At 44.7% G+C, this 71,817-nt stretch overlaps 2 protein-coding genes, 1 long non-coding RNA gene and 4 other non-coding genes across 7 annotated transcripts; 6 read left to right on the plus strand and 1 right to left on the minus strand.

Annotated features, from left to right (window-relative positions):
- Positions 1 to 3,081: 3,081 nt before the first annotated feature.
- LOC541668 (60S ribosomal protein L30) lies at positions 3,082 to 6,125 on the plus strand. The gene is made up of 5 exons (NM_001111421.1): positions 3,082 to 3,183; positions 3,367 to 3,472; positions 5,184 to 5,285; positions 5,669 to 5,737; positions 5,830 to 6,125. The coding sequence occupies exons 1-5, from the start codon at positions 3,163 to 3,165 to the stop codon at positions 5,868 to 5,870; spliced, it is 339 nt and encodes a 112-aa protein (NP_001104891.1). The 5' UTR covers positions 3,082 to 3,162; the 3' UTR covers positions 5,871 to 6,125.
- On the plus strand, positions 3,889 to 3,981 carry LOC111590098 (small nucleolar RNA Z103). The gene has a single exon (XR_004852370.1). It is a non-coding gene; the product is annotated as a small nucleolar RNA Z103 (small nucleolar RNA).
- LOC111590097 (small nucleolar RNA Z103) lies at positions 4,469 to 4,564 on the plus strand. Its single transcript, XR_004852369.1, has one exon. It is a non-coding gene; the product is annotated as a small nucleolar RNA Z103 (small nucleolar RNA).
- A 1,277-nt stretch (positions 6,126 to 7,402) lies between the features above and the next one.
- On the minus strand, positions 7,403 to 29,956 carry LOC103634658 (glutathione S-transferase T2-like). Its single transcript, XM_023300830.1, has 5 exons — positions 29,882 to 29,956; positions 23,053 to 23,067; positions 16,007 to 16,010; positions 8,103 to 8,398; positions 7,403 to 8,008 (listed from the first exon to the last, which is right to left on the minus strand). The coding sequence occupies exons 1-5, from the start codon at positions 29,954 to 29,956 to the stop codon at positions 7,454 to 7,456; spliced, it is 945 nt and encodes a 314-aa protein (XP_023156598.1). The 3' UTR covers positions 7,403 to 7,453.
- A 37,132-nt stretch (positions 29,957 to 67,088) lies between these two features.
- LOC109941969 (uncharacterized) lies at positions 67,089 to 69,413 on the plus strand. The gene is made up of 2 exons (XR_002264431.2): positions 67,089 to 67,274; positions 67,389 to 69,413. It is a non-coding gene; the product is annotated as an uncharacterized lncRNA (long non-coding RNA).
- On the plus strand, positions 67,380 to 67,478 carry LOC111590033 (small nucleolar RNA Z101). Its single transcript, XR_004852325.1, has one exon. It is a non-coding gene; the product is annotated as a small nucleolar RNA Z101 (small nucleolar RNA).
- Positions 67,608 to 67,693, plus strand: LOC111590034 (small nucleolar RNA Z102/R77). The gene has a single exon (XR_004852326.1). It is a non-coding gene; the product is annotated as a small nucleolar RNA Z102/R77 (small nucleolar RNA).
- Positions 69,414 to 71,817: the final 2,404 nt, after the last annotated feature.

Consider the following 71,817-nt stretch of genomic DNA (forward strand, 5'->3'; position numbering starts at 1 on the left):
TTGTGTCTTGTATTCAATGCACTAGCTCTTGTATTGAATGTGTTGGCTGAAAACTTGGATGCCTTGAAGTGTTAGTGGTTGGGGGTATTTATAGCCCTAACCACCAAAGTGGCTGTTGGGGAAGGCTGCTGTCGTATGGCGCACCGGACACTGTCCGGTGCGCCAGTCACGTCACCCAACCGCTAGGGTTCGATCGTTGGAGTTCTGACAAGTGGGGCCACCGGGCAGTCACTGTTCATTGTCCGGTGCGCCATCTGCGTCTGCTATGACTCCTGTGCGCGCAGTCCGCGCACTGTAGCTCACTGTTCACCTTTCGCAGACGACCGTTGGCGCTGTAGCCGTTACTCCGCATGGCACACCGGACAGTCCGGTGCTACACCGGATAGTCCGGTGAATTATAGCGGAGTGGCTTCCCAAATTCCCGAAGGTGGCAAGTTCGGAGTGATTCTCCCTGGTGCACCGGACACTGTCCGGTGTCACACCGGACTGTCCGGTATGCCAGACCAGGGCTGCCATCGGTTTTCTTTGCTCTTTTTTATTTGAACCCTTTCTTGGACTTTTTATTGGTTTGTGTTGAACCTTTGGCACCTGTAGAACTTATAATCTAGAGCAAACTAGTTAGTCCAATTATTTGTGTTGAGCAATTCAACCACCAAAATTATTTAGGAAAAGGTTTGACCCTATTTCCTTTTCAGCGACAACGGGCAGAGGCACCGACAGACGGGGCCCAAATGGCAGAGGGTTGAGGATAGAGCGCGCGAGCACGAGAACTGCCGATGATAGGTGGAGCCCACCTGTTAGGTGGCGCGGGTGCGCGCGCGGCTCCGCTGGGCTGAACTAGGCCGAATTTGGTTCTCTTTTCTCTGAATTTGTAATTGTTTTTCTTTTTATTTTCTCTAGTGAACTCAATTCAATTTCAAACCCAAACCCAAATTCAAATAATTCAAACATGTTCATCAAATCAAAGAATAATTTAGGCTCAACATGGTGCAACAAGTCATGACTCACTTAGTTTTGGCAAAATAACTAATAAATCCTTCACCTAATTAACTTAACTCTAATTAAAAGAAAGAGGGAGAGAGAGACTAGGGAGAGAGATAAAGGGTAACACCTGAATTTGGTAGGCATTTAGAGAAGAAATTTTATACCCCAAATTCAGGGTGTTACAGGGCTGATCTCTGGTTTTCTTTTATTCTAAATTTTCTATTCCTTTTCTTTTTATTTACTCTATTGAAATCAAATCAAATCAAACCACAAATTCAAATTCAAATATTTCAAACATGTGCATCAACCAAAAACAAAGTTTAAGCTCAACATGATGCAACATTTCATGTCTCCCCTAGGTTTTGATATTCTAAAGAAAATAATACAACTCTCAAATAAATACCCAAAACTCTATTAAAAGAAGAGATATGAAATCTATAGAGGTGAGAAAGGAGTAACACATGAATTTGGTAGATATTAGAGAAGAAATTTTATACCCCAAATTCAGGGTGTTACACCGCCCCTGGTCGAACCTCGCGACACCGAGCCCGGGGTCGGGTGTGGCAGGCCTGACAAGGGAGGTCGGGCGTGTCGAAAGGGAACCACGTACTCAAGTGGATCCCGCGCCAGGCCCCAACCAACCCGCCATAAATTACTAGCTGCATTAACCATGTCTGGCATCGAACCACAACGTGGGCGCTAGTCTGCTTCCCATCTCATGACCTATGGATCCCTCGGGCCGCATTGCACTCATGACCTACGAGCCTCCAGACTGTGGCACATTAATGACCCACGCGCCCATCGGCATGCGATGCACTTATGACCTATCGAACTAGGCCTGAGTGCGCAGACCTCTCACAAGGCACTACACGACGGGTTTGCGCCGAGCCTCGGGCTACAGAAGCTAGGGGTCGGCGTAGCCAGAATGATGGCGCTTGGGACCATCGCCGCCCCATGTCATCAACCGGGATAAATACATGACAACCAGGTAGCCTCAGGCCCCGCGAGTACACGCGGCCTCTCCTGGGGGTAAAACGTTGGTTTTGCCTCTGCCTTACGACTCCTTCCAAGAGAAGCCACCATTGGACGATCCCTCTCCCAACCTATAAAAGGGACAGGGTCGCCTCAGCGCAAGGGGATCGAGGAAGAGAACGACGGATCGAGGGACTTGGAGACGACCGGATGCCAACCCACAAGGACAAAAAGGAGGAGGTCGAAGCCCCGCCAAGTTTAGACTTAGCTAGGACTCCACCTTGTAGCTTCTAAGGTCTACTTACACCCCGATAAGAGATCTGAGAGTCTCTCCTCCCTCTTCCGACTGCTTGTAACCCCTACTACGAGTTTGATTATCAATGATGTTAGTAGCACAAGCCACCAACAATTGAAAGTATAGGCGTTCTGCTCGAACTAATATAAATGTTACGCCCTCTGTGTATACTCTCGAGAGCCCGGAACGCGCATAATAAATTTACTTGTCGGATATCCCGGCGATGTTGTATGTTATCGTTGAGAACTCTCTTCCGGTCTATGAGTGATATATTTTGTGTGATCTGATTGCATGATAGTGCCATTTAATGTTGAATGTTGTTGAACTTTGATAAAATTATGTTGAGCTCGATGATTTTGTCAATGTTGGACACAAAGATGATATGCTATTTTAATATTTTTCATTATTGATGACATATGTGCTTTATTATTTTGTATTTGATACCTACTTTTATGATTAAAATGATTATATCTATTAGAATTTTGGTGGGTATAAATATCTGCTACCCATGGTGAGCATGAGTATGAAGACATGGTGAACATGAATATGGAGTAATTTTATACTGGACAATAGATATAGCCGAGGTATATTTTTTCTCGCGGGCTATCCCCCGACACGTGATGTGAATCCACGCCGGCTGTCCATTATCCCTACTGACTTTTTTCATCCAAGAGCCCTATGAGGCCATATTCTGCAGCCCGATAAAAAAATTCCAGTAATATAAGCCCGTTTTATAAAGCCCACAGTAGCCCATTTTGTAAAGCCCATAGCGGCTCCCAAATCTCTATATAACCGGCAAATCCTAACGCTCCCAACCCTTCCACCACGCAGTCACTCCCGGGCCGCCGCCGCCGCCGCCTCCGCGAAAAACCCTAGCAGGCTTCGCCGCTATCACTCCAAGGGGCGCGACCATGGTGGCCACAAAGAAGACGGTAACGACCCCTAACTCCACGCTCTCTCCCTGTGGAGTTTACGTTTTCCCACACTTTCGTCTATCTGTCTCCTTTTTTTCTCACGGAAAATGAGATTCTGCTGCATTGCGCTGGGCCACGTATCTGGGCTTCGGTTCTAGGCTCTAACACTGCGTTGTTGGTGTGGTGGTTGTGTTTGTGCAGAAGAAATCCACGGACAACATCAATAACAAGCTGCAGCTTGTTATGAAGAGTGGCAAGTACACTCTCGGCTACAAGACCGTCCTCAGGACTCTCAGGAACTCTAAGTGTAAGTCATTTCTTTCAAGCAATAATGTTTGCGGTAGGGCCTTTCGAAGCATGTGAATTCATGCACATTTGGTAAGTCGCAGTTTAATTCTTTGGCAAGACGCATTTTGCATATCATGGTCATTGACCACCTTGTATTGATGTTCTGTCAATTAGCTTCCATGTTGTTGATTTTGACTTGCCATTGCCCATTACACAAACACTCGTATGTTCCCATTTCAACTTAAGTGAACCTTTTTACATGTCAATATGGGAATACGTTTTTGAGAGAAGGAGAATAGGGTATTAAATTCATGGTCTCAGCCATGACAACCTCATGGTTACATGGATGCCCACCAAATTATTCTCTGGACAACGTATTTTCGGACACTTCCTCTGAAAGTTGTATTTTCTCTATATAATTAAATATTATGTATGTGGGGTATGATGATTCTTTCCCCAGTTGATCGCAAGTGAACATTCTGTTCTCTATAATTCTCTTTGGAGAATCAAGCCAGAACTCTGATTCTCCACAGTTCATCCATTTTTCAACTTTGTTATTTTACCCCTCCATTTTTTGAAAATGAAGCTACCATTTGCCCCTATCAACGACGTTAGTGAAAAATCAAAATTAGTGATTAAACAATAAAAAAATGTGCAAAGAAAAGGTTGAAAGGTCTGAACCTCCCTCCTTTCTATTCTGTATGGGCTCAACCCCAACAGGGGTAAAATCCCAATTATATAATATAACAAGGGGTAAATTCACAATAAATTGCATGACTATTTTTTACTTTTTGTATCAGATTTAACACTGTTAACTACATGTAACGGTGCATGGGTATGACAACCCTTTGTTTTCGAAAGGAAGGGGTAAAATCACAATTGCAAGAGCAGTCACAAATGCCCCTATATTTTTTCTGTCTGACTGACAGTGAACCAAAAATAGTCTGTTTTATTTTGTCCTCAAGATTGGTTATTTGTTTGGTTGTCTTAATTTCATAATTGTATTGCATGTTTAGAGGATATGATGACCCTTTCCCCAGATGATCGACAATGAACATACTGAGCGCTATAATTTCTCATTTGAGAAAGTCAAGCCAAAACTCTGATCCTCCGAGTATTTTGTTTAGATTCGTTTTCTATTATTTGGAATTCTGCAGTAATACTGTGATGTAATCTCTTAGCTTGTAGCTAATGTTGGATGTTCACTGCTCATTTCCTTTGAAATAATGATGCATTCTTAGTAGTTTTTTCAAAGGTGTGATTGCTCTTCAAGTCTAGCGTTGAAAACTGATTACCAATGGATTGACTGAGATAGCCATTGTGTATGAGTCAACGCCATAACTATTCTTTCCATGCCATGCTTACATACATTACCTGTGCATGACATCACAGGTGATTAGCATAAAATGGGGACACCTCTTCTAACTTATATAATTCTTGCAGTTTAGCTTTAATTTTCTTCAATATAGAATAAATGTCTTTAATGTACTATTTTCTATTATTTTTCCTAACTGATCTTCTAGGTGGTGTCACTTTACCCAGCTCTTCTGTGTTGTATAATTCCTTTGGCATTCCTGCTTCTTTCTGAAATTTTGAAGTGTGAGGAGATTACTTTCTTTTTTCGACAGAAATCATCACAATGCAGTTTGCCTATTTCCTGTTTTTCTACTTATTAATTGTCAATCTGTTGCAACATGCCTGTAATATATCGTATTTCTATTGATTTACAGCGAAGCTAGTGATCATCGCTAACAACTGCCCGCCCCTTCGTAAGTCTGAAATTGAGTACTATGCTATGCTGGCCAAGGTCACTGTCCACCACTTCCATGGAAGTAAGTTTGCATCACTGATTCGTTTTGCTGCATGATAGTTCATTTATTATTATTGCTATGATCTAGTCCTCTGTTGATTGTGATCTGCATGATATTGTATCGGTTAGATCCTGGGTAACGTTTAATGTAATTGTCTAGCGTTGATATTGTATCGGTTAGATCCTGGGTAACGTTTAATGTAATTGTCTAGCGTCTAGTGAATTGCCGAGAAGCGAACTCAATTCACATTTCCTGTTATTGTTACCAGTCTTTGCTTAAGGAATCAGAGTAACCAAAGATGTGCATGTCACTTCCTATATAGTGATTTGATATAGGATTGTGGATTTCACTTTGTCTATGACACTGTTCTGAATGTAGTCATGATTTGTTGTTTGGTTTTCTAGACAATGTCGACCTTGGAACTGCCTGTGGTAAATACTTTCGGGTCTGCTGCCTCAGCATTATTGATCCTGGTAACTTGAACACTGTCATTTTTCAGAGCATACACCTAGTCTGTTGCATGCATTCCGCAAGGTTTATAATTCTTGTTATGGTGTGGTTGCAGGTGATTCTGATATCATCAAGACTACACCGGGTGAGCAGTAAAGAAGCCCCTGCAGTAGGGGGATCTTACTGCATTTGTTCTTCTGTCTTGTTAAACAGCATTTACCTGCTAGTAAACTGAGTTATTCGGAACATTGTCTTGAATTGAATTTTTGCTCCGGTGTTTTGACACTTAAATAGAGCTTTAGCTTATACCGTTGTTCAGGTCGCAGCTGTATGTTGTCACTATCAAACCGTCAAACGAATGCTCCACCAGTGGAGGTATCTCCTATAATAAGGATTCATTGTTTGTAGTAATTGTATGATATCTCGGGTACGATCCTCTTGCACGCATGAATCAATCCACAGATCATGGTATTATTTATTCAATTCAAAGATGCTGCAAATTGAAAGATATAGGAGATCGTGGCTAAATAGGGAACAGATTGCTTTCTCGCCGGCATCTGCTAGAGCTGGGAGCAAAGCTCGGCGCAGGACCTATGCACATCGGTAGGAAAGATAGGGTCTGGTCGATTTAATTTTTAATTTTAACGACATAGAACAATAGGCATGCTCCCTCTTTGTGTCATCTTCCTCTTCTCCAAGAGTATCTTCGGTAGCTCTCAAACTCTTCCAATCTTATTTTAGGAAAACTAGGGAAAAAACATGTCCAATAGCGACCTATTTAGAGCAACTCCAACAGCGTAGCTATAATTCCTAGCTAATTTTAGAGTTTTGGAGATGACTTTATAAAATATAGAACTTCCTGAAGTGTGGGTAACCAACAGACTCTCTAAATTTAGGCTCAGTGGTAGGCTGCTAATTGATCCTGCAACCAACCCAACCCCCGCTGATCCCTACAACGAACCCAACTTTCTAAACACGATCCACTGCTAATTCAATGTTTCGATATAACATCCTATTCCGGCTGAAGTTTTTTTTTTAAAAAAACTGCAACTCCTACAGAAAAGCATCGGCATAACATCCTTTTCCCAGAAATTGCAGACATCTGCATTCACTGATACAAGGTTCTCATTTTGGTCTAGTTGTTCAGTAACAGCTTTGGCAGCATATGCATGAATTGGATCGACTACATTTTGAAATCCAAAGGATTGCCTCCCTGCAACAATAAGAAAACAAAGAAGGAAAAAAGTTCAGAGCAAGGTACAGTTCAATCTTTCCAACTTTAGAAATGAGATGGCAATGAGGAATAAGAGCATATAAGTGTATTGGGCCACATATGCACTTCAATCATGCAAGCAGAGAGATTTGTCTGGCAAAAATCCACTTCAATCTGCACATAAGTGTTCTGGTCCACATATGCCTTCCAGTTCCAAAATCCGCTTTGGTTCAAAAAACTGTCTAGTCTTGAAAAATTACCAACAAATAATATGAGCAATTTCCACCAGCATCTCACCAATGTAGGATTCATCCCTGTTGATTCGATTGGCATGGGACAGATTAGGTATAATACTAGTTAAATATGAAGTATTGAGAGCTATAAAAAAGATAGATAAGTCTCTAAATATATTATTGATTCAGCACCATATTCTCCCAGGCGACACAAATAATATAACGATGGGAAGGAAACAATGACAAGAATCTAGAAAAATTATCAGGGACACTATAACTATAACTAGACAACTCTAGACATTCAGACGTCTTGCAAGAATCTCGTTCTGACGATCTTCATAATATTGTTGTTGCTTGTAGTTCATGTTGCTCAGGTCCAAATCAATAATTCTATCCTCTTCTAACTGTCTTTGGAACGCAAATTTTTCTTTCTCCAATTTGAGCCTTTCTTCCTGTAGAGCAAAGGCTTTGTTGCACCTCTCCTCTTTCTTCAATTCTTTCTGAATGTCAGATTCTTTCTTCTTTGCAATTAGATAGTCTACTGCTTCCATGGTCGAACATTGCCGGAGTTTCTGTTTCTCCTTCTTCTTACCGTCGGGTCTTCCTGACGGTTCTTCATGATCAACACCTCCCAAAGGGGCATCTATGGCAATAGCAGCAGCAACTGATGCTGGAGAAGAATTTGTCGTTGTCTTCTGTTTCTTATTGCTTGATTTTTTTGCACTTCCAATTTCCTTCCGTCTATCCATCCACTTTGGCTTGTCCTTCAAGATTTTCCAGCAATGCAGGAATGAAAATTTCCTTTCCTTCGGATCTTCGGCCTTGAACATTGCACATGCATTTGCGATCTACAAATATCAAACCAAAATAAACATGAATATAAAGTTATCTCAGCTTTTCATACAGAACAAATACTTATAATGTTCAAAGTTAAATAAAAACCTTGTCATCAATTGACCACCCACTGTGGTTCCTAGCCTCAATCCTAGACAGACATCCACAAAACAGATTAACATCATGTTGTATACTAGACCAACGATTCATTAAAGATCCTTCAGAACGATTTGAGTCGAACATCTTGTTTGCATTGAAATAATCATGTATCCTTGTCCACAGTGTGCCATGTCTTTGATCAACTCCTTGAATAGGATCCATGCCCACATTTAGCCAAGCTGACACAAGAAGAATGTCTTCATCATCTCTAAAATTTTTGCTTCTACCCTGACAACTCTTGGCTGCTTGAGAGCACCTAGAGGGGGGGGGGGTGAATAGGTGATCCTGTAAAACTTAAACTTATAGCCACAAAAATCTTGGTTAATCGTTAGCACAATAACTGCCAAGTGGCTAGAGAGGAGTCAAAACACAATAACCACAAGAAATCAATCACAGAGATGACACGGTGGTTATCCCGTGGTTCGGCCAAGTACAAAACTTGCCTACTCCACGTTGTGGCGTCCCAACGGACGAGAGTTGCACTCAACTCCTCTCAAGTGATCCAATGATCAACTTGAATACCACTGTGTTCTTCTTTACTTTGATCTTTTCCCGTTTGCGAGGAATCTCCACAACTTGGAGTCTCTCGCCCTTACAATTGAATTTCACAAAGAAACACGGAGTAAGGGAGGGAAGCAACCCACACAAAACCACAGCGAAATGCGCACACACACGGCCAAGAAACGAGCTCAAAAGACTATCTCAAAGTTCACACTAGAACGAGCTCGAATCACTGAGAATGACAAACGAATGCGCAAAGATTGAGTGTGGATGATCAAGAATGCTCTAAGGTTGCTTGGTGTACTCCTCCATGCGCCTAGGGGTCCCTTTTATAGCCCCAAGGCAGCTAGGAGCCGTTGAGAGCAAATCTGGAAGGCCATCCTTGCCTTCTGTCGTCGGGCGCACCGGACAGTCCGGTGCACACCGGACACTGTCCGGTGCCCGATTTCTTTCCTTAACAGGCGCAGCCGACCGTTGCCGACCGTTGCAGATCTGGCGCACCGGACAGTCCGGTGCCTCCTTCCGACCGTTGGCCAGACCACGTGTTGCGCGCAGATTCCGCGGCCGACCGTTGGCTCTACCGACCGTTGGCTCACCGGACAGTCCGGTGCACACCGGACAGTCCGGTGAATTTTAGCCGTACGCCGTCGGCAAATTCCCGAGAGCGGCGTCTTCCGGTCGAGACAGCCTGGCGCACCGGACACTGTCCGGTGCACCACCGGACAGTCCGGTGCCCCAGACCGAAACAGCCTGTTGGCTGTACACAGCCAACATTCTCCTTTTCTTCTTCTCTCTGTTTCTAACACTTAGACAAATATATTAGTACTCAAAACCAATGTACTAAGGCTTAGAAACATACCTTTACTTGTGATTTGCACTTTGTTCATCTGTGGGCATAGATTCACATTTAAGCACTTGTGTTGGCACTCAATCACCAAAATATTTAGAAATGGCCCAAAGGCACATTTCCCTTTCAATCTCCCCCTTTTTGGTGATTTATGCCAACACAACATAAAGCAACTAGAACAAGTGCAAAATCACTTCAAATAGAACTCAAATCTATTTTGATTCATTTTTGGCATATATGGATCATCCTTTGCCACCACTTGGTTTGTTTTTGCAAATCAAACTCAAATCTCTATCTCTAAGTCAAACACACATGTTGAAGCATAAAGAGTCATTTCAAAAGAGATTGATCAAAGATTTCAAAAACTCCCCCTTTTTCCCATAATTACTACTTTTCCCCACAAGTAGCCAACTTTTGACGAAAGAGACAATGCAAGAGTTTTGAATAAACCAAAAGCTCTATTCTACTATTTTCAAAATCTCTCAAGTGGTAGCTGATCCATTTTTCACTTTTCACTTTGGCCTTTATTTTCTCCCCCTTTGGCATCAAGCACCAAAACGGGATCAATCTTGGCCCTTTAACCCCATTGCTTTACCAAAATCTTCAATAAGAGCAACTGGCAATAAGAGTTCATGAGATGAACTTGGAATAAGTTACCCTCTCATCGGAGTGCAGTGGAAGTCTTTCATGGTCCAAGTCCACCTTTTCCCTTTCAATTTTCCTTCGAGACTAAATCAAGCAACTCAAGCATATGGTTAGTCTCAAAGGGTCAAGTTGTAACATAACTCCCCCTAAATATGTGCATCACTTACACAAGGACTTGTGAGGTCCAGGGAATGTTTGTACAACTTGAGCACCACAATAAGCAACAAAATGCAGAATGAACATGATCATAGGCATAAACACATGTATGCTACAATTCAATCCAAGTTCCGCGAATCTAAGACATTTAGCTCACTACGCAGCCTGCAAAAGGTCTTCTCATCTAGAGGCTTGGTAAAGATATCGGCTAGCTGGTTCTCGGTGCTAACATGAAACACTTCGATATCCCCCTTTTGCTGGTGGTCTCTCAAAAAGTGATGCCGGATGTCAATGTGCTTTGTGCGGCTGTGCTCAACAGGATTTTCCGCCATACGGATAGCACTCTCATTATCACATAGGAGTGGGACTTTGCTCAGATTGTAGCCAAAGTCCCTTAGGGTTTGCCTCATCCAAAGTAGTTGCGCGCAACACTGTCCTGCGGCAACATACTCGGCCTCAGCGGTGGATAGGGCAACGGAAGTTTGTTTCTTAGAGTTCCATGACACCAGGGACCTTCCTAAGAATTGGCACGTCCCCGATGTACTCTTCCTATCGACCTTACATCCAGCATAGTCGGAATCTGAGTATCCAACTAAGTCAAAGGTAGACCCCTTTGGATACCAGAGCCCGAAGCAAGGCGTAGCAACCAAATATCTAAGAATTCGCTTCACAGCCACTAAGTGACACTCCTTAGGATCGGATTGAAATCTAGCACACATGCATACGCTAAGCATAATATCCGGTCTACTAGCACATAAGTAAAGTAAAGACCCTATCATTGACCTGTATGCTTTTTGATCAACAGACTTACCTCCTTTGTTGAGGTCGGTGTGTCCGTCGGTTCCCATCGGAGTCTTTGCAGGCTTGGCGTCCTTCATCCCAAACCGCTTTAGCAAGTCTTGCGTGTACTTCGTTTGGGAGATGAAGGTGCCGTCCTTGAGTTGCTTCACTTGGAACCCAAGGAAGTAGTTCAACTCGCCCATCATTGACATCTCGAATTTCTGCGTCATTACCCTGCTAAACTCTTCACAAGACTTTTGATTAGTAGAACCAAATATTATGTCATCGACATAAATTTGGCACACAAATAAATCACCATCATATGTCTTTGTAAAAAGAGTTGGATCGGCTTTCCCAACCTTGAAAGCATTAACAATTAGAAAGTCTCTAAGGCATTCATACCATGCTCTTGGGGCTTGCTTAAGTCCATAGAGCGCCTTAGAGAGCTTACACACGTGGTCGGGGTACCGTTCATCCTCGAAGCCAGGGGGTTGCTCTACGTACACCTCCTCCTTGATTGGCCCGTTGAGGAAGGCGCTCTTCACATCCATTTGGTACAACCTGAAAGAATGGTGAGCGGCATATGCTAGCAAGATACGAATTGATTCTAGCCTAGCCACAGGAGCAAATGTCTCCTCAAAGTCCAAACCTGCGACTTGGGCATAACCTTTTGCCACAAGTCGAGCCTTGTTCCTCGTCACCACCCCGTGCTCGTCCTGTTTGTTGCGAAACACCCACTTGGTTCCCACAACATTTTGCTTGGGACGAGGCACCAGCGTCCAAACTTCATTGCGCTTGAAGTTGTTAAGTTCCTCCTGCATGGCCAACACCCAATCCGGATCTAGCAAGGCCTCCTCTACCCTGAAAGGCTCAATAGAAGAGACAAAGGAGTAATGTTCACAAAAATTAACTAATCGAGACCGAGTAGTTACTCCCTTGCTAATGACACCCAGAATTTGGTCGACGGGATGATCCCTTTGTATCATCGCTCGAACTTGGGTTGGAGGTGCCGGTTCCGCTTCTTCCTCCATCACATGATCATCTTGTGCTCCCCCTTGATCACACGCCTCCTGTTGATGAACTTGTTCATCGTCTTGAGTTGGGGGATGCACCATAGTTGAGGAAGAAGGTTGATCTCGTTTATCTTGTTCCTGTGGCCGAACTTCTCCAATCGCCATGGTTCGTATAGCGGCCGTCGGAACATCTTCTTCATCGGTTAGTAGCTCATACGACGTCTTCTTTAGGAGGCGATGAAGGTAGACCCTGTTGATGGCGTGGCAAGCCGTGTTCACGGCTTCCGTCCAAAAGCACTCGGGGGTCTTGAACTCTCCTAGCATCGTCCTCACCATATCGATGAGCGTCCTGTTCTTCCTCTCTACCACGCCATTTTGCTGTGGTGTGTAGGGAGCGGAGAACTCGTGCTTGATCCCTTCCTCCTCAAGGAACTCCTCCACTTGAAGGTTCTTGAACTCGGACCCGTTGTCGCTCCTTATCTTCTTCACCTTGAGCTCAAACTCATTTTGAGCTCTCCTGAGGAAGCGCTTGAGGGTCCCTTGGGTTTCAGACTTATCCTGCAAAAAGAACACCCAAGTGAAGCGGGAAAAGTCATCAACAATAACTAGACCATACTTACTCCCTCCTATGCTCAGATAGGCGACGGGTCCGAAGAGGTCCATATGCAGCAGCTCCAGCGGTCTTGAAGTGGTCATCACATTCTTGCTGTGATGCGCTCCTCCCACTTGTTTACCTGCTTGACAAGCTGCACAAGGTCTATCTTTTTCGAATTGAACGTTAGTCAAACCTATCACGTGTTCTCCCTTTAGAAGCTTGTGAAGGTTCTTCATCCCCACATGTGCTAAGCGGCGATGCCACAGCCAACCCATGCTAGTCTTAGCTATTAAGCATGCATCTAGACCAGCCTCTTCTTTTGCAAAATCAACTAAATAAACTTTGCCGTCTAATACACCCTTAAAATCTAGTGAACCATCGCTTCTTCTAAAGACAGACACATCTACATTTGTAAATAGACAGTTATACCCCATGTTGCATAATTGACTAACAGATAGCAAATTATAACCAAGAGACTCTACTAAAAACACATTAGAGATAGAGTGCTCATTAGAAATTGCAATTTTACCTAACCCTTTTACCTTGCCTTGATTCCCATCACCGAATATGATTGAATCTTGGGAATCCTTATTCTTGACGTAGGAGGTGAACATTTTCTTCTCCCCCGTCATATGGTTTGTGCATCCGCTGTCGATAATCCAGCTTGAACCCCCGGATGCATAAACCTGCAAGGCAAATTTAGGCTTGGGACTTAGGTACCCAACTCTTGTTGGGTCCTATAAGGTTAGTCACAATTTCCTTAGGGACCCAAATGCAAGTTTTATCATCCTTGCATTTTGCCCCTAACTTCCTAGCAATTACCTTTCTATTCTTTCTACAAATTGCAAAGGAAGCATTCAAAGCATGATATATTGTAGAAGGCTCATTAACTTTCCTAGGAATATTAACAACATTTCTCCTAGGCATATTATGAACAACATCCCTTCTACCAACATTTCTATCATGCACATATGAAGAACTAGAAGCAAACATAGCGTGAGAAAAATCATCGTACGTATTAAAACTCCTATAAGCATTTCTAGTTTGTCTCCTATCATGATACAAAAAGGCATGGTTCTTTTTAGCACTAGTTGCCATAGGGGCCTTCCCTTTCTCCTTAGCGGAAATGGGAGCCTTATGGCTTGTTAAGTTCTTGGCTTCCCTCTTGAAGCCAAGTCCATCCTTAATTGAGGGGTGTCTACCGATCGTGTAGGCATCCCTTGCAAATTTTAGTTTATCAAATTCATTCTTGCTAGTCTTAAGTTGGGCATTAAGACTAGCCAATTCCTCAGTTAATTTAGAAATTGAAACTAAATGATCACTACAAGCATCAACATCGAAATCTTTACACCTAGTGCAAATCTTAACATGTTCTACACAAGAATTAGATTTACTAGCTACTTCTAGTTTAGCATTTAAGTCATCATTAACACTCTTTAAAGTAGCAATGGTTTCATGACAAGAAGATAGTTCACTAGAAAGCACTTCATTTCTTTTAACTTCTAAAGCATGAGATCTTTGAGCTTCTACAAATTTATCATGCTCTTCATACAATAAATCCTCTTGTTTCTCTAAGAGTTTATCCTTCTCATTCAAGGCATCAATCAATTCATTGATTTTATCAGTCTTATTTCTATCCAATCCCTTGAACAAGCTAGAGTAATCTATTTCCTCATCGCTAGACTCATCATCACTAGAAGAAGCATAAGTGGAATCTCGAGTACTTACCTTCTTCTCTCTTGCCATGAGACAAGTGTGATGCTCGTTGGGGAAGAGAGATGACTTGTTGAAGGCGGTGGCGGCGAGTCCTTCATTGTCGGAGTCGGAGGAGGAGCAATCCGAATCCCACTCCTTTCCGATATGTGCCTCGCCCTTGGCCTTCTTGTAATGCTTCTTCTTTTCCCTCTTGTCCCCTTTTTCCTGGTCACTTTCATTATCGGGACAGTTAGCAATGAAATGACCGATCTTACCACATTTGAAGCATGAGCGCTTCTCCTTTGTCTTGGTCTTGCTTGGCTGTCCCTTGCGACCTTTAAGCGCCGTCTTGAAGCGCTTAATGATGAGGGCCATCTCCTCATTATTTAGCCCGGCCGCCTCAACTTGCGCCACCTTGCTTGGTAGCGCCTCCTTGCTCCTTGTTGCCTTGAGAGCAATGGGTTGAGGCTCATGAATAGGACCGTTCAACGCGTCGTCCACGTATCTTGCCTCCTTGATCATCATTCGCCCGCTTACGAACTTCCCAAGAACTTCTTCGGGCGACATTTTGGTGTACCTGGGATTCTCACGAACATTATTCACCAAATGAGGATCAAGAACGGTAAAGGACCTTAACATTAGGCGGACGACGTCGTGGTCCGTCCATCGCGTGCTTCCATAGCTCCTTATCTTGTTGACAAGGGTTTTGAGCCGGTTGTATGTTTGGGTTGGCTCCTCCCCCCTTATCATAGCAAATCTTCCAAGTTCGCCCTCCACCAACTCCATCTTGGTGAGCATGGTGACGTCGTTGCCCTCGTGAGAGATCTTGAGGGTGTCCCATATCTGCTTGGCATTGTCCAAGCCGCTCACCTTATTGTATTCTTCCCTGCACAAAGATGCTAAAAGAACAGTAGTAGCTTGTGCATTTCTATGGATTTGTTCATTTATAAGCATAGGACTATCCGAGCTATCAAATTTCATTCCATTCTCTACAATCTCCCATATGCTTGGATGAAGAGAGAATAAGTGACTACGCATTTTGTGACTCCAAAATCCGTAGTCCTCCCCATCGAAGTGTGGAGGTTTGCCAAGAGGAATGGAAAGCAAATGCGAATTCGAATTATGTGGAATACGAGAATAGTCAAATGAAAAGTTCGAATTGACCGTCTTCCTGTAGTCGTTGTCGTCGTCCTTTTGGGAAGAGTAAGATTCATCGCTGTCGTAGTAAACAATCTCCTTGATGCGCCTTGTCTTCTTCTTCTTCCCATCTTTTCGTCTATGACCCGAGCCCGAGTCGTTGGACTTGTCATCCTTTGGCTCGTTGACGAAGGACTCCTTCTCCTTATCGTTGATCACGATTCCCTTCCCCTTAGGATCCATCTCTTCGGGCGGTTAGTCCCTTTCTTGAAGAGAACGGCTCTGATACCAATTGAGAGCACCTAGAGGGGGGGGGGTGAATAGGTGATCCTGTAAAACTTAAACTTATAGCCACAAAAATCTTGGTTAATCGTTAGCACAATAACTGCCAAGTGGCTAGAGAGGAGTCAAAACACAATAACCACAAGAAATCAATCACAGAGATGACACGGTGGTTATCCCGTGGTTCGGCCAAGTACAAAACTTGCCTACTCCACGTTGTGGCGTCCCAACGGACGAGAGTTGCACTCAACTCCTCTCAAGTGATCCAATGATCAACTTGAATACCACGGTGTTCTTCTTTACTTTGATCTTTTCCTGTTTGCGAGGAATCTCCACAACTTGGAGTCTCTCGCCCTTACAATTGAATTTCACAAAGAAACACGGAGTAAGGGAGGGAAGCAACCCACACAAAACCACAGCGAAATGCGCACACACACGGCCAAGAAACGAGCTCAAAAGACTATCTCAAAGTTCACACTAGAACGAGCTCGAATCACTGAGAATGACAAACGAATGCGCAAAGATTGAGTGTGGATGATCAAGAATGCTCTAAGGTTGCTTGGTGTACTCCTCCATGCGCCTAGGGGTCCCTTTTATAGCCCCAAGGCAGCTAGGAGCCGTTGAGAGCAAATCTGGAAGGCCATCCTTGCCTTCTGTCGTCGGGCGCACCGGACAGTCCGGTGCACACCGGACACTGTCCGGTGCCCGATTTCTTTCCTTAACAGGCGCAGCCGACCGTTGCCGATGAAAGGATCACGATGCCCAAGAGGGGGGGTGAATTGGGCTTTTCTAAAAATCAACACTAATTAAAACCTAAGCAAGAGCTAAACAAGAGCCCAACTTCACCCCAACAACTAGCACTAAGAAAATAATACTAGAAATGTAACAAGGCTAAGACAATGCTTCAAATACTTGCTAAACAAATACACAAAGTAAATAGCTTGAATTAAGTGCGGAATGTAAAGCAAAGTTTAGAAGACTCCTCCAATTTTTCCCGAGGTATCGAAGAGTCGGCACTCTCCACTAGTCCTCGTTGGAGCACCCGCGCAAGGGTATCGCTCCCCCTTGGTCCTCGCAAGAACCAAGTGCTCACTACGAGATGATCCTTTGCCACTCCGGCGCGGTGGATCCCTCGAGACCGCTTACAAACTTGAGTCGGGTCACCAACAAGATCTTCACGGTGATCACCGAGCTCCCAACGCCACCAAGCCGTCTAGGTGATGCCGATCACCAAGAGTAACAAGCCATAGACTTTCGCTTGACCAAGAGAAGTCTAATGCAAGTGGTGTGTGCTCTAGGTGGCTCTCACTAGCTCTAATGAGGAACAAGCGCGGATTATGATTCACTAATCTCCTCACTAAGCTTTTGGTGCTTGCAATACTCTACCAAGGTGCTGGAATAAATGTGGAGTGCAAGACATTGAATATGGTGGGTGGAAGGGGTATAAATAGCTCTCACCCACCAACTAGCCGTTACAGGAAACTTGCTGCGCGATGGCGCACCGGACAGTCCGGTGCGCCACCGGTGCGCCAACGGTGCGCCAACGGTTACTTCCAACGGCTAGTTCTGACAGCTAGCCGTTGGACTTATGGCGCACCGGACAATGAACAGTTCACTGTCCGGTGCACACCGGACAGTCCGGTGCGATGTCCGGTGTGCCACTAAAATTCATTTCCGAAGGCTGCGTTCTCGGGTTTCTGTGACTTGGAGAGTCCCTGCCGTGGACCAGCCTGGCCCACCTGGCAGAGGGTGCACCGGACAGTCCGGTGCACACCGGACAGTCCGGTGCCCCAAAGCCAGAAACCCTAAGTCTTGTTTTTCAGCTGATTTTCAAATCGGTTTTCGCTCTAACTTGTGTGTGAGTTCTAGAGTGACACCTAGCACTGTGTATGAGTGTGATTGTGCACCAACACTACACTAGAACTCTCTTGGTCAAACTACTCATCGACAACCCCTCTTTATAGTACGGCTAAAAGAGAATAAAAGACCTAACTAAATCGCGAGTGTCCACATCTCCTTGACACTCGGACTCCGTAGACCTTCACCTTTTGTTCCGTTGTTTTAGCCGTCGCTTCGAGTTCTTATCTCCGGGATTGCTTTCACATTGTAGTGCTTTTACCTGTCATGCGACCTAACTTACCATTTGTCTCTGCAAAACACACGTTAGTCACATATAATATTACGTTGTCATTAATCACTAAAACCAACCAGGGGCCTAGATGCTTTCAATCTCCCCCTTTTTGGTGATTGATGACAACCCTACAAGTTTTGTGAGAGTAGTTTGTTTTGAAAATTCTGTCAATAGAAAGAATGGTTAGTTATACTCAGTAATTTTTGACAGAAGGAATGTGTACCATAATAATAAGAGTGAGCGCATACACATCATAAGATTCTTGTTCATATAAAAGAGAAAGTAAATTAATGAAACAAGAGCTAGAAGACTGGTGATATGATATAAGGTGAAAACGTAATACACACAGTCAACCATAAGCAACGAGAGTATATGACGAGTTTGTGAGCCAACAACATCAAGCTAGTACAGAGAGTAGCAGGCACATATATTACACCAAAATGACTCTGACTCTCTACTAACTCTCTAACTCCCCCTAGCTCTCACAACTCATATCTCTCCCCCTTTGGCGTCAAACACCAAAAGGGACCTGAACCTAAACACCTGAAGCAGGAGGAGGAGGCGGGGGCGCATCCGGTCGAGGTCGAGGTAGCAGAGCAAACGCCGACGGAGGGTCAGAGTCAGTCTCGGATCCAGGATCTGCGGTAGAAGCTGGAGCTGGTACTGACTCGGACGCAGGCAGCGCTGCAGGAGCTACCGGAACAGAAGCGGTCACAGATACTGCCACAGCGGTAGTGGTAACAGCAGATGCTGGAGGCACGAGCGGCTGCGGGCAGACAGAGCTGAGAACCGGAGAAGTGAACGCCAAGGTGACCGGCCGGAGCGGAGAGGTAACAGCAGGGGGTGCAGACAAGATCGAAGGCACCACTGGAGCGTGAAGCGAAGAAGGCGGAGCAGACTGAACCGGAGGTGCTGAGATACCAGAATGCTGAAGCATGAGGGCCATGAATGCCCTATTCTCGGCCCTATCCTGAATAAGCTGCTGCTGAAGTGCATCCTGCCTGTCCTGCATGCTCTGAAACATCGAGAGCATCCTGTCGGATAAACGGGCCTGCTCGGCTGCCAGGAGAGCCTGCTGCTGGGTGAGAGTTTGCTGCTGCTGGGTAAGAGTCTGCTGCTGCTGGGTGAGAGTCTGAAGAATCGTAGCAAGGGCAGGGTCCAAAGCTGGAGGAGGAGCAGGGGCAGCACGGGAACTCCCAGCCTCATGATCATGTGAGCGTGGAGGCATAGGAGGCGGAAGAGGAACCCCAAAATCATCATCATCATCATCATCAGCAGCAGCTGCACCCTGGGTGTCAAACTGTCGAAGTGTGCATCCTCGGCCTGAGTGTCAAACACAGGAGCATAAGCTGGCACTGGAATCTCGGGAGCAGGACGGTAAGATCCAAACACAAGGCGTGAGGCCTCAAGGGTGCTCTGAAAACGAGGTGGCTGGATCAGCTGCGCAAATATGTGGCATAAGTAGTGAGCATAGGGTAGCTGCCGCCGAGCACGAATCCCATCCAGAACAGTGTCCTCAATCTCACAGATCAGAAAGTCAACAACATCAAACTCAGAGTGGGATACCAGGGCACCAAGGAGCCATAGATGAATATGAGTAGTAGCCTCCCTGTATCCCATCCGAGGCAGGAGAGTCCGTCTGATAAGCTCATATAAGTACTTTGCTGCTGTGGTGAAATCTGCGGGAGAACGTCGCGACCCATCTGTGAAGGGCGGGCGGAACAGAGCCGCGACGTGAGCTGTCCCTGGAGCCACACCGCCGTGAGGGCGACGTGGAGGATCTGAAGTGCCGTAGCAGAGACTGTGCAGGCGAGTCGTCGACTCAGGGAAGCCAAATAGCTGTCGGATCTGATCGGCAGTGATTGTGACATCCTCGCGCTCAAAGCGGAACCTCATCCAATGATGATCCGGGTCAATCCAAACAGAGGCATAGAAGACGCGGACCCACTCCTCAACATATCTGCCGCTGATAGTCAGAAAGGACAGAAGCCCTGGCAAATAGGTGAGATGTGCCTCAGACTCAGCACCGGCTGCTAGCAAGAAGGCTGGAAGATCCAATAGGCGGTGCACACGCAGCGCAATCTGAGCAGACAACTGAGCCCTGAAGAAAGACTCCTGAATCCGCGTGCTGAAAAGAACTCCTGCTGCTGGGTCTCTCTGAGCTGGCAGCCAAGACTCCACGGGTACGTACCTGAACCGACGTACCCGGGCTGCAGTGGCACGCTGAAGATCAAACAGACGAGGATCCGAAACCAGTGGACGGACCTCAGTCTCGTCACGCTCCCGGAAGCGAGGAGGGGGTACAGGTGGAGCAGAAGCGGGAGCGGGAGCAGGGGTAGCAGTGGAAGCTGGCGTGGAACTGGTAGTGGGTATGGCGGTGGAGGTGGATGGAGCAATAGGGGTGACTGGGGCAGGCAGAGTGGGTGGCGGAGTGGAAGCGGAGGTGTGAGTGGAGGAGCGAGACCGGGAGGCGAGACGACGAGCACGGAAAGCAATCTGATCTGAAGGAACATCCGGCTGATCTCCAAGTGCTGCCTGTGCAGCGGCTGCTGCTGCTGCTGCTGCACGAGCCTCTCTGTCCGAACGCCGCTTCTTGCGGCCTTCCTGCTGCTCCAAAAAGACAGTCTTCCCCTTCACCTGCCTGAAGGGGCGACGAGGGTCCTCGTCATCGCCACCCCCTGATGCCGACGCATTCTTCGTGCGCGGCATCCTGAACTAAAGTCTGCAAATGAGATAGAGAAACTAAGCACAGAGCAAAAGTGACCGATAGATTTAGCAAAGAGTGAGATGTCTACCTGGAAAGCGCACACTGGAGGTGACGATCCAGGCAGAACGGAAGACGGCACACGGTCACACAAGGTCACTGAAATGACAGAAGAGGTGAGCACGTATTAGTCACATAGTCATAAGCATATGAAATGTGAATAAATACATACACAAAGAGATATGGCACGAGATGGGACGATCGATAAGTCAAAAGCCGTGAAAACGACGTTTGACGGACAAATAGAGACATAGGATGATTGGAATTCAAATTGAGGCACAAAACGATATGGGATTGAGCCGATACTTCACGAATAGGTTTATATAGGTCAATATGAGTGAAGTGTGTGCTTGGTTTGAATTTAGGCGAAGAAATAGGGTTTTGGGCACTCGGCTCGGAAACGATCGTGCAAAACGAGAATTTTGGTTAAATTTAAGCCTGGGATCTCGGATTGGCGTGAAATTTGGCAAGTAGATTACTGGAAGTGTGGTGAAGGTGCCTGAAAAATTTGGGTTCAATTGGAGCAAGTTTGGCTGGTTTGGGCATTTCACCGAGCACGTGGTGTGCGGGGATCTAGGGTTTTAGGAATATGGCCATTTGAGGTGGGAATGCCCTCCCGAAGGAGCTAAGAGTTTGCAAGGATACATAATGGAGGTAGAGCAAAGCATTTCACCAGCAGGATTCACAAAATTTCACACAAATTAGAAGATTTGTAAAAGGGTGGTGATTACTGCCTCACAGACAGAGAAGAGAGAAAGAGAGAGGGAGAACAGGGGACTGCTCACCTAGGGGGAGCAAAAGAGGTGCGCAGGTCGCCGGAGATGGAGGCCGCCGGAGATGGAGGCCGCCGGAGTGAAGAGGTCGACGGCGGGCGCTGGAAACCGCCAGAGAGCTTGAGGACGCGGGTGCTGGCAGAGAAATGAGACAGAGCCCCTGGCTCGGTCGGGCTGGGGGCGATTTTTTAAAACGCGAGATGGGCACACCGGACAGTCTACAGTGGCTGTCCGGTGCACACCGGACAGCGCACAGTAGATGTCCGGTGAACCACCGGACAGCGCACAGGAAAAGAGGAACTTCGCGCGCGGCTGCCGGTGCACCGGACATTGCACAGTGCAGTGTCCGGTGCACACCGGACTGTCCGGTGAGCCCAGACAGAGGGGAGTTTGGGAATTTTTGAATTTTTCTATAACTCCTAACCAAACCAAATCCCAACTTATAATCACACAAAATAACACTTGTTGGGACAGGTATTGGCATCCTCATATACTTTTCAAAATATTTTGCCATAGGCTAGATAATTTTTAGAGAAAATAGGCAAATGGTGAAATTTGCATTTGGGCTTGCACTAGGGGTTTTCAAGAGTGATTTGAGTTTTGAATACTCCCCCTAAGTGCAGTACCTCATGCATATTTCAAGAACCAATAATTGCATGAGAGTAAGAATTTAAGTGCTAAAAGCTTAAAACTAAGACTTGTCAAGTTTGACCCGAGTTAAGCTTTTTCACTCGCTTTATTGGCGGTTATCTCAACTAGGTTAGACAAGCCCTAGATGCAATACAAGGAATTTAAATATGCAATGCAAGTGACAACACCATTTGACATTTCACATAAAATTTCTGAGATCAAGAATATTTAGTTCATTCCTCAACATGCAAAAGCGGGTCTTATCAAGAGGCTTAGTGAAAATATCCGCTAATTGATCTTCCGATCTCACTCCTTCTAAAACAATATCTCCTTTAGCAACATGATCTCTAAGGAAGTGATGACGGATATCAATGTGCTTGGTGCGAGAGTGTTGTACAGGATTATTAGCAATTTTAACCGCACTCTCATTATCACACAACAAAGGTACTTTTTCTAGAACTACGCCATAGTCTAGAAGAGTTTGTTTCATATATAAAATCTGTGTGCAACAAGCACCTGCGGCAATGTATTCCGCTTCGGCAGTTGACAAGGCAACACTATTTTGCTTTTTGGATGTCCATGAAACTAGTGATCTACCAAGCAGATGGCATCCCCCAGAAGTACTTTTCCTATCAATTTTGCAACCGGCATAATCCGAATCGGAATAGCCAATTAAATCAAAAGTAGCTCCTTTGGGATACCACAGACCAACGCTTGTGGTGTGCTTGAGATACCTAAGAATTCTCTTAACAGCGCGAAGATGAGCTTTCTTAGGATTAGATTGAAATCTAGCACACATGCAGACACTAAACATGATATCGGGCCTAGATGCGGTAAGGTATAATAAACTACCAATCATAGAACGGTAGAGAGTTTGATTAACCGGGTTACCTCCCTCATCTAAGTCGAGATGTCCATTTGTAGGCATGGGGGTCTTGATTGGTTTGCACTTCTCCATGTTGAATCTTTTCAACAAGTCTTTGGTATACTTCTCTTGAGAGAGAAAGTTACCATCTTTCATTTGCTTGACTTGAAAGCCGAGGAAGTATGTTAGCTCACCAATCATTGACATCTCGAACTCCTTCGACATCAACTCACCAAATTCCTTGCAATGACAGTCATTTGTCGAGCCAAAGATTATATCATCAACATATACTTGACAAATGAAAATATCACCGTTATGTTTCTTGGTGAAGAGAGTTGTGTCGACGGTCCCGATTTTGAAGCCCTTTTCGATGAGGAAGTCGCGAAGACGCTCATACCAAGCCCTTGGAGCTTGCTTTAGCCCATATAGCGCCTTGGACAACCTGTAAGCATGGTTAGGATATCTAGGGTCTTCAAATCCAGGCGGTTGCTCAACATATACAAGTTCATTTATGAAGCCATTTAAAAATGCACTTTTTACATCCATTTGATAAAGTTTTATATCATAACATGATGCATATGCAAGTAGGATACGGATGGCTTCCAGTCGAGCAACCGGTGCAAAGGTCTCTCCAAAATCTAAGCCTTCAACTTGAGAGAATCCTTTTGCGACAAGTCTTGCCTTGTTTCTTACAATCACACCTTGATCATCCTGTTTGTTTCTGAACACCCACTTTGTTCCAATGATTCTTGCATCTTGTGGGGGCTTCTCCAGGGTCCAAACTTCGTTACGGGTGAAGTTGTTAAGTTCTTCATGCATGGCATTCACCCAGTCCGGATCCTGTAGCGCCTCATCTATACAAGTAGGCTCAACACAAGAAACAAAAGAGTGATGTTCAATAAAATTAGCATGTTTATGTGATCGAGTAATAACCCCTTGTGAAGGACTCCCAATGATTTGGTTTTGAGGATGAGCTTGAAGTAGTGATGAGTTTCTCCTGTCAACCACTTGGGAAGAAGATCCTGGAGCATCAACATCTTCAGCTTGTACCCTTGCTTGTTCATGAGAGACAAATGTATCTTCATTTGCATGCCTCTCATCTTTTTCATCATCTTGTGGTATATTTGATGAAGAAGGCCTGTCAATGACTTGCACCTCTTCTTCATCTTCTTTTGGTTTGATAGCTCCAATAGGCATGTTCTTCATTGCTTCCCTAAGTGGCTCATCACCTACATCATCAAGATTTTCAAGTGCTCCTTGGGAGCCATTAGTCTCATCAAATTCCACATCATATGTTTCTTCTACCACGCCAGTGGCATGGTTGAATACTCGATATGCTTTGGACTTTAATGAATAACCCAAAAGAAAACCAATATCACAACGTCTTTGAAACTTCCCTAGATGATGGCGTTTTTTGTAGATGTAGCATTTGCACCCAAACACCCGGAAGAAAGAGACGTCTGGCTTTTTCCCATTTAGCAGTTCATAAGGAGTCTTCGCAAGTAGCCGGTGAGGAAATAGCCTGTTTGATGCATAGCAAGCAGTGTTGACAGCTTCAGCCCAAAACCTCTCCGGTGTGTTATACTCATCAATCATTGTTCTTGCAAGAGTGATCAAGGTCCTATTTTTCCTTTCAACAACTCCATTTTGTTGAGGTGTATATGTGGCAGATACTTCATGCTTGATCCCAATTTCATCACAGTACTCATGAATGTTGGTGTTGTCAAATTCTTTGCCATTGTCACTTCTGATCTTCTTAATCTTGCAATCAAATTCATTTTGTGCTTTCTTGGCAAACTTCTTGAATATAGATGCAACTTCAGATTTGTCATGGAGAAAGAACACCCAAGTGTATCTTGAGAAGTCATCAACAATCACTAGACAGTAGAGGTTGCCACCGGCACTGACATAATTTGTAGGTCCAAATAAATCCATATGAAGTAGTTCCAGTGGCCTTGATGTTGACATGAAAGCTTTAGTGGGATGTGTATTAGCAACTTGCTTTCCAGCTTGACATGCACTGCATGGCTTGTCTTTTTCAAACACCACATCCTTTAATCCTCTAACCATATCTTTCTTTAATACCTTCTTGAGTGTGCTCATTCCAACATGTGCAAGCCTCCTATGCCAAAGCCATCCAAGAGAAGCTTTGGTGAAGAGGCAAGTTCTTAAGTCTGCATCTTCTGAAGTGAAATCCACTAAGTAGAGGTTGTTGTATCTAAATCCCTTGAATACCATTGATTCATCATCCATTTTTGTTACAATAACCTCTGATGGAGTGAATAAGCATTGAAGTCCAAGATCACAGAGTTGTCCCACTGATAATAAATTGAAGCTTAAAGGTGCAACTAAGAGAACATTTGATATTGATAAGTCATTTGAGATTGCCACCTTGCCAAGTCCTTGTACTTTTCCTTTTGAGTTGTCTCCAAATGTGATTTTATCTTGACCATCAACATTCTCATCTAATGAGGTGAACATCCGTGGGTTGCCTGTCATATGTTGTGTGCATCCACTGTCAATAACCCAATGGCTCCCACCGGTCTTGTAGTTCACCTACATTCACAGACAATTCAAGCTTGAGTTTTGAGAGCCCTATATTGCATAGGACCAGTGACTCTCTCAATTAAGGACTTTGCCACCCAGATTTGTCTAGGTCTACTCTTATTTGGTGGACCTAGGAATGTAACCTTAATCTTTCCATTTGCAACCTTTCTTAGAACATAGTGAGCATTGAAAGCAAATGGTCTTGAGTGCTTAGGCAAGGGAGTTGGTGGTTTAGCTTTGCAGTTGTGGGCAAAATGACCTTCATTTCCACATTCAAAGCATTTGATAGGCTTGTGAGTCTGCTTTGGCTTGTATTGAGTGATAGCTTTCTTTTGCACAAAAGCATTGTATCCAATACCACTCTTGTTATTTTTCATAACAGTGTTCATAAGCAGCTCATTTTGGATGTATTGACCCTTGTTGAACTTTTGCACACTTGTTGCAAGATGTTCATTTTCACTTTTTAGTTTCTTGACCTCATTCTTAAGCCTTTGATTATCCACTGCCAACTCATTGTTGAAGTCATTGTTCTCAATAGCAACTTTTCCTCTAGTAGTTGCATCAGTCAAATAATTCTTCAATTTTTGGTTGTCTAAAGTCAGGACTTCAACTTTTTCAGTCAGTTCAGCATGTAGACTAGTTTGCTCTTCTTGAATCAAATCATCACATGAGGTTGCTACATCAAGCTTAACAACAGGGTTAATAGCCTCATGTGTTTTGCAAGATAAAAGTTCATTTTCAACAAGAAGATTGTCATGATCAAATTTAATTTGAGTATAGTCTTCTTTGATCTTAACTAGTCTATTTTGCAACTCCCTATTAGCTTCATTTAATTTGTCATATTTTTCCTTAGCATCTTTTAGGGAGATTGTGAGCTCATTTACAGTTGATGACATAGTTTTATTTTCTTCTTTTATTTCATCACTAGCCTTTATAACTATGTCATACTTGGCATTTAAAGATTCATTTTCATTTTTTAACCTATCACATTTAGCTTTTGACTTTCTAATGATTTGAGTATATTCTTTAAGTAAGTCAGCTAACTCATCATATGAAGGTGAAGCAAATTCTTCATCACTATCACTATCACTATCATCATCAATATCATTTTGTACCTTTCGTTCACCCTTAGCCATAAGGCATAGGTGAGAAGTGGATGATGGCGATGGTGGTGGTGAAGAGAAGTCCCCGGCGATGGCCGCAACTTTTTCATCATCCTCTTCTTCACTTGAAGAAGATCCGCTTGATGATTCGACGTCGGTGAGCCAGTCACCAACAATATAGGCCTTTCCATTCTTCTTCTTGTGGAACCTCTTTTGCTTCCCATCCTTCCTCTTGAAGAATTTCTTTTCCTTCTTTTCATCATCGCTGTCATCTTCTTTCTTGCCCTTGAACTTGTTCTTCTTGGGCTTGTTGCATTGATGAGCAAGATGACCAAGCTCACCACAGTTGTAGCAGTCCATCTCAGAAATGGGCTTTCTTTTGTTGGAAAAGAACTTCTTCTTCCTTGAATCAAATTTGATGCCTTCTCTATTTAGCTTCTTCAACATCTTGGTGGTCTTCCTTACCATCAAGGCAATGTTTGCATCAAGGTCATCATCACTTGAGGATTCTTCCTCAACTTGTATTTTTGCTTTTCCTTTTCTTTCATGATTTGCTTTGAGAGCCAAATCCTTTCTTTTGGAAGATGATTCTTCTTTGTCGTTGATGTGCATGTACATTTCATGGGCATTGATCTTTCCCAAAATTTGTGTAGGTGTGGTAACCGAAAGATCCATTTGATGTAGCACAGTGACAATGTGTCCATATTTGTCTATTGGGAGGACACTGAGAATCTTCCTCACAACATCCGGTTGTGAGATTTGAGTAAGCCCTAATCCATTGACTTCCTCTACAAGAATATTAAGTCGTGAGTACATAGCATTTGCATTTTCATTAGTAAGCATTTCAAAGGAATTTAACTTTCGCATGGCTATGTGGTATCTTTCCTCACGTTCACTTCTAGTTCCTTCGTGTAAAGCACAAATGTCCATCCACAAATCATGAGCATTTTTATGATTCCTTACTCTATTGAACACATCTTTGCAAAGGCCTCTAAAAAGGGTGTTTTTGGCCTTCGCATTCCATTTCTCATAATTGAACTCATCTCCTACAAGATTTGTGGCATCTCTAGGTTCGGGGAACCCTTGTGTGGCGGCTTTATAGACACCGATGTCTATAGCCTCTAAGTATGCTTCCATACGAATTTTCCAATAAGGAAAATCGTCACCATCAAAAACGGGAGGAGGTCCATCCCCACCGGACATCGTAACTCTAGCGGTTAAGCTAATCTATGAGCAACAAGGCTCTGATACCAATTGAAAGGATCACGATGCCCAAGAGGGGGGGTGAATTGGGCTTTTCTAAAAATCAACACTAATTAAAACCTAAGCAAGAGCTAAACAAGAGCCCAACTTCACCCCAACAACTAGCACTAAGAAAATAATACTAGAAATGTAACAAGGCTAAGACAATGCTTCAAATACTTGCTAAACAAATACACAAAGTAAATAGCTTGAATTAAGTGCGGAATGTAAAGCAAAGTTTAGAAGACTCCTCCAATTTTTCCCGAGGTATCGAAGAGTCGGCACTCTCCACTAGTCCTCGTTGGAGCACCCGCGCAAGGGTATCGCTCCCCCTTGGTCCTCGCAAGAACCAAGTGCTCACTACGAGATGATCCTTTGCCACTCCGGCGCGGTGGATCCCTCGAGACCGCTTACAAACTTGAGTCGGGTCACCAACAAGATCTTCACGGTGATCACCGAGCTCCCAACGCCACCAAGCCGTCTAGGTGATGCCGATCACCAAGAGTAACAAGCCATAGACTTTCGCTTGACCAAGAGAAGTCTAATGCAAGTGGTGTGTGCTCTAGGTGGCTCTCACTAGCTCTAATGAGGAACAAGCGCGGATTATGATTCACTAATCTCCTCACTAAGCTTTTGGTGCTTGCAATACTCTACCAAGGTGCTGGAATAAATGTGGAGTGCAAGACATTGAATATGGTGGGTGGAAGGGGTATAAATAGCTCTCACCCACCAACTAGCCGTTACAGGAAACTTGCTGCGCGATGGCGCACCGGACAGTCCGGTGCGCCACCGGTGCGCCAACGGTGCGCCAACGGTTACTTCCAACGGCTAGTTCTGACAGCTAGCCGTTGGACTTATGGCGCACCGGACAATGAACAGTTCACTGTCCGGTGCACACCGGACAGTCCGGTGCGATGTCCGGTGTGCCACTAAAATTCATTTCCGAAGGCTGCGCTCTCGGGTTTCTGTGACTTGGAGAGTCCCTGCCGTGGACCAGCCTGGCCCACCTGGCAGAGGGTGCACCGGACAGTCCGGTGCACACCGGACAGTCCGGTGCCCCAAAGCCAGAAACCCTAAGTCTTGTTTTTCAGCTGATTTTCAAATCGGTTTTCGCTCTAACTTGTGTGTGAGTTCTAGAGTGACACCTAGCACTGTGTATGAGTGTGATTGTGCACCAACACTACACTAGAACTCTCTTGGTCAAACTACTCATCGACAACCCCTCTTTATAGTACGGCTAAAAGAGAATAAAAGACCTAACTAAATCGCGAGTGTCCACATCTCCTTGACACTCGGACTCCGTAGACCTTCACCTTTTGTTCCGTTGTTTTAGCCGTCGCTTCGAGTTCTTATCTCCGGGATTGCTTTCACATTGTAGTGCTTTTACCTGTCATGCGACCTAACTTACCATTTGTCTCTGCAAAACACACGTTAGTCACATATAATATTACGTTGTCATTAATCACTAAAACCAACCAGGGGCCTAGATGCTTTCAGCCGACCGTTGCAGATCTGGCGCACCGGACAGTCCGGTGCACACCGGACAGTCCGGTGCCTCCTTCCGACCGTTGGCCAGACCACGTGTCGCGCGCAGATTCCGCGGCCGACCGTTGGCTCTGCCGACCGTTGGCTCACCGGACAGTCCGGTGCACACCGGACAGTCCGGTGAATTTTAGCCGTACGCCGTCGGCAAATTCCCGAGAGCGGCGTCTTCCGGTCGAGACAGCCTGGCGCACCGGACACTGTCCGGTGCACCACCGGACAGTCCGGTGCCCCAGACCGAAACAGCCTGTTGGCTGTACACAGCCAACATTCTCCTTTTCTTCTTCTCTCTGTTTCTAACACTTAGACAAATATATTAGTACTCAAAACCAATGTACTAAGGCTTAGAAACATACCTTTACTTGTGATTTGCACTTTGTTCATCCGTGGGCATAGATTCACATTTAAGCACTTGTGTTGGCACTCAATCACCAAAATATTTAGAAATGGCCCAAAGGCACATTTCCCTTTCACTGCTGCTCTTGCATCACTAGGAGGTGCTTGAGATTCTTGAACACCATTGACTAGGAGATTAGTGTAATACCCAGAATCCATAGCACCTGTGATAAATAAAATTATATGTCATGTTTCGACAACTCTATATACAAAGCACCTGTGATAAATAAAATTATATGATTATGAGATTAGTGTAATACACATCTGACAACTCTATATACATGAACGTTTCAGATTATGTATACAATTGTTTGCATGTCGCCATTAATTTCTCTTTAGGAAACAGAACACAAAGGAGCAGTGTAATTGGTGCATTTGTTTGGGAAGATCTCAAGACATGGAATGTCTCCCTGTCGCTTCCGGCCACCACCAGCAAACCTCACATCACCAGCTAAAAAAGTGCCCCGCCCACTCCTTGCCTGACGCGCAAGCAAGTGCAGACCGATTACTTTACTTTAACAAACAAATGGCGCCGTTGTTGCAGTTACCAGCCAGAGATTTATAATAAGGAATGCTATAAATTATCAGGTTCCTTTAAATACATGAACACAATGGCAATACAGACTGAACAACTTCTGAAATAATTTGCATTTAGCAATAAAGTAGAACTCACCATCGAATTGGCTTCCATTTCGCACATCCTCTCGCATCCCATCTTCGATTGTGAGAGGAATCACCCGATGGTGCATCGATCTGATGGTGGATTCCGGGATTTGTCCATCCAGGCGACATTGGTCTTCTTCCCCCTTCCTAGGAGAAACTGCGAAGTCCTCTTCGCAGATCCGGTGCAAATCCCAGTTTCTCCACTCTCTGTGTGATGGGGTTGCGGCGGACGGAACATTGAGATGGAAGATTGCAGCGGCGAGAAGAATACGGCAGGCGGCAGGCTCTAAATGGCGGCGAGGGCACAAAAGCACAGGCACAGTTGCGCGACCTGGATGGCGCGAGATTGGGAAAGTGCGAGAGCGGGAGGGCGGGAGATCGAGCTGGCACAAAATGGCGAGTTGGAGCACCTCGGCAAAGATAGCCAGGGAACTGAACGCGATACCGAGGGAGATAGATAAGCGAGGAAGATGGCGAGACTGTTGGATCGGTTTTTTACGTGCTTTTTCATTTTTTTGACGAGCCAAAGATGATTAGCGAGTCTGTTGGAGGTGCTCTTAGATTCCTTATTTTCTCGCAGGCCAATACACTCCCTTCGCCAACGCAATTTTTCGCCACTCGTCCGGCTCCGCAAAGGTGGTGCTCAGCATGCAGCACAATGCGAAAGATGCACCACCTCCTTTGCTGTTGCGACCTCCACCACGCCCTTCCCCTTTGCCCTACCCAATCACGTCTTTAAGGGCGGGTTTGGTTGTAATGGTGGGATATGACGAAATGAGATGACCTTTAATAAGGTTGTTTGATTCAGAGATAAAGTTTTGGATAAGACTTTCCATAGTTATCCCTCAAAATTAGAGTGACAAGAGAGGTAGTGGTAGTGTCCCGTAACCAAATGCACCCTAACACTCCACCATGCCCTCGTTGCCACCTCCCTCTTTCGCACCATCCATGCGCCCACATCAGTCTCCTTCAATCAGGCCCTTCAATTGCCCAGTGCAAGTGGGCCGACGGCACATGGCTCTGAAATTTTTTGGGCCCTTTTTTAGAGCAAAAATTGTTGATGTTTTGCAAAATAAACTAAATAATCTTACTTTTTGAATAGATAAAATAAAAGAACAAAGATATGATAATAGATCAAATATAAAATGTCATAATTTAGGGTATTTTTATCTCTACACACTAGATTATAGGGTCTATTTTCATGTTTTGCCTTGAGCCCAAAATACTCGGAAATGGCCCTGCCTTCAACTCACTACTTGCCGCTACTTTATTGAGGCCGGAGCCGTGAGGCGTTGTCACTGCTCGCCGCTTATCCCCATGGAAAAAGGCGCATTGGAAAGTGCTCTTTTACTTTAGAAGAGGTATTGAATCTCCATAGACTCTCTAGACTATCCATAATGGTTCTCTCTAAATTTCTCTCTCTATATCTCACTTTTACGCCACATCGCTAATATTCTATCCTCTACTTTTTCCTTTCGCGCAGCGGTTCCCACTAAATTCATCCTATATACCCCGCCACAACCATAAAATATTATTTCTCATAATTACTCATCATTCATTATCAATTTTTCCTCGACTAACAATTCAGCGTGCACAAAAAACCTGCTGCTGCCATTTAGAGGGCCCTCTAATTCTAGGGTGAGAGGGAATATTGCTGTCATTTAGGGGGTGGTATATGGGGCACCTTTGAGGGCTTTAGGGGCATACTGTAGCCCCTAAACACTGGACATGAATAGGTGGGATGCATTGTGCAAAGTCTTAGGCTATCCACAACGGTTCCTCCCTAAATTTGCCTCCATATACCAACGTCACGTCACCCAGATTGCACCCTCTACTTTTCTTCCTGCAGCAGTTCTGAAAATCATCTAGTGGGGGGTGAATAAGCGAAACCTATCAATTATAAACTTTGAACACAAACTTCACCCGAGGTTAGCGTTAGAATGAATATAAATGAAATCGGAGTACAGAAGATAGTTCTTACCACGAGTTGCTCAATCAATGCAGATAACTTTGGGAGATAACTCAAAATGTTTACAAGCAAGAGAACTTAAAGAGTGGGGAGAAGCAGAATCAAATCGCAATGCAAGATTAACACAAAGACATGTGAAAGGATCACGATGCCCAAGAGGGGGGGTGAATTGGGCTTTTCTAAAAATCAACACTAATTAAAACCTAAGTAAGAGCTAAGCAAGAGCCCAACTTCACCCCAACTACTAGCACTAAGAATATAATACTAGAAATGCAACAATGCTAAGACAATACTTCAAATACTTGCTAAACAAATACACAATGTAAAGTGCTTGAATTAAGTGCGGAATGTAAAGCAAGGTTTAGAAGACTCCTCCAATTTTTTCCGAGGTATCGAAGAGTCGGCACTCTCCACTAGTCCTCGTTGGAGCACCCGCGCAAGGGTATCGCTCCCCCTTGGTCCTCGCAAGAACCAAGTGCTTACTACGAGATGATCCTTTGCCACTCCGGCGCGGTGGATCCCTCGAGACCGCTTACAAACTTGAGTCGGGTCACCAACAAGATCTTCACGGTGATCACCGAGCTCCCAACGCCACCAAGCCATCTAGGTGATGTCGATCACCAAGAGTAACAAGCCGTAGACTTTCGCTTGACCAAGAGAAGCCTAATGCAAGTGGTGTGTGCTCTAGGTGGCTCTCGCTAGCGCTAATGAGGAACAAACGCGGATTAAGATTCTCTAATCTCCTCACTAGGCTTTTGGTGCTTGCAATGCTCTAGCAATGTGCTGGAATAAATGTGGAGTGCAAGACATTGAATATGGTGGGTGGAAGGGGTATAAATAGCCCTCACCCACCAACTAGCCGTTAGAGGCAACTTTCTGCGCACTGGCGCACCGGATAGTCCGGTGCGCCACCGGTGCGCCAACGGTCGTTTCCAACGGCTAGTTCTGACAGCTAGCCGTTGGACTCATGGCACACCGGACAGTCTGGTGCGATGTCCGGTGCGATGTCCGGTGCGCCACTAAAATTCAACTCCGAAACTGGCGCTCTCGGGTTTTCTGTGCAGGAAGCTTCTTCCTCGGACCAGCCTGGTCCCACCTGGCAGAGGGTGCACCGGACAGTCCGGTGCCCTCAGGGACAGAAACCCTTCTTCTTGTTTTTCAGCTGATTTTCAAATCGGTTTTCGTTCTAACTTGTGAGTGAGTTCTAGAGTGACACCTAGCACTGTATGTGAGTGTGATTGTGCACCAACACTACACTAGAACTCTCTTGGTCAAACTACTCATCGACAACCCCTCTTTATAGTACGGCTAAAAGAGAATAAAAGACCTAACTAAATCGCGAGTGTCCACATCTCCTTGACACTCGGACTCCGTAGACCTTTGCCTTTTGTTTCGTCGTTTTAGCCGTCGCTTCGAGTTCTTATCTCCGGGATTAAAAAATTCACCGTTGTAATACTTCTACCTGTCATGCGACCTAACTTACCATTTGTCTCTGCAAAACACACGTTAGTCACATATAATATTACGTTGTCATTAATCACTAAAACCAACCAGGGGCCTAGATGCTTTCAATCTCCCCCTTTTTGGTGATTGATGACAACCCTACAAGTTTTGTGAGAGTAGTTTGTTTTGAAGTTTCTGTCAATAGAAAGGATGGTTAGTTATACTCAGTAATCTTTGACAGAAAGAACGTGTACCATAATAATAAGAGTGAGCGCATACACATCATAAGATTCTTGTTCATATAAAAGTGAAGTTAAATCAATGAAACAAGAACTAGAAGACTGGTGATAAAATATAAGGTGAAAACATAATACACACAGTCAATCACAAGCAACGAGAGTATATATCGAGTTTGTGAGCCAAAAAACATCAAGCTAGTACAGAGAGTAGCAAGCACATATATTACATCAAAATGACTCTCTACTAACTCTCTAACTCCCCCTAGCTCTCACAACTCATATCTCTCCCCCTTTGGCGTCAAACACCAAAAGGGTACCCGAACCTAAACATCTGAAGCAGGAGGAGGCGGCGGGGGCGCATCCGGTCGCGGTCGAGGCAGCAGAGCGAACGCCAGCGAAGGGTCAGAGTCAGTCTCGGATCCAGGATCTGCGGTAGAAGCTGGAGCTGGTACTGACTCGGACTGAGGCCGCGCTGCAGGAGCTACCGGAACAGAAGTGGTCACAGATACTGCCACAACAGTAGTGGTAACAGCAGAAGCTGGTGGCACTGGCGGCTGCAGGCAGACAGAGCTGAGAACCGGAGAGGTGGACGCCAAAGTGACCGGCCAGAGCGGAGAGGTACCAACAGGGGGTCCTGACAAGATCGATGGCACAACTGGAGCGTGAAGCGGAGGAGGTGGAGCAGACGGAACTGGAGGTACTGAGACACCAGACTGTTGTAGCATAAGAGCCATGAATGCCCTACTCTCAGCCCGATCCTGAAGTAGCTGCTGCTGAAGCGCATCCTGCCTGTCCTGCATGTTCTGAAACATCGAGAGCATCCTCTCGGATAACCGGGCCTGCTCGGCTGCCAGGTGAGCCTGCTGCTGAGTGAGAGTCTGGAGAATCGAAGCAAGAGCAGGGTCCATAGCCTAAGGAGTAGCAGGGGCAGCACTAGAACTCCCAGCCTCATGATCGTGTGAGCGTGGAGGCATAGGAGGTGGAGGCGGAGAAGGAACCCCAAAATCATCATCATCATCAGCTGCTGCTGTAACCTGAGTGTCGAACTGACGAAAAGCTGCATCCTCGGCCTGAGAGTCAAAAACAGGAGCAGAAGCTGGCACAGGAATCTCAGGCGCAGGACGGTAGGATCCAAAAACGAGGCGTGAGGCCTCAAGGGTGCCCTGAAACCGAGGAGGCTGAATCAGCTGCGCAAAGATGTGGCACAAGTAGTGAGCATAGGGCAACTGCCGACGAGCACGAATCCCATCCAAAACGGTGTCCTCGATCTCACAAATCAGGAAGTCCACAACGTCAAACTCAGAGTGAGAGACCATGGCACCAAGGAGCCAGAGCTGTATATGTGTGGTAGCCTCCCTATATCCCATCCTCGGCAGAAGAGTCCGTCTGATAAGCTCATATAAATACTTGGCTGCTGTAGTAAAATCTGCCGGTGAACGTCGCGACCCATCAGAGAAGGGCGGGCGGAACAGAGCCGCGACATGAGCTGTACCCGGAGCCACACCGCCGTGAGGGTGACGAGGAGGGTCAGAAGTGCCGTAGCAGAGGCTGTGAAGACGAGTCGTCGACTCGGGAAATCCAAAAAGCTGGCGGATCTGACTGGCAGTAATGGTGACATCCTCGCGCTCAAAACGAAACCTCATCCAGTGATGATCCGGGTCTATCCATACAGAGGCGTAGAAGACTCGTACCCACTCCTCAACATACCTGCCGCTGGTAGTCAGAAGGGTCTGAAGGCCAGGCAGATAGGTGAGGTGTGCCTCAGAGTCGGCACCGGCTGCAAGCAGAAAGGCTGGAAGATCCAAAAGCCGGTGCACTCGCAGAGCTATCTGAGCAGACATCTGAGCTCTGAAAAACGACTCCTAAATACGTGTGCTGAATAGGTCACCTGCTGCAGGGTCTCTCTGAGCTGGTAGCCAAGACTCCACGGGTACGTATCTGAACCTACGTACTCGTGCCGCTGTAGCACGCTGAAGGTCAAACTGAAAGGGAAATGTGCCCTTGGGCCATTTCTAAGTATTTTGGTGATTGAGTGCCAACACAAGTGCTTAAATGTGAATCTATGCCCATGGATGAACAAAGTACAAATCAAGAGCAAAGGTATGTTTCTAAGTCTTAGTACATTGGTTTTGTGTACTAATATACTTGTCTAAGTATCAGAAACAGAAAGAAAAAGAAAAGAGAAGAGTTGGCTGTATACAGCCTAGAGGCTGTTTCGGTCTGGGGCACCGGACTGTCCGGTGGTGCACCGGACAGTGTCCGGTGCGCCAGGCTGCCTCGGGCGAAGTGGCCGCTCTCGGGAATTTGCCGACGGCGTACGGCTAAAATTCACCGGACTGTCCGGTGTGCACCGGACTGTCCGGTGAGCCAACGGTCAGCCGGGCCAACGGTCGGCCACGCGATCTGCGCGGGACACGTGGCCAAGCCAACGGTCGGAAGGGGACACCGGACTGTCCGGTGCGCCAACGGCTCCCGCATCTGCAACGGTCGGCTTCGCTATTTAAGGAAGGAAATCGGGCACCGGACAGTGTCCGGTGTGCCCGACGACAGAAGGCAAGGATGGCCTTCCAGATTTGTTCTCAACGGCTCCTAGCTGCCTTGGGGCTATAAAAGGGACCCCTAGGCGCATGGAGGTGTATACCAAGCAACCTTAGAGCATTCTTGATCATCCACACTCAGTCTTTGCGCATTCGTTTGTCATTCTCAGTGATTCGAGCTCCGTTCTAGTGAGAACTTTGAGATAGTCTTTTGAGCTCGATTCTTGGCCGTGTGTGTGCGCATTTTGCTGTGGATTTGTGTGTGTTGCTTCCCTCCCTTACTCCGTATTTCTTTGTGAATCTCAAGTGTAAGGGCGAGAGACTCCAAGTTGTGGAGATTCCTCGCAAACGGGATATTGAAAGGAAAAACAAAACACTGTGGTATTCAAGTTGGTCTTTGGACCACTTGAGAGGGGTTGATTGCAACCCTCGTCCGTTGGGACGCCACAACGTGGAGTAGGCAAGCGTTGGTCTTGGCCGAACCACGGGATAAACCACTGTGTCATCTCTGTGTTTGATTTCTTGTGGTATTGTGTTTTGTTGAGACTCCTCTCTAGCCACTTGGTAATTATTGGGCTAACACTTAACAAGTTTTTGTGGCTATAAGTTTAAGTTTCACAGGATCACCTATTCACCCCCCCTCTAGGTGCTCTCAATTGGTATCAGAGCCGTTCTCTTCAAGAAGGGACTAATCGCCCGAAGAGATGGATCCTAAGGGGAAGGGAATCGTGATCAACGACAAGGAGAAGGAGTCCTTCGTCAACGAGCCGAAGGATGACAAGCCTACTGACTCGGGCTCGGGCCACAAGCGCAAAGATGGGAAGAAGAAGAAGACAAGGCGCATCAAGGAGATCGTCTACTACGACGACAGCGATGAGTCTACTTCTTCCCAAAAGGACGACGACAACGACTACAGGAAGACGGTCAATTCGAACTTTTCATTTGATTATTCTCGTATTCCACATAGTTCGAATTCGCATTTGCTTTCCATTCCTCTTGGCAAACCTCCACACTTCGATGGGGAGGACTACGGTTTTTGGAGTCACAAAATGCGTAGTCACTTATTCTCTCTCCATCCAAGCATATGGGAGATTGTAGAGAATGGAATGAAATTTGATAGCTCGGATAGCCCTATGCTTATAAATGAACAAATCTATAGAAATGCACAAGCTACTACTGTTCTATTAGCATCTTTGTGCAGGGAAGAGTACAATAAGGTGAGCGGCTTGGACAATGCCAAACAGATATGGGACACCCTCAAGATCTCTCACGAAGGGAACGACATCACCATGCTCACTAAAATGGAGTTGGTGGAGGGCGAGCTTGGAAGATTTGCGATGATAAGGGGCGAGGAGCCAACCCAAACATACAACCGGCTCAAGACCCTTATCAACAAAATAAGGAGCTATGGAAGCACACGATGGACGGATCATGACGTCGTCCGACTACTACTAAGGTCCTTTACCATTCTTGATCCTCATTTGGTGAATAATATTCGTGAGAATCCCAGGTACACCAAAATGTCGCCCGAAGAAATCCTTGGAAAATTCGTAAGCGGGCGAATGATGATCAAGGAGGCAAGATACGTGGACGACGCGTTGAACGGTCCAATTCATGAGCCTCAACCCATTGCTCTCAAGGCAACAAGGAGCAAGGAGGCGTTACCTAGCAAGGTGGCGCAAGTTGAGGCGGCAGGGCTCAATGATGAGGAGATGGCCCTCATCATCAAGCGCTTCAAGACGGCGCTTAAGGGTCGCAAGGGACAGCCAAGCAAGACCAAAGCCAAGGGGAAGCGCTCATGCTTCAAATGCGGTAAGATTGGTCATTTTATTGCTACCTGTCCCGATAATGAAAGTGAAAGGGAATTAGGCTTACACCTAGTTCCTATATAATTTTGGTGGTTGAATTGCCCAACACAAATAATTGGACTAACTAGTTTGCCCAAGTGTATAGATTATACAGGTGTAAAAGGTTCACACTCAGCCAATAAAAAGACCAAGTTTTGGATTCGACAAAGGAGCAAAGTGGCAACCGAAGGCCCTCTGGTGTGGGAGCACCGGACTGTCCGGTGTACACCGGACAGTGTCCGGTGCACCAGGGGACTCAGACTCGAACTCGCCACCTTCGGGAATTTCCGGAGGCGACTCGGCTATAATTCACCGGACTGTCCGGTGTACACCGGACAGTGTCCGGTGCACCAAGGGAGGTCGGCCTCAGGAACTCGCCAGCTTCGGGAAAAGCCAACCGCTCGTCCACTATAATTCACCGGACTGTCCGGTGTGCACCGGACTGTCCGGTGCGACTCCAGAGCAACGGCTATCTTCGCGCCAACGGCTCTCTGCCGCGCATTTAATGCGGGCTCTGCGTGCGCAGATGGCAGGCACGCCCATGCTGGCACACCGGACAGCAAACAGTACCTGTCCGGTGTGCACCGGACACCCAGGCAGGCCCACAAGTCAGAAGCTCCAACGGTCAGAATCCAACGGCAGTGATGACGTGGCAGGGGGCACCGGACTGTCCGGTGTGCACCGGACTGTCCGGTGCGCCATCGAACAGACAACCCAGCCAACGGTCAAGTTTGGTGGTTGGGGCTATAAATACCCCAACCACCCCACCATTCATTGCATCCAAGTTTTCCACTTCCCAACTACTACAAGAGCTCTAGCATTCAATTCTAGACACACCAAAGAGATCAAATCCTCTCCAATTCCACTCAAGCCTTTAGTGACTAGCGAGAGAGATTTGCCGTGTTCTTTTGAGCTCTTGCGCTTGGATCGCTTTCTTTCTTTCTCACTTGTTCTTGTGATCAACACTCAATTGTAACCAAGGCAAGAGGCACCAATTGTGTGGTGGCCCTTGCGGGGAAGTTTTGTTCCCGTGTGATTGAGAAGAGAAAGCTCACTCGATCCGTGGATCGTTTGAGAGAGGGAAGGGTTGAAAGAGACCCGGCCTTTGTGGCCTCCTCAACGGGGAGTAGGTTTGCAAGAACCGAACCTCGGTAAAACAAATCTTCGTGTCTCACTTGCTTATTCGCTTGGGATTTGTTTTGCGCCTCTCTCGCGGACTCGTCTCTTTATTACTAACGCTAACCCCGGCTTGTAGTTGTGTTTATATTTGTAAATTTCAGTTTCGCCCTATTCACCCCCCCTCTAGGCGACTTTCAATTGGTATCAGAGCCCGGTGCTTCATTAGAGCCTAACCGCTCGAAGTGATGTCGGGAGATCACGCCAAGAAGGAAATGGAGACCGGCGAAAAGCCCACTACAAGCCACGGGAGCACTTCATCGGAAGAGTCCCGCACCAAGAGGAAGGAGAAGAAGAAGATCTCCTCCAACAAAGGGAAGGAGAAGAAATCTTCTTCTCACCACAAAGAGAAGAAGGAAAAACCTTCTTCCCGCAAGCCGCGTCGGAGTGGGGACAAGCACAAGAGGATGAGGAAGGTGGTCTACTACGAGACCGACACTTCATCAACATCAACCTCCGACTCCGATGCGCCCTCCGTCACTTCTAAGCGCCAAGAGCGCAAGAAGTATAGTAAGATCCCCCTACGATACCCTCGCATTTCCAAACATACACCTTTACTTTCCGTCCCATTAGGCAAACCACCAACTTTTGATGGTGAAGACTACGCTAGGTGGAGCGATTTAATGCGATTTCATCTAACCTCGCTCCACAAAAGTATATGGGATGTTGTTGAGTTTGGTGCACAGGTACCGTCGGTAGGGGATGAGAACTATGATGAGGATGAGGTGGCCCAAATCGAGCACTTCAACTCTCAAGCAACAACAATACTCCTCGCCTCTTTAAGTAGAGAGGAGTATAACAAAGTGCAAGGGTTGAAGAGCGCCAAGGAGGTTTGGGATGTGCTCAAAACCGCGCACGAAGGAGATGAGCTCACCAAGATCACCAAGCGGGAAACGATCGAGGGGGAGCTCGGTCGGTTCCGGCTTCGCAAAGGGGAAGAGCCGCAACACATGTACAACCGGCTCAAGACCTTGGTGAACCAAGTGCGCAACCTCGGGAGCATAAAGTGGGATGACCACGAAGTGGTTAAGGTTATTCTAAGATCTCTTATTTTCCTTAACCCTACTCAAGTTCAATTAATTCGTGGTAATCGTAGATATACTAAAATGACCCCCGAGGAAGTAATCGGGCATTTTGTAAGTTTTGAGTGCATGATCGAAGGCTCGAGGAAGATCAACGAGCTTGATGATCCATCTACATCCGAGGCTCAACCCGTCGCATTCAAGGCAACGGAAGAAAAGAAGGAGGAGTCTACACCAAGTCGACAACCAATAGACGCCTCCAAGCTCGACAATGAGGAAATGGCGCTCGTCATCAAGAGCTTCCGCCAAATCCTCAAGCAAAGGAGGGGGAAGGATTACAAGTCCCGCTCCAAGAAGGTTTGCTACAAGTGTGGTAAGCCCGGTCACTTTATTGCTAAATGTCCATTATCAAGTGACAGTGACAGGGATAACGACAAGAAGGGCAAGAGGAGAGAAAAGAAGAGATACTACAAGAAGAAGGGCAGCGATGCCCATGTTTGTCGGGAGTGGGACTCCGACGAAAGCTCTAGCGACTCCTCCGACGACGAGGACGCCGCCAACATCGCCGTCACCAAGGGACTCCTCTTCCCCAACGTCGGCCACAAGTGCCTCATGGCAAAGGACGGCAAAAAGAAGAAGGTTAAATCCAACTCCTCCACTAAATATGAGTCTTCTAGTGATGATAATGCTAGTGGTGAGGAAGATAATTTGCGTACTCTTTTTGCCAACCTTAACATGGAACAAAAGGAGAAATTAAATGAACTAATTAGTGCCATCCATGAGAAGGATGATCTCTTGGACTCCCAAGAGGACTTCCTAATCAAGGAAAATAAAAAACATGTTAAGGTTAAAAATGCTTACGCTCTACAAGTTGAAAAATGTGAAAAATTGTCTAGTGAGCTAAGCACTTGCCATGAGATTATTGACAACCTTAGGAATGAAAATGCTAGTTTGAATGCTAAGGTTGATTCACATGTTTGTGATGTTTCAATTCCCAATCTTAGAAATGATAATGTTGATTTGCTTGCTAAGATTGATGAATTGAATGTATCTCTTGCTAGCCTTAGAGTAGAAAATGAAAAGTTGATTACTAAGGCTAAAGAACTAGATGTTTGCAACGTTACAATTTCCGACCTTAGAACTAAAAATGATATGTTGCATGCTAAGGTTGTAGAATTAAAATCTTGCAAACCCTCTACATCTATTGTTGAGCATGTATCTATTTGTACTAGATGTAGAAATGTTGATATTGATGCTATTCATGATCATATGGCTTCAATTAAACAACAAAATGATCATATAGCAAAACTAGATGCTAAAATTGCCGAGCACAACCTAGAGAATGAGAAATTTAAATTTGCTCGTAGCATGCTTTATAATGGGAGACGCCCTGGCATTAAGGATGGCATTGGCTACCAAAGGGGAGACAATGTCAAACTTAGTGCCCCTCCTAAAAGATTGTCAAATTTTGTTAAGGGCAAGGCTCCCGTGCCTCAGGATAACGAGGGTTACATTTTATACCCTGCCGGTTATCCCGAGGACAAAATTAGGAAAATTCATTCTAGGAAGTCTCACTCTGGCCCTAATCATGCTTTTATGTATAAGGGTGAGACATCTAGTTCTAGGCAACCAACCCGTGCCAAGTTGCCAAGAAGAAAATTCCTAATGCATCAAATGAACATAGCATTTCATTTAAGACTTTTGATGCATCATATGTTTTGACTAACAAATCTGGCAAGGTCGTTGCCAAGTTTGTTGGGGGCAAACACAAGGGGTCAAAGACTTGTGTTTGGATACCCAAAGTTCTTGTTTCTAATGCCAAAGGACCCAAAACAGTTTGGGTACCTAAAGTCAAGAACTAAATTTGTAGGTTTATGCATCCGGGGGCTCAAGTTGGATACTCGACAGCGGGTGCACAAACCACATGACAGGGGAGAAGAAGATGTTCTCCTCATATGAGAAAAACCAAGATCCCCAACGAGCTATCACATTCGGGGATGGAAATCAAGGTTTGGTCAAAGGATTGGGTAAAATTGCTATATCACCTGACCATACCATTTCCAATGTTTTTCTTGTAGATTCTTTAGATTACAATTTGCTTTCCGTATCCCAATTATGTCAAATGGGCTACAACTGTCTATTCACTGATGTAGGTGTCACTGTCTTTAGAAGAAGTGATGATTCAATAGCATTTAAGGGAGTGTTAGAGGGTCAGCTATACTTGGTAGATTTTGATAGAGCTGAACTCGACACTTGCTTAATTGCTAAGACTAACATGGGTTGGCTCTGGCACCGCCGACTAGCCCATGTTGGGATGAAGAATCTTCACAAGCTTCTAAAGGGAGAACACATTTTAGGACTAACAAATGTTTATTTTGAGAAAGACAGGGTTTGTAGCGCATGCCAGGCGGGAAAGCAAGTTGGAACCCAACATCCACACAAGAACATCATGACGACCGACAGGCCGCTTGAGCTACTCCACATGGATCTATTCGGCCCGATTGCTTACATAAGCATCGGCGGGAGTAAGTATTGTCTTGTTATTGTGGATGATTATTCTCGCTTCACTTGGGTATTCTTTTTACAGGAAAAATCTCAAACCCAAGAGACCTTAAAGGGATTCTTGAGACGGGCTCAAAATGAGTTCGGCTTAAGGATCAAGAAAATAAGAAGCGACAACGGGACGGAGTTCAAGAACTCTCAAATTGAAGGCTTTCTTGAGGAGGAGGGCATCAAGCATGAATTCTCTTCTCCCTACACGCCTCAACAAAATGGTGTAGTGGAGAGGAAGAATAGAACTCTTTTGGACATGGCGAGAACCATGCTTGATGAATACAAGACTTCGGATCGGTTTTGGGCGGAGGCGGTCAACACCGCTTGCTACGCCATCAACCGGTTATATCTTCACCGAATCCTCAAGAAGACATCATATGAACTCCTAACCGGTAAAAAGCCCAACATCTCATATTTTAGAGTCTTTGGTAGCAAATGCTTTATTCTTGTTAAAAGAGGTAGAAAATCTAAATTTGCTCCTAAGACTGTAGAAGGCTTTTTACTTGGTTATGACTCAAACACAAGGGCATATAGGGTCTTTAACAAGTCCACTGGACTAGTTGAAGTCTCATGTGACGTTGTGTTTGATGAAACTAACGGCTCTCAAGTAGAGCAAGTTGATCTTGATGAGATAGGTGATGAAGAGGCTCCATGCATAGCACTAAGGAACATGTCCATTAGGGATGTGTGTCCTAAGGAATCCGAAGAGCCTCCAACTACACAAGATCAACCATCCTCCTCAATGCAAGCATCTCCACCGACTCAAAATGAAGATGAAGCTCAAGTTGATAAAGTAGAAGATCAAGCAAATGAGCCACCTCAAGATGATGGCATTGATCAAGGGGAAGATGCAAATGAGGAAGACAAGGAGGATGAGGAACAAAGACCGCCACACCCAAGAGTCCACCAAGCAATCCAACGAGATCACCCCGTCGACACCATCCTCGGCGACATTCATAAGGGGGTAACTACTCGATCTCGTGTTGCACATTTTTGTGAACATTACTCGTTTGTTTCCTCTATTGAGCCACACAAGGTAGAGGAAGCACTTCAAGATTCGGATTGGGTGGTGGCGATGCAAGAGGAGCTCAACAACTTCACTAGAAATGAGGTATGGCATTTAGTTCCACGTCCTAACCAAAATGTTGTAGGAACCAAATGGGTCTTCCGCAACAAGCTAGACGAGCATGGTGTGGTGACAAGGAACAAAGCTCGACTTGTGGCCAAGGGATACTCTCAAGTCGAAGGTTTGGATTTTGGTGAAACCTATGCACCCGTAGCTAGGCTTGAGTCAATTCGCATATTATTGGCCTATGCTACTTACCATGGCTTTAAGCTTTATCAAATGGACGTGAAAAGTGCCTTTCTCAATGGACCAATCAAGGAAGAGGTCTATGTTGAGCAACCTCCCGGCTTTGAAGATAGTGAGTATCCTAATCATGTCTATAAGCTCTCTAAGGCGCTTTATGGGCTCAAGCAAGCCCCAAGAGCATGGTATGAATGCCTTAGAGATTTCCTTATTGCTAATGGCTTCAAAGTTGGTAAAGCCGATCCTACACTCTTTACTAAAACTCTTGAAAATGACTTGTTTGTATGCCAAATTTATGTTGATGATATTATATTTGGGTCTACTAACGAGTCTACTTGTGAAGAGTTTAGTAGGATTATGACACAGAAATTCGAGATGTCTATGATGGGGGAGTTGAAGTATTTCTTAGGATTCCAAGTAAAGCAACTCCAAGAGGGCACCTTCATTAGCCAAACGAAATACACTCAAGATATCTTAACCAAGTTTGGAATGAAGGATGCCAAGCCCATCAAGACACCCATGGGAACTAATGGGCATCTCGACCTCGACACGGGAGGTAAGTCCGTGGATCAAAAGGTGTACCAGTCGATGATAGGTTCTTTGCTATATTTATGTGCATCTCGACCGGATATTATGCTTTCCGTATGCATGTGTGCAAGATTCCAAGCCGACCCTAAGGAAGCTCACCTTACGGCCGTGAAACGAATCTTGAGATATTTGGCTTATACTCCTAAGTTTGGGCTTTGGTATCCTAGGGGATCCACATTTGATTTGATTGGTTATTCGGATGCCGATTGGGCGGGGTGCAAAATCAATAGGAAGAGCACATCGGGGACTTGCCAGTTCTTGGGAAGATCCTTGGTGTCTTGGGCTTCAAAGAAGCAAAATTCGGTTGCTCTTTCCACCGCCGAAGCCGAGTACATTGCCGCAGGTCATTGTTGCGCGTAATTGCTTTGGATGAGGCAAACCCTGCGGGACTACGGTTACAAATTGACCAAAGTCCCCTTGCTATGTGATAATGAGAGTGCAATCAAAATGGCCGACAATCCCGTCGAGCATAGCCGCACTAAACACATAGCCATTCGGTATCACTTTTTGAGGGATCACCAACAAAAGGGAGATATCGAGATTTCATACATTAATACTAAAGATCAATTAGCCGATATCTTTACCAAGCCTCTTGATGAACAATCTTTTAACAAACTTAGGCATGAGCTCAATATTCTTGATTCGCGCAATTTCTTTTGCTAGATTGCACACATTGCTCTTTTATATACCTTTGATCATGTCTCTTTTATATGCTATGACTAATGTGTTTTCAAGTCTATTTCAAACCAAGTCATAGGTATATTGAAAGGGAATTGGAGTCTTCGGCGAAGACAAAGGCTTCCTCTCCGTAACTCATACTTCGCCATCACTCCAAGCAACTCTCTATTCCTTGGGGAGAAATGAGCATCAAGGACTTCGTCTTTGGTATAATCTTAACTCATTTATTTCATATCCAAAGGGGAAGATAGCACTTCAAGGGCTCTAATGGTTCCGTTTTTGGCGATTCATGCCAAAAAGGGGGAGAAATGAGCCCAAAGCAAAAGGACCGCACCACCAACCAATTTCAAAAAACTTAGTGTTGAATATTTTTTCAATTGGTATCTTATCGAGTTCAAAAGGGGGAGAAAGTAGTATTTCACAAATAGTTTATCAAAACCCTCTTGAACACTAAGAGGTGGATCTCTTTTAGGGGGAGTTTTGTTTAGTCAAAGGAAAAGCATTTGAAACAGGGGGAGAAAAATTTCAAATCTTGAAAATGCTTTGCAAAACTCTTATTCACTACCTTTGACTATTTGCAAAAGAACTTAGAAAAGATTTACAAAAGATTTTGCAAAAACAAAACATGTGGTGCTAGAGTGGTCCAAAATGTTATAAGTAAGAAACAATCCATGCATATCTTGTAAGTATTTATATTGGCTAAATTCCAAGCAACCTTTACACTTACATAATGCAAACTAGTTCAATTATACACTTCTATATTTGCTTTGGTTTGTGTTGGCATCAATCACCAAAAAGGGGGAGATTGAAAGGGAATTAGGCTTACACCTAGTTCCTATATAATTTTGGTGGTTGAATTGCCCAACACAAATAATTGGACTAACTAGTTTGCCCAAGTGTATAGATTATACAGGTGTAAAAGGTTCACACTCAGCCAATAAAAAGACCAAGTTTTGGATTCGACAAAGGAGCAAAGTGGCAACCGAAGGCCCTCTGGTGTGGGAGCACCGGACTGTCCGGTGTACACCGGACAGTGTCCGGTGCACCAGGGGACTCAGACTCGAACTCGCCACCTTCGGGAATTTCCGGAGGCGACTCGGCTATAATTCACCGGACTGTCCGGTGTACACCGGACAGTGTCCGGTGCGCCAAGGGAGGTCGGCCTCAGGAACTCGCCAGCTTCGGGAAAAGCCAACCGCTCGTCCACTATAATTCACCGGACTGTCCGGTGTGCACCGGACTGTCCGGTGCGACTCCAGAGCAACGGCTATCTTCGCGCCAACGGCTCTCTGCCGCGCATTTAATGCGGGCTCTGCGTGCGCAGATGGCAGGCACGCCCATGCTGGCACACCGGACAGCAAACAGTACCTGTCCGGTGTGCACCGGACACCCAGGCAGGCCCACAAGTCAGAAGCTCCAACGGTCAGAATCCAACGGCAGTGATGACGTGGCAGGGGGCACCGGACTGTCCGGTGTGCACCGGACTGTCCGGTGCGCCATCGAACAGACAACCCAGCCAACGGTCAAGTTTGGTGGTTGGGGCTATAAATACCCCAACCACCCCACCATTCATTGCATCCAAGTTTTCCACTTCCCAACTACTACAAGAGCTCTAGCATTCAATTCTAGACACACCAAAGAGATCAAATCCTCTCCAATTCCACTCAAGCCTTTAGTGACTAGCGAGAGAGATTTGCCGTGTTCTTTTGAGCTCTTGCGCTTGGATCGCTTTCTTTCTTTCTCACTTGTTCTTGTGATCAACACTCAATTGTAACCAAGGCAAGAGGCACCAATTGTGTGGTGGCCCTTGCGGGGAAGTTTTGTTCCCGTGTGATTGAGAAGAGAAAGCTCACTCGATCCGTGGATCGTTTGAGAGAGGGAAGGGTTGAAAGAGACCCGGCCTTTGTGGCCTCCTCAACGGGGAGTAGGTTTGCAAGAACCGAACCTCGGTAAAACAAATCTTCGTGTCTCACTTGCTTATTCGCTTGGGATTTGTTTTGCGCCTCTCTCGCGGACTCGTCTCTTTATTACTAACGCTAACCCCGGCTTGTAGTTGTGTTTATATTTGTAAATTTCAGTTTCACCCTATTCACCCCCCCCCTCTAGGCGACTTTCAGAAAGTGACCAGGAACACGGGAGCAAGAGGGAAAAGAAGAAAAATTACAAGAAGGCCAAGGGCGAGGCACATCTAGGAAAGGAGTGGGACTCGGATTGCTCCTCCTCCGACTCTGACAATGAAGGACTCGCCGCCACCGCCTTCAACAAGTCATCCCTCTTCCCAAACGAGCGTCACACATGCCTCATGGCAAAGGAGAAGAAGGTATGTACTCGAGACAGTAATACTTATGATTCTTCTAGTGATGATGAGTCTAGTGACGAGGAAATAGATTACTCTAGCTTGTTCAAGGGATTGGATAGAAATAAAATTGATAAAATCAATGAATTGATTGATGCCTTGAATGAGAAGGATAGACTCTTAGAGAAACAAGAGGATTTATTGTATGAAGAACATGATAAATTTGTAGAAGCACAAAGATCTCATGCTCTAGAAGTTAAAAGAAATGAAATGCTTTCTTGTGAATTATCTTCTTGCCATGAGACAATTTCTAAATTAAGGAGCATTAATGATGATTTGAATGCTAAGTTAGAGATTGCTAGTAAATCTATCTCTTGTGTAGAAAATGTTGTAACGTGCACTAGGTGTAAAGATATTAACATTGATGCTTATAATGAACACCTAGCTTGCATTTCTAAATTAAATGAAGAGGTAGCTAGTCTTAATGCCCAACTTGAGACTAGCAAAAGTGATTTTGATAAGCTAAAATTTGCAAGGGATGCCTACACAATTGGTAGACACCCCTCAATTAAGGATGGACTTGGCTACAAGAGGGAAGCCAAGGACTTGACAAGCCATAAAGCTCCTATCTCCGCCAAGGAGAAAGGGAAGGCTCCTATGGCTAGTAGTGCTAAAAAGAACCATGCTTTTATGTACCATGATAGGAGACATACTAGAAATGCAAATAGAAGTTATAATGTTTTTGATTCATATGTTTATGATTCTCATGACATGTTTGCTTCTAGTTCCTTCTATGTGCATGATAGGAATGTTGGTAGGAGAAATGTTGTTCATAATATGCCTAGGAGAAATGTTGTTAATGTTCCTAGGAAAGTTAATGAACCTTCTACAATATATCACGCTTTGAATACTTCCTTTGCTATTTGTAGAAAGGATAGGAAAATAGTTGCTAGGAAGTTAGGGGCAAAATGCAAGGGAGACAAAACTTGCATTTGGGTCCCTAAGGAGATTTGCACTAACCTTGTAGGACCCAACATAAGTTGGGTACCTAAGACCCAAGCCTAAATTTGCCTTGCAGGTTTATGCATCTGGGGGTTCAAGCTGGATTATCGACAGCGGATGCACAAACCATATGACGGGGGAGAAGAAGATGTTCACCTCCTATGTCAAGAATAAAGATTCCCAAGATTCAATTATATTCGGTGATGGGAATCAAGGCAAGGTAAAAGGGCTAGGTAAAATTGCAATCTCCAATGAGCACTCTATCTCCAATGTGTTCTTAGTAGAGTCTCTTGGATATAACTTGCTATCTGTTAGTCAGTTATGTAATATGGGATATAACTGCTTATTTACAAATATAGATGTGTCTGTCTTTAGAAGATGTGATGGTTCACTAGCTTTTAAGGGTGTATTAGACGGCAAACTTTATTTAGTTGATTTTGCAAAAGAGGAGGCCGGTCTAGATGCATGCTTAATTGCTAAGACTTGCATGGGCTGGCTGTGGCATCGCCGCTTAGCACATGTAGGGATGAAGAACCTTCACAAGCTTCTAAAGGGAGGACACGTGATAGGTTTGACTAACGTGCAATTCGAAAAAGATAGACCTTGTGCAGCTTGTCAAGCAGGGAAACAGGTGGGAGGCTCTCATCACACCAAAAATGTGATGACAACATCAAGACCCCTGGAGCTGCTACATATGGACCTCTTCGGACCCGTCGCCTATCTGAGTATAGGAGGAAGTAAGTATGGTCTAGTTATCGTTGATGATTTTTCCCGCTTCACTTGGGTGTTCTTTTTGCAGGATAAGTCTGAAACCCAAGGGACCCTCAAGCGCTTCCTCAGGAGAGCTCAAAATGAGTTTGAGCTCAAGGTGAAGAAGATAAGGAGCGACAACGGGTCCGAGTTCAAGAACTTTCAAGTGGAAGAGTTCCTTGAGGAGGAAGGGATCAAGCATGAGTTCTCCGCTCCCTACACACCACAACAAAATGGTGTGGTAGAGAGAAAGAACAAGACGCTAATCGACATGGCGAGGACAATGCTTGGAGAATTCAAGACCCCCGAGCGTTTTTGGTCGGAAGCCGTGAACACGGCTTGCCACGCCATCAACAGGGTCTACCTTCATCGCCTCCTCAAGAAGACTTCGTATGAGCTACTAATCGGTAACAAACCCAATGTATCTTACTTTCGTGTATTTGGGAGCAGGTGCTACATTCTAGTGAAGAAGGGTAAAAATTCTAAATTTGCTCCCAAAGCTGTAGAAGGGTTTTTGTTAGGTTATGACTCAAATACAAAGGCGTATAGAGTCTTCAACAAATCATCGGGTTTGGTTGAAGTCTCTAGCGACATTGTATTTGATGAGACTAATGGCTCTCCAAGAGAGCAAGTTGTTGATTGTGATGATGTAGATGAAGAAGATGTTCCGACGGCCGCTATACGAACCATGGCGATTGGAGAAGTGCGGCCACAGGAACAAGATGAACGAGATCAACCTTCTTCCTCAACAACGGTGCATCCCCCACCTCAAGATGATGAACAGGTTCATCAAAAGGAGGCGTGTGATCAAGGGGGAGAACAAGATGTTCACGTGATGGAGGAAGAAGCGCAACCGGCACCTCCAACCCAAGTTCGAGCGATGATTCAAAGGGATCATCCCGTCGACCAAATTCTGGGTGACATTAGCAAGGGAGTAACTACTCGATCTCGATTAGTTAATTTTTGTGAGCATTACTCCTTTGTCTCTTCTATTGAGCCTTTCAGGGTAGAGGAGGCCTTGCTAGATTCGGATTGGGTATTGGCCATGCAGGAGGAACTCAACAACTTCAAGTGCAATGAAGTTTGGACACTGGTGCCTCGTCCCAAGCAAAATGTTGTGGGAACCAAGTGGGTGTTCCGCAACAAACAGGACGAGCACGGGGTGGTGACGAGGAACAAGGCTCGACTTGTGGCAAAAGGTTATGCCCAAGTCGCAGGTTTGGACTTTGAGGAGACGTTTGCTCCTGTGGCTAGGCTAGAATCAATTCGTATCTTGCTAGCATATGCCGCTCACCATTCTTTCAGGTTGTACCAAATGGATGTGAAGAGCGCTTTCCTCAACGGGCCAATCAAGGAGGAGGTGTACGTGGAGCAACCCCCTGGCTTCGAGGATGAACGGTACCCCGACCACGTGTGTAAGCTCTCTAAGGCGCTCTATGGACTTAAGCAAGCCCCAAGAGCATGGTATGAATGCCTTAGAGACTTTCTAATTGTTAATGCTTTCAAGGTTGGGAAAGCCGATCCGACTCTTTTTACTAAGACATGAGATGGTGATTTGTCTGTGTGCCAAATTTATGTCGATGACATAATATTTGGTTCTACTAACCAAAAGTATTGTGAAGAGTTTAGCAGGGTGATGACACAGAAATTCAAGATGTCGATGATGGGCGAGTTGAACTACTTCCTTGGGTTTCAAGTGAAGCAACTCAAGGACGACACCTTCATCTCCCAAACAAAGTACACGCAAGACTTGCTGAAGCGGTTTGGGATGAAGGACGCCAAGCCCGCAAAGACTCCGATGGGGACCGACGGACACACCGACCTCAACAAAGGAGGTAAGTCCGTTGATCAAAAAGCATACCGGTCAATGATAGGGTCTTTACTTTATTTATGTGCTAGTAGACCGGATATTATGCTTAGCGTATGCATGTGTGCTAGATTTCAATCTGATCCTAAGGAGTGTCACTTAGTAGCGGTGAAGCGAATTCTTAGATATCTGGTTGCTACGCCTTGCTTCGGGCTCTGGTATCCAAAGGGGTCTACCTTTGACTTAGTTGGATACTCAGACTCCGACTATGCTGGATGTAAGGTCGATAGGAAGAGTACATCGGCGACGTGCCAATTCTTAGGAAGGTCCCTGGTGTCATGGAACTCTAAGAAACAAACCTCCGTTGCCCTATCCACCGCTGAGGCCGAGTATGTTGCCGCAGGACAGTGTTGCGCGCAACTACTTTGGATGAGGCAAACCCTTCGGGACTTTGGCTACAATCTGAGCAAAGTCCCACTCCTATGTGACAATGAGAGTGCTATCCGCATGGCGGAAAATCCTGTTGAACACAGCCGCACAAAGCACATTGACATCCGGCATCACTTTTTGAGAGACCACCAGCAAAAGGGAGATATCGAAGTGTTTCATGTTAGCACCGAGAACCAGCTAGCCGATATCTTTACCAAGCCTCTAGATGAGAAGACCTTTTGCAGGTTGCGTAGTGAGCTAAATGTCTTAGATTCGCGGAACTTGGATTGAATTGTAGCATACATGTGTTTATGCCTTTGATCATGTTCATTCTGCATTTTGTTGCTTATTGTGGTGCTCAAGTTGTACAAACATTCCCCGGACCTCACAAGTCCTTGTGTAAGTGATGCACATATTTAGGGGGAGTTCTGCTACAACTTGACCCTTTAAGACTAACCATGTGCTTGAGTTTGGTTGTGTTAGCCTCAAAGGAGGATTGAAAGGAAAAGGTGGACTTGGACCATACAAGACTTCCACTGCACTCCGATGAGAGGGTAACTTATTCCAAGTTCATCTTTAGACTCTTATTGCCTATTTGCTCTTAATTGAAGATTTTGGTGAGGCAATGGGGTTAAAGGGCCAAGATTGATCCCGTTTTGGTGCTTGATGCCAAAGGGGGAGAAAATAAAGGCCAAAGCAATAGATGGATCAGCTACCACTTGAGAAACTTTGAAAATAGTAGGATAGAGCTTTTGGTTTGGCAAAACTCTTGCATTGTCTCTTTTGTCAAAAGTTGGTCTCTTGTGGGGAGAAGTGTTGATTATGGGAAATAGGGGGAGTTTTTGAAATCTTTGATCAATCTCTTTTGGAATGACTCTCTTTATGCTTCAACATGTGTGTTTGACTTAGAGATAGAGATTTGAGTTTGATTTGCAAAAACAAACCAAGTGGTGGCAAAGGATGATCCATATATGCCAAAATTGAATCAAAATAAATTTGAGTTTTATTTGAAGTGAGTTTGCACTTGTTCTAGCTGCTTTATGTTGTGTTGGCATAAATCACCAAAAAGGGGGAGATTGAAAGGGAAATGTGCCCTTGGGCCATTTCTAAGTATTTTGGTGATTGAGTGCCAACACAAGTGCTTAAATGTGAATCTATGCCCATGGATGAACAAAGTACAAATCAAGAGCAAAGGTATGTTTCTAAGTCTTAGTACATTGGTTTTGTGTACTAATATACTTGTCTAAGTATCAGAAACAGAAAGAAAAAGAAAAGAGAAGAGTTGGCTGTATACAGCCAAGAGGCTGTTTCGGTCTGGGGCTCCGGACTGTCCGGTGGTGCACCGGACAGTGTCCGGTGCGCCAGGCTGCCTCGGGCGAAGTGGCCGCTCTCGGGAATTTGCCGACGGCGTACAACTAAAATTCACCGGACTGTCCGGTGAGCCAACGGTCAGCCGGGCCAACGGTCGGCCGCGCGATCTGCGCGGGACACGTGGCCGAGCCAACGGTCGGAAGGGGACACCGGACTGTCCGGTGTGCACCGGACATGTCCGGTGCGCCAACGGCTCCCGCATCTGCAACGGTCGGCTTCGCTATTTAAGGAAGGAAATCGGGCACCGGACAGTGTCCGGTGTGCACCGGACTGTCCGGTGTGCCCGACGACAGAAGGCAAGGATGGCCTTCCAGATTTGTTCTCAACGGCTCCTAGCTGCCTTGGGGCTATAAAAGGGACCCCTAGGCGCATGGAGGTGTATACCAAGCAACCTTAGAGCATTCTTGATCATCCACACTCAGTCTTTGCGCATTCGTTTGTCATTCTCAGTGATTCGAGCTCCGTTCTAGTGAGAACTTTGAGATAGTCTTTTGAGCTCGATTCTTGGTCGTGTGTGTGCGCATTTTGCTGTGGATTTGTGTGTGTTGCTTCCCTCCCTTACTCCGTATTTCTTTGTGAATCTCAAGTGTAAGGGCGAGAGACTCCAAGTTGTGGAGATTCCTCGCAAACGGGATATTGAAAGGAAAAGCAAAACACTGTGGTATTCAAGTTGGTCTTTGGATCGCTTGAGAGGGGTTGATTGCAACCCTCGTCCGTTGGGACGCCACAACGTGGAGTAGGCAAGCGTTGGTCTTGGCCGAACCACGGGATAAACCACTGTGTCATCTCTGTGTTTGATTTCTTGTGGTATTGTGTTTTGTTGAGACTCCTCTCTAGCCACTTGGCAATTATTGGGCTAACACTTAACAAGTTTTTGTGGCTATAAGTTTAGGTTTCACAGGATCACCTATTCACCCCCCCCTCTAGGTGCTCTCACAAACAATCGAGGATCCGTAGCCAGGGGTCGAACCTCAGTCTCATCGCGCTCCCGGAATCGAGGTGGAGGGACAGGAGGAGCTGAAGCGGGAGCGGGAGGAGGAGGAGCAGTGGAAGCTAGCATAGTGGAGGTAGCGGGTATGGCTGTGGAGGTGGATGGAGCAATAGGAGTGACGGGAGCAGGCAGAGTGGGTGGCGGAGTGGAAGCGGAGGTGTGAGTGGAGGAGCGAGGCCGGGAGGCGAGACGACGAACACGGTATGCGATCTGATCTGACGGAGTCTGCGGCTGATCTCCAAGCTCGGCCTGCGCAGCGGCTGCTGCAGCCGCTGCCGCTGCACGGGCTGCTCTGTCCGTACGCCGCCGCTTCTTGCGGCCTTCCTGCTGCTCCAAGTAAACGGTCTTGCCCTTGACATGCCTGAAGGGGCGACGAGGATCCTCATCATCGCCTCCCCCTGGCGCCGACACATTCTTTGTGCGCGGCATCCTGAACTGATGTCTGCAAATGAGAGAGAGTGACTAAGCACAGAGCTAAAATGTCCGATAGATTAGCAAAAGATGAGATGACTACCTGGAAAGCTCACACGAGAGGTGACGATCCAGGCAGGACGGGAGACGGCACACGGGCAATCAAGGTCACTGAAATGACAGAAGAGGTGAGCACGTATTAGTCACATAGTCATAAGTATATGAAATGTGAATAAATACACACACAGAGAGATATGGCACAGAAAACACGAGACGAGACGATCGATAGGTCAAACGGCGTGAAAACGACGTTTGAACGATAAATAGTGCCATAGGAGGTTTGAAATTCGAATTGAGGCACGAAACGACATGGAATTGAGCTGATACTTCACGAATAGGCTTATATAGCTGAATATGAGTGAAGTGTGTGCTTGGTTTGAATTTAGGCGAAGAAAAAGAGATTTGGGCACTCGGCTCGGAAACGATCGCTCGAAACGGGAAATTGAGTGAAATTGAAGCCTGGAATCTCGGATTGGCGTGAAATTTGGCAAGAGTGTTACTGGAAGTGTTGTGAAGGTGCCTAAAAAATTTGGGTTCAATTGGAGCATTTTTGGCTGGTTTGGGCATTTCACCGAGCACGTGACGTGCGGAGTTCTAGGGTTTCGGTGAAACGGCTATTTGAGGTGGGAAAACCCTCCCAAAGGAGCTAGAAACCTGAAGGGATGCTCAATACACACAGAGACACACATACCACAACATGGATGCACAAGATTTCACAGGATTTGGAATTTGGGCAAAAGGGGTGGAAATGGGAGCCTCTGCTCACCAGAACAGAGAGGGAGGAGAACTGAGGGAGAGATGGGCTGCTCACCGAGGAGGGAAGGAGAGGAGCACGAGGTCGCCGGAGCACAGTCGGAGACGGTGGCCGCCGGTGGTGGGAGATCGCCGGTGAGGTGGGAAACCGCCAGGCACAGAGAGGGAGCGCTGGCAGGGAGAAAGAAGTGAGCCTCTGGCTCGGTCTCGGGCTGGAGGCCTTTTTTTAAAACACGATATGGACGCACCGGACAGTCTACAGAGCCTGTCCGGTGCACACCGGACAGTGCACAGTAGCTGTCCGGTGAACCACCGGACAACGCACAGGAAAAAGGATTTTTAGCGCGCGGCTGCCGGTGCACCGGACATTGCACAGTGCAGTGTCCGGTGCACACCGGACTGTCCGGTGAGCCCAGACAGAGGGGAGTTTGGAAAATTTTGAATTTTTCTATCTAATTTTCAACCAAACCAAATCCCAACTTATAATCACACAAAATAACACTTGTTGGGACAGGTATTGGCACCCTCATATACTTTTCAAAATATTTTGCCATAGGCTAGATAATTTTTAGAGAAAATAGGCAAATGGTGAAATTTGCATTTTGGCTTGCACTAGGGGTTTTCATGAGTGATTTGAGTTTTGAATACTCCCCCTAAGTGCAGTACCTCATGCATATTTCAAGAACCAATAATTACATAAAAAGTAAGAATTTAAGTGGTAAAAGCTTAAAACTAAGACTTGTCAAGTTTGATCCGAGTTAAGCTTTTTCACTCGCTTTGTTGGCGGTTATCTCAACTAGGTTAGACAAGCCCTAGATGCAATACAAGGAATTTAAAAATGCAATGCAAGCTTGACAACACCATTTGACATTTTACATAAAATTTCTGAGATCAAGAATATTTAGTTCATTCCTCAACATGCAAAAGCGGGTCTTATCAAGAGGCTTAGTGAAAATATCCGCTAATTGATCTTCCGACCTCACTCCTTCTAAAATGATATCTCCTTTAGCAACATGATCTCTAAGGAAGTGATGACGGATATCAATGTGCTTGGTGCGAGAGTGTTGTACATGATTATTAGCAATTTTAACAGCACTCTCATTATCACACAACAAAGGTACCTTTTCTAGAACTACGCCATAGTCTAGAAGAGTTTGTTTCATATATAAAATTTGTGTGCAACAAGCACCTGCGGCAATGTATTCCGCTTCGGCAGTTGACAAGGCAACACTGTTTTGCTTTTTGGATGTCCATGAAACTAGTGATCTACCAAGCAGATGGCATCCCCCAGAAGTACTTTTCCTATCAATTTTGCAACTGGCATAATCCGAATCGGAATAGCCAATTAAATCAAAAGTAGCTCCTTTGGGATACCACAGACCAACGCTTGTGGTGTGCCTGAGATACCTAAGAATTCTCTTAACAGCGCGAAGATGAGCTTTCTTAGGATTAGATTGAAATCTAGCACACATGCAGACACTAAACATAATATCGGGCCTAGATGCGGTAAGGTACAATAAACTACCAATCATAGAACGGTAGAGAGTTTGATTAACCGGGTTACCTCCCTCATCTAAGTCGAGATGTCCATTTGTAGGCATGGGGGGTCTTGATTGGTTTGCACTTCTCCATGTTGAACCTTTTCAACAAGTCTTTGGTATACTTCTCTTGTGAGAGAAAGTTACCATCTTTCATTTGCTTGACTTGAAAGCCGAGGAAGTACGTTAGCTCACCAATCATTGACATCTCGAACTCCTTCGACATCAACTCACCAAATTCCTTGCAATGATAGTCATTTGTCGAGCCAAAGATTATATCATCAACATATACTTGACAAATGAAAATATCACCGTTATGTTTCTTTATGAAGAGAGTTGTGTCGACGGTCCCGATCTTGAAGCCCTTTTCGATGAGGAAGTCGCGAAGGCGCTCATACCAAGCCCTTGGAGCCTGCTTTAGCCCATATAGCGCCTTGGACAACCTGTAGGCATGGTTAGGATATCTAGGGTCTTCAAATCCAGGCGGTTGCTCAACATATACAAGTTCATTTATGAAGCCATTTAAAAATGCACTTTTTACATCCATTTGATAAAGTTTTATATCATAGCATGATGCATATGCAAGTAGGATACGAATGGCTTCCAGTCGAGCAACCGGTGCAAAGGTCTCTCCAAAATCTAAGCCTTCAACTTGAGAGAATCCCTTTGCGACAAGTCTTGCCTTGTTCCTTACAATCACACCTTGATCATCTTGTTTGTTTCTGAACACCCACTTTGTTCCAATGATTCTTGCATCTTGTGGGGGCTTCTCCAGGGTCCAAACTTCGTTACGGGTGAAGTTGTTAAGTTCTTCATGCATGGCATTCACCCAGTCCGGATCCTGTAGTGCCTCATCTATACAAGTAGGCTCCACACAAGAAACAAAAGAGTGATGTTCAATAAAAGAAGCATGTTTATGTGATCGAGTAATAACCCCTTGTGAAGGACTCCCGATGATTTGGTTTTGAGGATGAGCTTGAAGTAGTGATGAGTTTCTCCTGTCAACCACTTGGGAAGAAGATCCTGGAGCATCAACATCTTCGGCTTGTACCCTTGCTTGTTCATGAGAGACAAATGTATCTTCATTTGCATGCTTCTCATCTTTTTCATCATCTTGTGGTACATTTGATGAAGAAGGTCTGTCAATGATTTGCACCTCTTCTTCATCTTCTTTTGGTTTGATAGCTCCAATAGGCATGTTCTTCATTGCTTCCCTAAGTGGCTCATCACCTACATCATCAGATTTTCAAGTGCTCCTTGGGAGCCATTAGTCTCATCAAATTCCACATCATATGTTTCTTCTACCACGCCAGTGGCATGGTTGAATACTCGATATGCTTTGGACTTTAATGAATAACCTAAAAGAAAACCAATATCACAACGTCTTTGAAACTTCCCTAGGTGATGGCGTTTCTTGTAGATGTAGCATTTGCACCCAAACACCCGGAAGAAGGAGACGTCTGGCTTTTTCCCATTTAGCAGTTCATAAGGAGTCTTCGCAAGTAGCCGGTGAGGAAATAGCCTGTTTGATGCATAACAAGCAGTGTTGACAGCTTCGGCCCAAAACCTCTCGGGTGTGTTATACTCATCAATCATTGTTCTTGCAAGAGTGATCTAGGTCCTATTTTTCCTTTCAACAACTCCATTTTGTTGAGGTGTGTATGTGGCAGATACTTCATGCTTGATCCCAATTTCATCATAGTACTCATGAATGTTGGTGTTGTCAAATTCTTTGCCATTGTCACTTCTAATCTTCTTGATCTTGCAATCAAATTCATTTTGTGCTTTCTTGGCAAACTTCTTGAATATAGATGCAACTTCAGATTTGTCATGGAGAAAGAACACCCAAGTGTATCTTGAGAAGTCATCAACAATCACTAGACAGTAGAGGTTGCCACCGGCCAGGGGCGGGCACAGGGGTGGTTCAAAGGTATTCATTGAATACCCAAGTTTTTGGTTGTTTTTGGTGATCTATAGTAATTTGTCAATAATGTATTATAAAAAATAGTGTTAGAGCATTAATTTCTTTGATCTTTTGAATTTTTGAATACCCAATCTTAAATTTCTAGGCCCGCTTCTACCACCGGCACTGACATAATTTGTAGGTCCAAATAAATCCATATGAAGTAGTTCCAATGGCCTTGATGTTGACATGAAAGCTTTAGTCGGATGTGTATTAGCAACTTGCTTTCCAGCTTGACATGCACTGCATGGCTTGTCTTTTTCAAATACCACATCCTTTAATCCTCTAACCATATCTTTCTTTAATACCTTCTTGAGTGTGCTCATCCCAACATGTGCAAGCCTCCTATGCCAAAGCCATCCAAGAGAAGCTTTGGTGAAGAGGCAAGTTCTTAAGTCTGCATCTTCTGAAGTGAAATCCACTAAGTAGAGGTTGTTGTATCTAAATCCCTTGAATACCATTGATTCATCATCCATCTTTGTCACAATAACCTCTGTTGGAGTGAATAAGCATTGAAGTCCAAGATCACAGAGTTGACCCACTGATAATAAATTGAAGCTTAAAGGTGCAACTAAGAGAACATTTGATATTGATAAATCATTTGAGATTGCCACCTTGCCAAGTCCTTGCACTTTTCCTTTTGAATTATCTCCAAATGTGATTTTATCTTGACCATCAACATTTTCATCCAGTGAGGTGAACATCCGTGGGTTGCCTGTCATATGTTGTGTGCATCCACTGTCAATAACCCAATGGCTCCCACCGGTCTTGTAGTTCACCTACATCCACAGACAATTCAAGCTTGAGTTTTGAGGGCCCTATATTGCATAGGACCAGTGACTCTCTCAATTAAGGACTTTGTCACCCAGATTTGTCTAGGTCTACTCTTGTTTGGTGGACCTAGGAATGTAACCTTAACCTTTCCATTTGCAACCTTTCTTAGAACATAGTGAGCACTGAAAGCAAATGGTCTTGAGTGCTTAGGCAAGGGAGTTGGTGGTTTGGCTTTGCAGTTGTGGGCAAAATGACCTTCATTTCCACACTCAAAGCATTTGATAGGCTTGTGAGTCTGCTTTGGCTTGTATTGAGTGGTAGCTTTCTTTTGCACAAAAGCATTGTATCCAATACCACTCTTGTTGTTTTTCATAATAGTGTTCATAAGCAGCTCATTTTGGAGGTATTGACCCTTGTTGAACTTTTGCACACTTGTTGCAAGATGTTCATTTTCACTTTTTAGTTTCTTGACCTCATTTTAAGCCTTTGATTATCCACTGCCAACTCATTGTTGAAATCATTGTTCTCAATAGCAACCTTTCCTCTAGTAGTTGCATCAGTCAAATAATTCTTCAATTTTTGGTTGTCTAAAGTCAGGACTTCAACTTTTTCAGTCAATTCAGCATGTAGACTAGTTTGCTCTTCTTGACTCAAATCATCACATGAGGTTGCTACATCAAACTTAACAACAGGATTAATAGCCTCATGTCTTTTGCAAGATAAAAGTTCATTTTCAACAAGAAGATTGTCATGATCAAATTTAATTTGAGTATAGTCTTCCTTGATCTTTACTAGTCTATTTTGCAACTCCCTATTAGCTTCATTTAATTTGTCATATTTTTCCTTAGCATCTTTTAGGGAGTTTGTGAGCTCATTTATAGTTGATGACATAGTTTTATTCTCTTCTTTTATTTCATCACTAGCCTTTATAACTATGTCATATTTGGTATTTAAAGATTCATTTTCATTTTTCAACCTATCACATTTAGCTTTTGACTTTCTAATGATTTGAGTATATTCTTTAAGCAAGTCAGCTAACTCATCATATGAAGGTGAAGCAAATTCCTCATCACTATCACTATCACTATCATCAGCAATATTAATATCATTTTGTACCTTCCGTTCACTCCTAGCCGTGAGGCATAGGTGAGAAGTCGATGATGGCGATGGTGGTGGTGAAGAGAAGTCCCCGGCAATGGCGGCAACTTTTTCATCATTCTCTTCTTCACTTGAAGAAGACCCACTTGATGATTCAATGTCGGTGAGCCAGTCGCCAACAATATATGCCTTTCCATTCTTCTTCTTGTGGAACCTCTTTTGCTTCACATCCTTCCTCTTGAAGAATTTCTTTTCCTTCTTTTCATCATCGCTGTCATCTTCTTTCTTGCCCTTGAACTTATTCTTCTTGGGCTTGTTGCATTGATGAGCAAGATGACCAAGCTCACCACAGTTGTAGCAGTCCATCTCAGAAATGGGTTTTCTTTTGTTGGAAAAGAATTTCTTCTTTCTTGAATCAAATTTGATGCCTTCTCTATTTAGCTTCTTCAACATCTTGGTGGTCTTCCTTACCATCAAGGCAATGTTTGCATCAAGGTCATCATCACTTGAGGATTCTTCCTCAACTTGTATTTTTGCTTTTCCTTTTCTTTCATGATTTGCTTTGAGAGCCAAATCCTTTCTTTTGGAAGATGATTCTTCTTTGTCGTTGATGTGCATGTACATTTCATGGGCATTGATCTTTCCCAAAATTTGTGTAGGTGTGGTAACTGAAAGATCCATTTGATGTAGCACAGTGACAATGTGTCCATATTTGTCTATTGGGAGGACACTGAGAATCTTCCTCACAACATCCGATTGTGAGATTTGAGTAAGCCCCAATCCATTAAGTTCCTCTACAAGAATATTGAGACGTGAGTACATAGCATTTGCATTTTGATTAGTAAGCATTTCAAAAGAATTTAACTTTCTCATGGCTATGTGATATCTTTCCTCACGTTCACTTCTAGTTCCTTCGTGTAGAGCACAAATGTCCATCCACAAATCATGAGCATTTTTATGATTTCTTACTCTATTGAACACATCTTTGCAAAGGCCTCTAAAAAGGGTGTTTTTGGCCTTAGCATTCCATTTCTCATAATTGAACTCATCACCTACAAGATTTGTGGGATCTCTAGGTTCGGGGAATCCTTGTGTGGCGGCTTTATAGACACCAATGTCTATAGCCTCTAAGTATGCTTCCATACGAATTTTCCAATAAGGAAAATCGTCACCATCAAAAACGGGAGGAGGTCCATCCCCACCGGACATCGTAACTCTAGCGGTTAAGCTAATCTATGAGCAACAAGGCTTTGATACCAATTGAAAGGATCACGATGCCCAAGAGGGGGGTGAATTGGGCTTTTCTAAAAATCAACACTAATTAAAACCTAAGCAAGAGCTAAGCAAGAGCCCAACTTCACCCCAACTACTAGCACTAAGAATATAATACAAGAAATGCAACAATGCTAAGACAATACTTCAAATACTTGCTAAACAAATACACAATGTAAAGTGCTTGAATTAAGTGCGGAATGTAAAGCAAGGTTTAGAAGACTCCTCCATTTTTTCCCGAGGTATCGAAGAGTCGACACTCTCCACTAGTCCTCGTTGGAGCACCCGCGCAAGGGTATCGCTCCCCCTTGGTCCTCGCAAGAACCAAGTGCTCACTACGAGATGATCCTTTGCCACTTCGGCGCGGTGGATCCCTCGAGACCGCTTACAAACTTGAGTCGGGTCACCAACAAGATCTTCACGGTGATCACCGAGCTCCCAACGCCACCAAGTCGTCTAGGTGATGCCGATCACCAAGAGTAACAAGCCGTAGACTTTCGCTTGACCAAGAGAAGCCTAATGCAAGTGGTGTGTGCTCTAGGTGGCTCTCGCTAGCGCTAATGAGGAACAAACGTGGATTAAGATTCTCTAATCTCCTCACTAGGCTTTTGGTGCTTGCAATGCTCTAGCAATGTGCTGGAATAAATGTGGAGTGCAAGACATTGAATATGGTGGGTGGAAGGGGTATAAATAGCCCTCACCCACCAACTAGCCGTTACAAGCAACTTTCTGCGCACTGGCGCACCGGACAGTCCGGTGCGCCACCGGTGCGCCAACGGTCGTTTCCAACGGCTAGTTCTGACAGCTAGCCGTTGGACTCATGGCACACCGGACAGTGAACAGTCACTGTCCGGTGCACACCGGGCAGTCCGGTGCGATGTCCGGTGCGCCACTAAAATTCAACTCCGAAACTGGCGCTCTCGGGTTTTCTGTGCAGGAAGCTTCTTCCTCGGACCAGCCTGGTCCCACCTGGCAGAGGGTGCACCGGACAGTCCGGTGCCCTCAGGGACAGAAACCCTTCTTCTTGTTTTTCAGCTGATTTTTAAATCGGTTTTCGTTCTAACTTGTGAGTGAGTTCTAGAGTGACACCTAGCACTGTATGTGAGTGTGATTGTGCACCAACACTACACTAGAACTCTCTTGGTCAAACTACTCATCGACAACCCCTCTTTATAGTACGGCTAAAAGAGAATAAAAGACCTAACTAAATCGTGAGTGTCCACATCTCCTTGACACTCGGACTCCGTAGACCTTTGCCTTTTGTTTCGTCGTTTTAGCCGTCGCTTCGAGTTCTTATCTCCGGGATTGTTTTCACCGTTGTAATACTTCTACCTGTCATGCGACCTAACTTACCATTTGTCTCTGCAAAACACACGTTAGTCACATATAATATTACGTTGTCATTAATCACTAAAACCAACCAGGGGCCTAGATGCTTTCAACATGGACAATTTTTTTTCTCGAGGTTTAGCTCCAAAGAGCCCACTCCTCGTTGAGGAGGCCACACATGTCGGGTATTCCTTGAGCATGATTGGAGTTGTGTATAATTAGAAGTAATGTCGTATTAATTTCCATGGCTACCTGAACATCATATACCTTCTGTATTCATAGAATTAAATGAATCATTTTGATTGATATAAAAATAATAGGGAGAAAATTTGAAACACATATATGTAGTAGGAAAATTTAGAACAAAAAATTTGGAAAGACTTCTCATTAGCAAAACTTATGAAGTAATCTAATATTCTATTTGTTTTGTTGTGCGGGTAGGTCTTATTCTACATGCTATGGGATTTGACGATAGAACACACATTCACCTTGCTTCTAGTGAGCTCTTTGGTGCGAAACATTTCATGAAGCCATTCAAGGCTATGTTTCCACACTTAGACAACCACATCACAATTGGACCTAGAAAGCTGGAAGAAAATAACCAAGGGCTAGTAGGATCAACAATTGATTACATGGTTTGTCTCTTGTCTGACATTTTCATACCCACACATGATTTGTCGCTCTTCAAGACGACTAGAAGAGAGGGGTCTGGAAGAAGACGTGGGCATGCACTGGTGGCAACAGGTTGCAAGGCAACACACTTGAGAGAGGTAGTAAAAGTCAAAAGAGTGGAGTGGGATGTTTCGTGGCCGTCCATTCCTACCAGAGAGGATGCCAGGAGCCCAGGAGATGGGCACACCCGTGCAACGTGCGTGCATACAGGTTTGCTCCTCTGCACCACTGCAGCATGCAGTGTGGTCTTGTTGGAGAACAATGTCATGCGTACCTACCCGCAATGCTGCTTTTTGATAAAAGGTGAATCGGTCACATTTTATGAGCGCCCTGTGCCGCCACACGTCACGACATAAAGGTAACCGGAGCGCGGAAACTCGATGGTGCCTTGAGAAGGGTTGAGGTTTTAAGGAACCTGATGCTCGCAGATGGCATCCGGCTAAACAGGATCACCTACAACACGATGGTGTAGGGCTTCTACCAGGCTAGAAGGATGTACTTGGTGAAGGAGGTGTTCGATATGGACTCATTTGAGCTAGACACATGCACGTTCAATACGCTGATAACTGTGCACTGTAGAGAAGGGCGGATACAAGGCACAATGAAGGTGTCAAGGTTGCTTATAGTCTATTTGTTTAGCAACTATTTATGAGTAGTTGTTAATTCGAGCTATGTCGATTGTCTTGGGTGCTGGCATAAGCTATCGACGTTGCTTATAGTGTATTTGTTTAGCAACTATGTGTGAGCAGATGTTAATTCAAACTATCACAACTCAAGTTATCTCTTCCCTGTAGGTTTGGTTTCCTAGAATGTAAATGTAATTCCCAAATTTCTCTCTTTACTTTGGGGCTCGGTGAGCGGTTTGATGTATACAACATACTCTCTGTATACTTCTCAACACTGAAATCAAGATACCAAGCCGTTGTCTTGGGTGTTGCCATTGTCCAGGAAGTTGACCTTAAGAATGTTACTTGTTATTTCTATGTGTATGCATCCAAATATATGTTGTTGCAACAGGTTTAAATAAATACTCTTTCAATTATGTAAACCTAACGGTTAAAGACTCATGCGAGGCGCGAGCAGTTACTAGTTAGGAAACATAATGCGACTAATGTTTGTTGTGGTTTTTGGTATGATGTTCATACACTTTGTTTTGATTTTTTCTTTTTTCATTTGGTTTCTTCTGTTTTTCTCACTAAAAGCAAACATTTCTATCGCAGCCACAATTCGCTGAGGTGGTCGTCACGCACGCCGTCCTCTCCATATCTATTCCAAAGACTCAATGAGCGACTGCATGGGCTACTAGGAAGGCCATCTCAAATGTAATGTCTATCCCAAAGACTGAATGAGCGGTTGCATGGGCATGTTGGCATCCTGTGCGACGTCCTCCACATCTATTCTGAAGACTCATCGAGCAACTGCATGGGCATAGAGAAAATTGGATTGTTGGTACTCCATCTCTATTAAGAAGCTTGCTTGCAAAATTTTGAGATCAATGAAGGTTGTTTGGATCAAAACAATATTTTTGGGGATTTCGTGTGCTGTTGGGAAGGCCAAAACTAACTGAGTTAGTTTGCCCCTTCCCTAAAATAGCTTAGGCACTTCCAGGGTTCTTGTATCGAACTAGAATCAGCCTAGCTGGTTTGTAAGCTAGCTAGTTTTGCTGGATGAGGTGTTCGTTGTAGCTCTGTTTCACTAGTATGAGTTTGTTTTTGTTCTAGTCTTTTTTGCTTGGTTGCTCTGTCTCTCGTATATATTTGATTGCATCTCAACACCTATTGGTGTTTGCGTGTTCTGAAGGAGCTTTTAGTGCTTTGGTTCCTTTTGAGGGCTCTAGGGGTTTCTCGAGATCAACGTCAAGATGGGTTTGAGGAAATCTTTTACTAGCACCTATTTCACGCTCCCCTCTCTAGTCGCCTTGCTTGGTCCATCATATAGGATACAACCCACAACTATGTCTCAATGCATAGGGATGAAGTTTAGTTGGCATATAGCAGAACACAGTGAACAACCTACAAAGGAAAACAACATCCAGGATAGTTATGGTGCCACCAGAAAACTCTAGTGCACCTCTTAGGTGCTACTCTAAGTGTGTTTCTTCGTGACCATTTGGTTGGGCTTGAGTACTTTGATGTCTTGAGGTTCTTACTTGTCTTCTAAGATTTTCAATGTTCCTCTTCAACGTTTGTCTAAATGCATCTAAACAATCATCTATACACGTTTAAACACGAAACACCATGTTTGCATATAGTTTAGACCTTCAACGCTGAATTAAATGCGACAAACATCAAAACAATCAAATAGAAAAAAACATTTTAAATGGTGGCATTAGTTGATGGATAAATTACATTGTCTATCTCTTTCCTTCTGGTTTTATGCACACCGCACATATTTTCACTCTTTAAATGTATCGTGCATGTGTCCAGACCTATATAAACTCAATTATTTTGAGACGGAGAAAGCATTTTTATTCGAGTTGGAAGAAATTTCTGTTAAACAAAATTGGCAGAATTCAAATCCTCCACGTTGCCCCGGAGGCCCGACCTACTGTGTGACCTCTCTTATTTCTTGACCGGACAATCTAAAATATTTTTGCCCTGAAGTGGATCTGACAAATGTGTCAAAATACAACTCAACGATGTAAACAAAGAGTGTGTCCTCAAGGTGTAGACAACTCAACGATGCAAGGCCGAGAAAACCTGCCGAGCCAGGTTACTCTGTTGCATTTTCCCAGTCGGGCTTTAGCCCATACACTTGGGTCTGGGCCCTAAATTCCACAGGAGCCGCTACGCGGCGGGCGGCGCCCTCTCTGAAACCCTAGACCTTATCGCTATATACATAGCCGCCGCAGCTGCCTCCGCCTCAGCGGCTCTTCCCCACTCGTTCCCTCCTTCAGCATCACGTCCGACGGCGGCGGTTTCGGCTTGGACATATTTGGTCTCGCCCATGCCTCCCTCGTTTCAGCTTTCCTCCTTTTTATATCTCGGTGTTCGCTTCTATTTTCCGACGCTGGTTTGAGTATTATTTGCGGTGGCCGTCTTGTTGATGCAGATGAGGAGACACAAGTTTTAATGGGTAATTTGCATCTGAGGCATCTCTGTGATGTCACACCCTTTTCACCTTGGAGATCTGATGCTATGCTCCCTACGGCCACTTGATCTGTCTGCTTGTTTTTTTTTTTTTTTGCTTTGGCTGACGCTTCTCGATTTGGGTTCGTGATCCTGTTTTTGCGTATGATGTTCCATAGTTTGTTTGTTTTTTGCCGCGGGGAGATGATGTGATGATCTAATTGTTTCCCTATTGGTTTGATTGGCCGCCATGATGGCTCAAACTGTATTAGCTCTATCTGATCATCTCCTTGGCGATCCGACTTTCCAAAACCACGGTCCCATTTATTTAATCAATACTATGACATTGCAACTGCTAAGTTTCTACTGGTGGTTTCATAATACTTGTTATCATATAATCATGTAACACTTACGCAGACAATTTACGTTCAAACGTGCTAGCAAGCCGCATGGGCATACAAATCGAAACAAAGCTGATCAGGAAACTTATCTGCAACCGGCCGTTTGAGATTTTTCCCCAATTTGTCGACTTGCTAGTATAAAGATATTAAATTAATAGATGATAAGATTTACTATACAATAACTATAATTTTGTATGAAAAGCAAATAATGATGTAAAACAAATAAACTGGAAATTAAAAGTCTCATCGGCCCGAAGCCCTGAAGCACACAACAGCCCAGTGTGGTCAAGCTAATTATTTTGTATTTGCTAGCATGTTTTTTAATGCATGTGCTAGTATTCATCGCAATGCGCAGCGTGTTCTTGCTGGCAATTGACTAATGTTTTCAAAATTTTGGATGAAAGAAATTTTAAAAAATCTGGGGTAAACGAGGATTCTAGATTAAATTAGAGAAATTTATAGATTTTTATGAATTTATTTAGCTCTTGTCCCTTTAGATATTGATTCTAATTTTTTAACAATAAATCTGGCTCAAAAAGTTGAACCTAACCGGCATTATCCTTGACCTCACAGTATGAGGCTCATACAATATGAAAGGTCCAGCCCTGAGCCCCTTAGGGCCTCCTGTGTGATCTAGGGACAACTATAACCGCTAAGTATAAACTTGTATAAGAGTGAAAACAGGATGGGTACGGGGTACCTGGGTCGGGTATTCGATACGGGCAGCAAAAAACCTAGATTTTTAGGTACATATATAAGTATTTTTAATGCCAGGACGAATACGAGTACTACCTGATTAATAACATCCAAATACGAGTAAGATATAAAATCAATAATATCCAGTAAATACTCGTGAACCCGGGTACTCAATGGTCAGGTACCCGCGTATTGTCTCAAACCTAGCACTGTAGCTGCCTTGGGCAATGTAGGCAGGACAGGAGGAGGCTTGTAGCTCTCCAACTGTGGAAGCTGCTGCAAGAAGGCATCTTGGCTGGCAGCAAAAGGTGATGGTACTCCAGCTCCAGCTTGCAGTGGTAGAGCTGTTGGCCGATGTACACCGCCGCTACGACGGTTGGGCGGTGGTGTGCATTAGCTGCCTCGTTGAGCCAACAAGGCCCGGCATGAACCCACCGGCGACGTGGTCATCAAACCATAGCGCGCTGTGGGCCATTCTCCGCAGGGTTGCCACTCGCTTCTTGAACACCCTGCAGGTCACCCATCCTTCCTCCTGAACCTGAACCACCATTCGTGCGTGCACGGGCAAGCAGAAGCAAATGTTGTTAACTGAATGGCATGCTCGATATTTGTTGTTCATCAAGCAGGCAGGCAGGCTTACGTATAGGGACGGTCCCGTTCTCGGTGGTCTCTAGGTGGTACTCGTGCATGCATGATCTAGTTAGACTTGTGAGTGGCCTCTGAAGAAGACGAGCGCTACTACCTTGCTTTCCATCCGATTTGGCTACTTCTCCGATGACTCGCTCGTGGAAGTCGGGGTATGTGATGTAATCGTGTTGTTTTATAATGTCCTTGTAATTAGTAACTTTGAGCTCTATGATATCAATCTGTGGTATAATTTTCTATATTTGAGAGTATATCTTCTTATTTTATTAGTTTGTTCAACGGTTTGATAACTAATGTTATTGAGATAAATATCCGTTATCTATCAGAGTAATATCCGATATCCATTTCTTACCTGCCTAAATTATTAATTGATCTCGTCTTGTATCTGTCCCAAGTTTCAACTACTCGTACTCGATTCCATATCTGAGAAAATTATATTAGGGTAGGATACATGATAACCTAGTATTTACATGTATCCGTCCTATTTTCACCCCTAAACTTGTACATAAGACAGAAGGTTGTGGCTAGTCCCCAAAACTCATTACAACCCCAAAATAGGGACACCATGTTTGACTCTACTGACAGGTCAATAACACTAGTATTTTAGATAAGCCTATCATATAACACATTAAATATATGATGTATGATGTTACAACCTATCAAACACACTATCGCCATGACCGAATTTTTTATATTTTGGCCCTTCCTCCAAAAAAAATACACGTTTGGACCTTAGAAAATTTTAATGTCATTTTTGGACCCTCTGCTCGGCGCCATCGCCAATGGCGCCGAGGTAACACAGCTCGGCGCCATAGGTTATGGCGCCGAGGTACGTGCTGCGCTGGCACAAACGGACGTCGTGGCACCGAGCTCGGCGCCATAGATCTTGGCGCCGAGCTCTGTTATGTACACAAAACTTGTCTAGCTCAGTTGGTAGAGCACAAGCCTTTTAACCTTGTGGTCGTGGGTTTAAGCCCCACGATGGGCATGTTTTAATATTTTTTTTTGTCTTTGTCACTGATTTTTTTTGTTATCCAGATTTTTCGTTTATGTCGCTGATTTGTCCGTCTAGATTTATTTCTTATCCAGATTTTTTGTTTTTGTGACTGATTTGTTTATCCGTCCATATTTTTTTGTTTATCCAGCGAGCACAGCGGCTGTGTGCCACAGTGGTCGCAAGCCGTCAACTTTCCCCCTTATTTGCTCAGCTAACCACAATAAAAATCAAATGAGAACACTCTTACTTCAATCATGACCACATAAAAATATTATATTTTCATTGAGTTCTTTTGAACATAAATTCTAAAAACATAATAACATATTCCCAGTAAAAAGAAGCACATATATTCATCTTTTTTTCCTCTGCACTAAATAAAAGTATACTCCATTATATACTTATCTCATGGATGATATATTTTAGAATTTACTGCATAAATTACTCCACTAGGTGATACATAATTCCATTCCCTCCATTTACCATGATGTTTTTCAAACAAATTTAAGTTTTTCAAGTGGACTAAATTTAAGTTGTTCGCTTATTAAGCTTAAGGAAACGTACTTGCATTGGTTAGCTATGGTGCATCGCGGTCACGGGCGCAATAATGCACGCAACCTTGAGGTTGTGAGTTCGAGTACATTAGATTATTGGAGTTTTAGAGTCCAAAATATAAATATACTTGCATTGGTTAGCGGCCACCGGTTTAGCTATGATAAATTTTAATTAATATTAAAAAGTATAATTTCGAATACATTAGATTATTGGAGTTTTAGAGTCCAAAATATAAATATACTTAATAAACAAAAAAATTATAATTAGAGTCCAAAATATAAATATACTAGGTATAAATAAAGAGTGACTTGATGATTTTATAAAGTATTACGTACTTCTATAGGGTGGGTTACTTATGTGCACAGTACTTGCCTCACGGAGTTTGAATAAACAAAAACAAAAACAAAAAATATCTAGATGAATAAATAAATCAGTCACAAAAACAAAAAAAAACTAGATGAAAAATAAATCTGGACGGACAAATCAGCGACATAAACGAAAAATATGGACAACAAAAAAACAAATTAGTGACAAAGACAAAAAAAATATTGAACATCCACCATGGGGCTTGAACCCACAACCTCAAGGTTAAAAGCCTTACACTCTACCGACTGAGCTAAACATGCTTTGTCGTTACACATTCGAGCTCGGCGCCATAGATCTTGGCGCCGAGCTCGGTACCACGTTGGCGCCACGTCGTTCAGGTTGTGCCAGCGTAGCACGTACCTCGGCGCCATAGCCTATGGCGCCGAGCTGTGTTACCTCGGCGCCATTAGCAATGGCGCCGAGCAGAGGGTCCAAAAATGACATTAAAATTTTCTAAGGTCCAAACGTGTATTTTTTTCCGAGGAAGGGCTAAAATATAAAAAATTCGGTCGCCATGACCTAGACAATAAGGTACTCGATACCACTATTCGATATGTGTATCGACCCTGTAACCACACGTACGCATCCTTGTCGTTTATTGCTTTGAAAGAGACAACTTGTGGTTCAGCGTAGGGGAGGCTCCCGTTGGCGACGTCGTTGATGTACTTTGCATCTTTAACCATCATTTGATGGCTAACATACTTGTCGAGCACCTCCTTGGGACTCATTTTAGTGTACCTGGGGTTCTCGCGAAC

This window comes from Zea mays, chromosome 8, assembly GCF_902167145.1.
Source record: "Zea mays cultivar B73 chromosome 8, Zm-B73-REFERENCE-NAM-5.0, whole genome shotgun sequence".
NCBI lineage: Eukaryota > Viridiplantae > Streptophyta > Magnoliopsida > Poales > Poaceae > Zea > Zea mays.

Bases quoted from the DNA above. Each gene is read 5' to 3' on its own strand.
- LOC541668 (NM_001111421.1), top strand. From the start codon at position 3,163: ATGGTGGCCACAAAGAAGACG. The intron at 3,184-3,366 runs GTAACGACCCCT...GTGTTTGTGCAG, and splicing joins TGGTGGCCACAAAGAAGACG to AAGAAATCCACGGACAACAT. The intron at 3,473-5,183 runs GTAAGTCATTTC...ATTGATTTACAG, and splicing joins GACTCTCAGGAACTCTAAGT to CGAAGCTAGTGATCATCGCT.
- LOC103634658 (XM_023300830.1), bottom strand. From the start codon at position 29,956: ATGGATTCTGGGTATTACACTAATCTCCTAGTCAATGGTGTTCAAGAA. The intron at 8,009-8,102 runs GTTTTTATTTAA...TGATATTTGTAG, and splicing joins GGTGGTCAATTGATGACAAG to ATCGCAAATGCATGTGCAAT.